General features: G+C 32.8%; 1 protein-coding gene and 1 non-coding gene across 2 annotated transcripts; one reads left to right on the top strand and one right to left on the bottom strand.

The window, feature by feature from the left end:
• Window positions 1-1,141: 1,141 nt before the first annotated feature.
• On the bottom strand, window positions 1,142-1,214 carry TRNAS-UGA (transfer RNA serine (anticodon UGA)). Its single transcript has one exon. It is a non-coding gene; the product is annotated as a tRNA-Ser (tRNA).
• Window positions 1,215-22,007: 20,793 nt separating this feature from the next.
• On the top strand, window positions 22,008-41,733 carry LOC149415261 (neprilysin-11-like). The gene is made up of 14 exons (XM_089642837.1): window positions 22,008-22,053; window positions 24,860-24,956; window positions 25,345-25,439; window positions 26,572-26,684; window positions 32,253-32,439; window positions 33,025-33,298; window positions 34,437-34,713; window positions 36,234-36,428; window positions 38,129-38,465; window positions 40,048-40,096; window positions 40,332-40,399; window positions 40,482-40,612; window positions 41,266-41,421; window positions 41,557-41,733. The coding sequence occupies exons 1-14, from the start codon at window positions 22,008-22,010 to the stop codon at window positions 41,731-41,733; spliced, it is 2,202 nt and encodes a 733-aa protein (XP_089498963.1).
• Window positions 41,734-61,848: the final 20,115 nt, after the last annotated feature.

Genomic DNA, 61,848 nt, shown 5'->3' with positions numbered 1-61,848 from the left:
TACTCCACTATGTCAAACAGAGGCAGGTAATTGGGTAACTGGTTGGGTGAGGTAATGCAGAAACATGTGTTAAAGGGAGAAGCTTATAGCTGCGTCAAGACGCTTTCAAAATCAAAGTTTTTCGTGAAATGTCGTTATATTAGTGTATATTATCCGTCTCCGTCTCGTTCCTGCAGACCATACAGATGAGATGAAGGTACAATACCCATAATCAAATAGTTAAATTGGTGTCCCAATAACTTTGTATGGAATCAAGCACATTTCTCCCGGCTCAGTGACAGATCGTACTCGGATGCTGTACGGTTAATATTGAAAGTCATTTACAAAAAGTCGAGAAATTAGCGCAAATTGAGAACTGATACTACCCGGTAATCATAGATAGTAACTTATTTAATGTTCATTAAATTGTCTCTGTTTCATTCAATTATTATTGTGTGATTACCGCAGAAGAGTCCCAACAGCTCTCAAGCGTCTGATGAATATGTCAGGGTGAAGGTATTAGAGAGGAGAATGATATGGAAAAGATGAAGATGGGAGAGTACATAGCTATTCAGATCTCGTTACTAATCACGGCTAAAGCCTTTTCAAGCCAAGGTTAAAATCCGAATGGTGGACTTTCAGAGAATATCTTTTACTCTGGAATGTGCCGCAAATACTCTGAGAACAATGAATTAACTATTGTAACCCGCGACCTCCGCATTCGTAGTCGAGAACGTTAAGACGGAGGCCGTCAAAATTATTCTATTAATTTATCAACTTTGAAGATTCCCTTGTGATATACTTTTGTGCGTGTAAAACTATGACGCTCCTGAAAAAGAAAAATAGTCGTATCATTACATCTAAATAATAGTTGAAGGTATTATTACACAAATGTTGTCGACCCCTGAAAATCCATATACAGAGCCCATAAGATACGTGTAGAGCGTAAAGTGAGCATAACCTTCATAAGTTCTATTAATTTTTTTATGTGTATTTTAAAACTCTATAGAGTTGTATAAACGGTTGAATTCCATATATTTATAACGTTTTCATTCATTTTGTTTTATGTGGTTTATATACAGGGTTAATAAATTATTATAAGCAATAATTAGTCGCCTGTAATATCAATACAAATTTAAAATATCTCCCGAGTAAAAATAAATGCCGCCGACGGGAATTGAACCCGCGCCTTCTGATGTCAGGTCAGACGCTCTAAACCACTGAGCCACGTCGGGTAATTTCCAACCCGCCAAATAATTCAATGTGTACTAGTATTTCAATCAACAATTACTGCTTATTATATTTTTTCTACCTGTAAACAACCAACTTTATATTTGTAGGAAAGGAAATGTTAGTGCTAAATTTTCTACTAGATGGCTTTGAGACATATTATATATACATTTGTTGGTGAAATATTTTGACTTGTCAAATATTATTATTTTTTTAATGATAAACTAATGTTTATAAGACATAATTATTAATAAGCAATAATTAGTACTAATAATTGCTCATAATAAATAGTACTAATTATTGCTTATAATAATTTATTATCCTTTGTATCACCTGAATATTTTCAATAATAATATCGTCTATTTTAGTCCTCTGACCCAAATGTGTCGACTGTATAATAAGATTGAGTGTGCTGAAGTAGACATTTTCGTCGATAATTTATATGGATTCTTGAATTAAAAAAGTCATTTATCTTTTTTACTTGCACTATCATGTAGAATCATCCCCCCCCCCAAGTTAGCACACTTTACCCCTGGACACCCTATATTTTTATATGTGCATACTCTTTCTTTAAATAATAGTTTATTACTAGCTGAAGTGTACCCGGCGTTGTACGGGGACTTATGAATGTTTTGTGGAAAGTTTTAAGTTTAGAGTTCTAGTGAACCTGACAACTTGTGCATTTTATTCATTTTATTAGACTCTGTATCACATTTCAGTGCAGAGATAATGCGTTAAGTCTTCATCGGGCGTCCCCGATTTTTTCTACCATTGACTACTGTATACCATACATACCAGTAACAGTTAAAAAAACTTAATTATATAGTCTTTAATTCTTCTTCATATCTCATTCTAATGCGGAGATGACGCGTTAAGTCTTCCTTGGGGGTCCCCGACTCTCTAAACCAAGGCTGCCCAACCCCTGGCCCGCGGGTTACAATGTGGCCCGCGAACGAATTATAAGTGGCCCGCGTGAACCATTTTCAAAAAACCCGCCAATCCGCCAATCCGCCAATCCGCCAATTCGAAAAAATGTCGCGGGCCCGCGGTAAAACAAACAATGCAGCTTGCGCGCGGTCACCAGTGTTGCCAACGAAGGCGATTTATCGCTATTTAGGCTACTCAGAACGAGAATCAGCGACGAAAAAATCTAACCTGTTGAACTTACTTTTTAAAAATACACCGGTTTTTGATATAATGTTTTTCAGCGAAGTTCCGTAACAACCCCCCCTCCCCATGGATTTCAAATATTTTGTGGGGAGCACTCATTTTGATTTTTTTTTGTGGGGAATTATGTTTTATAGAAATTCTCTAACAACCCCCCCCCCCCATGGAAATAGGAACCGTCAGGTATTCAGTGGCCCGCCAGTGATTCAAAATCGTCAATTTCGCCCAACTGTTAAAAAGGTTGGGCAGCCTTGCTCTAAACACTCCTGACAGTAAGAACAAACTTTACAAATTTCAGCTAGTTCGGTCCAGTAATTTTTAACAAACAAAGAAACAATAATTTTTATATAAATAGATTCAACTACTTGGGAGGTTTTCCCGGTTTAGAGCAGTCAACTATCATGTTATTAATTATCTGAGATTTGTGTGACGTACCTGTAGGTATCCCTACATGTTCTTATGTGTTACAACTCGTAATTATAACAAGTAACTATTCAAATAATGCATCACTGGTTGTTGACACAACTATTAAACTTTCTTTAACATTTTCCTTGCATTTCCCATCCTTTTTACCTACGGGTACCTATCATTATCTGACCATACCCACGTGTGTGTGTGACATTTTACAACAATTAACATGACTGTCAAACCAGTTTATCGATGGAGCCTGTTTGCTGAACATATTTTTGTTATCATTGCTGTTATCAACTCAGGGTAGAAGGCCTGTGCAGTGAACATATTCGGTTCCCTCAGTGTCTCTCGTATCCAACCTGGATGTTATGGAAGCTTGTGCGTGAAATAAATAATATCTCCTGTGAGTGAAACCAACCATCAACATCTTTGAAGAACATCAAAGGGGTAATCTCCAACCATAGTTGTGTCAACTTCCAAGTTCACAATTGAATTTTAATTTGTCCACTCTTGATTCGCCTATTGCGATCACACTGGTTTTCCTACCTAGCTAAATGACTGAAAGGATGACTTCTGTGATTTTAATTAAGATATGACCAACATACAGAATTGTTAAGTTTTTTGAAAAAAAAAAAAAAAAAACTTCGGTTTATGGGCGAAATTCCTAAAAAATAAAACTAGTTATTTTTATACTAACTTTGGGCTGGGGAATCCGAATCTGGAAGAATTAGGTTGCGGCAAGCAATATTAACTGAATTACACGACTTTAAAATTTCGACGCACAAACAATTTAACTGGCCATTTTGAACGCTTTCTGACAATAAAACTAGTTATTTTTATACATCTTTATACTAACTTTGGGCCGGGAAATCCGAATCCGAAAGAATTTGGTGGAGGTCGGTACTATTAACTGAGTTATAGGGTTTTGAAATTTCGTACGCGATACATAGAAACCATGTTTTATTTATCAACAATCAACTATGACTTAAGAAAATCAAATTAGTAACTATTTTAATTTAAGTAGTGCCAACCAAAAAAAGAAAAGTGTTGCCATATAATAATAATATTTTTTTACAAAATAGGTTAGGTTTTTAGTTTGGGTTAGAGTAGGCAGAAGAACATGGGAAAAAGGTATTAGAATTAAATCACAAACCAGTCTATGCAAACCTAGCGTAGCCCACAAACTACTTGAAAACTGGGATATAACTCTAAAGGGGACGCGAGCAGGCGTTATTAGAGGGGCAATTTTGTGTACAGGAAATAACATGGAAAAAAAGGTATTAGTATTAAATCACAAACCGTCTATACAAACCTAGCGTAGCCCACAAACTACTTGAAAACTGGGATAAAACTATAAAGGGGACGCGAGTGGGCGTTATTAAAGGGTCATTTTTTTGTTATAGAAAATCACAGTTAGGTTAGGTTATATATATATACATAAATTAAGTATTTACAAGATTTTAAATAATAAACTACCAATCTGGCAAATGATATTTAATTTTCAGAATTTTCCATGCATTGATATTATTATATGGCAACACTTTTTATTTTTTGGTTGGCACTACTGAAATTTCAAAAGTATTAAAAAGTTAATAATTTGATTTTCTTAACAGTGACAAAATATGGCGGCGGACTGTCCGAGGTCATAATATCAGATCGCGAAGTGCAATTTTATTAAACTTTGATCGGCTGTATCTCCCTCAATTTTTTTTTATTCAATTCCCAGAGTTTGGCGTAATCTGCATTCCTCCCAAGATAACTAGTTTTATTGTCAGAAAGCGTTCAAAATGGCCAGTTAAATTGTTTGTGCGTCGAAATTTTAAAGTCGTGTAATTCAGTTAATATTGCTTGCCGCAACCTAATTCTTCCAGATTCGGATTCCCCGGCCCAAAGTTAGTAAAAAAATAACTAGTTTTATTTTTTAGGAATTTCGCCCATAAACCGAATTTTTTCCAAAAAAATTGACTCGTATGTTATCCACTTGAGCATTCTGCTATATAATCAATTTCAGCCTTGAGCGCTAGGAAAGTGTGTGGTTTGGAAATATCTTGCCTTCTTTCAAAAAATTATATCTCCGAATTTTAATATGTTGACATATAAACTAAGGTTAGTAATAATGTAAATTTCAATAACAAATAGGAACTTATGGAATAATTCCAATAAATGTTTTAAAATATCTTTCAAATTACCCACATTTTGGCCAGCCTGATCTCGCGGGCGTTTGTAAATTGGCTTAAATGTGGCCAAATAAGGACAGTGGATAATTATCTACTGTGACGGTTATTTTATTATTTTTCTGTGTATTGTACTGTTCCATGTTTCTTTTAGATTTATTAATATTATCTTCTTCTTTAACGATATATTACATTGATGGGCATAACCTTCAAAATAATTTAAAAATAAAACGTTTTTCTAGACATATTAATGTTTTATTCTTGCATATTGTTGTACGCCATTCTTGAAGGGATGGTATCATTAATTATTTGTTAAATCATTGTAGTGTTTTATTTTTATCCTTCTTGTTCTGTACTTTATACATAAAAATATTCTCTTTCTTTATTTCAAACAAGAATATTGGAATTCCAATGGTCATGGGTTAGGGCCCGTTCCCACTTCCGTTTTCAAATCGGAGGCGGGTCCCGTTTTAAAAACGGATGGCCAATGACCCTGTTCACACTTCCGTTTTAAAAACGGACCATACTCTACGAAAAAAAATAATTGTCGATTCAACCAAAACATGTTATTTGCTCATTTTTCAGTAATGGTGCGCAATGGACGACGATGAAGCTCTTGTTGTCATGTGGTACTTATTAAAAAGAAGGAAAAAATTGAAAAGAAAATTTTGGGTACACCCAATCATAGCTGAATGATTTTCTGTAGGAATTTTCTAAGTGTTAATTGGTGAGTTGAGAAGTGATGAACTAAAGTTCTTTAATTATTTTAGAATAATAATGATTGGTTTATTTATATAGCGCCGTTTTCACCGTGAGAAAATCACCTCAAGTGCGCTTAATGGCTTAAGAGAATGTCTATCACTTCCTTTAACCATCTACTGGAATGAGTTTCAGAGAGCTTAACATATCAAAATCAAAAATTGAGAGAGTGCATTTGTTCTGAAGAAAGGCTATCGATATTTTAAAGTAAGAAAACAATAACAACTCAAAGTCGATGCCAGACAATTCGGGATGCCGTTCTCACACTGGCTCCGAGTGGTAAGGACTCAGGTGTGGTATTATTTTTTTTTACACAATCGTCATTTCCAGATACGGCACAACGGGCATGTCGGCAAATAGTCGTGTTAAAGACAGTGTTCGAATAAACCTACACTACTTACGTGAGAACTATTCAGTTACAAAAACTCAGTTAAGTTATAGGCAAAAATCACAGACATAGGAATTAATAGACGAGAAGATAATGGCGAGGGGTAAAATCAACTGTTGAAGAATGAAGGGAGTAAGGCTGACTGTGATTCGTCAATAAATCAATCTGACAGTAAATAGGCATCTCGCATTATAATATCACCATTTACTTCTTAAAAGTAAAATCTGCTTTAGAATAAATAGACATTTTTACATGGGAGCGCAAATTACTCGCCACGTTATGAACAAATTTGCGAAGTCCAAATTCGGCAAAAAAATTCGGTTCCCTTTTCAGAGTCGAATATTTCGTTTAAGTATTTAGTTAAGACACTTTTATAAATGTTCATAATTTACTTCCCAGCAACCAACCAGCTTTGTGTTTCGCGTCCAGACGTTTCTCGATGTGATAGTATATGTTTCTAAAACTGATCTATATTATACGATGTGAATATGCTTAAAATAAAGTAAAATAATGCTTATATATGGAATGGATCCAGATTTGCGTGTGCACTGTTACGTAGGTGACATTTAACTAAATATGATTATACTTACTATTTGTTTGACAAGGACACTTTGAAGATGCGATGTCTTAAATTTAAAACAATCTAGTTCCAAAGAGTTTCCTTCTATGATATAAATTACATGTTTGAATTCATGTTTCAATGATCCATTCCTGTGTGATTTAGTGTGGGGAATTGATATGATTTTCCGGTCTCCTTCAGGAGGCAGCATCTTCAGTTAGCTTTCCAAACTTGGCAAAGCTTGGCAAACTCAAAGAAACCTTAAGTAATTAGTTCAGGCACTAGTTAAGAGGCAAAAAAGGGTTAAAAAGGAAAATATTGCTCTACCAAGCTTTTGCGTTCAGACGATAAGAAATTACTGATACTCAATGCTTTAAGTGTAGATTCAACTAATAGTAAAACAAGTCATGTTATTGATGTGGACCAATTTTGAACCCTAGTAGGTGTAGGCACCAATTTTCAAAGGCGCAACGATGAAAACAAGTTGATGTAAAAAATATAATGCTATAAGCGTTTCATTTTATTTATTTCATAGATATAACAAAGACCACAAACACACGTAAATTATAGAACGAGACAGTGGAAAAAATTAACTCAATACATCAAAATACAAAGTTAAGAACATTTTTAATTACAAAGTTGAGAGAATGTGGCATTGTAAATATAAGAAATAATCAATAAATTAATAACTATTCGATTTGCGTATAAATTAATATGTGAAAGAGGACAACAAAACGATGTCTACAACGGTGAGTATAGTTGACAGACATAGAAATGTAGATTTAAAATTGTTAAGAGTCTTTAAAAGATAGCTCCAGATAAATATTGACCATAAGATGGAAACCAGTCTCTTTTACATCTCTATCAACTATGGCTGGTGGTCTGACAGGTTACCAGGAGTTGTGAGAGTAAGAGGGTTGGGCAGAGACCAGCTGCTTTAGGACAGGCTGTGCCACCTGGGTGTACACGGGCTGGGCGACCACCTGCTTCACGACTTGCTGGGTGTAAACGGGCTGAGCGACCACTTGCTTCACGATGGGCTGGGCGTACACGGGCTGAGCGACCACTTGCTTCACGATGGGCTGAGCGTACACTTGCTTCACAACGGGAGCAGGGTGGGTGATGTGGACCTGGATAAGTAAAGGAATGTTTAAAATCCATTCCAAAGAAATATTTAACAACTTCCCCCTTCAGCCAGAGAGGTCTTGACATACTCGATGGAACAATTGAAAGAATATCGAAGTGATCAAATAATATATAACAGCAACGCCTTTTATTTATTGTTTTTGTGTTTAGTTGGTAGAACTTCAGTTTTTTAATTAAATTAAAATCTAATTCAATAGTATAATTATTAAGTTGTAAAAGTATTTTTTGATTTTTGTTCTTTCAAGGCAATTTCCAAACGGTGGTTGTAACCACGTTTAGACGACTTATTTATATGATTCTATTTTATCTCCCAATTTAAAATGATTTATTATCGGTTAAACCGATTTACTGATAAAATAATTGTGACAATAGATTACATATTCTGTGGGGGTATTTTGAAATACGCCTTATGGTATAACGTTTTGGGTATGACCTGTGTTTTTGACGGGTGATATTAATACACCGATAGTGTCATCATAGATGGGAAACACGAAAGAAAGAAAGCTTGTGTTTCAAACCTGGGAGAAGCTAGCATAGGAACTGGCAGCAGGGGCAACAGCCTTGATGACCTGAGGAGCATGGACGTACTGGGGAGCTGCCTGAACGTACTGAGGAGCGGCATGGACGATCTGAGGCTGAACGTGCTGAACTTGCTGGACAAGTTGGGGCTGTACGTGCTGGACAAGCTGGGGCTGCACATACTGCTTGACAATCTGGGGCTGCACGTACTGCTTGACAATCTGGGGCTGTGAGACCTGGGCGTAGGCTACGGGGGCGTGAGCCACGGCCTGTGGCTGCCATCCGGAGGACAATTCGGGCTCCCAGGGCATGGCCACGGCGGCGGCCACTAAAGAGAGGAGGATCTGGAACAAAATCATAAAGATTAAAACAAGACTAAAAAACGTGTTGTATATATACGGCTTTACCTCACCAACGTTGAACGGGTGTGTAAGAATCTAATTTGTTAGACGGTAAATTTATAATATATTTTTTAAGGAACATAAACAGTCTCAATACTATATACAGAAGAGAATGAAAAATAGATAGTCATCAATGTTCACAGATTTGTAAATACAAAACAAAGACAGAAATTACCGAAATACAAAACAAAACTAAGTAACATGGATATAATTAAAATTTTACGACTATATAGTAAGTATACAACAACATATGGTCATGTCACCTGAAGAGAGTGTTAAAGAAACATTGTTGAGACGGATTAGAGGAGGTGGTTGAGAGGAAAATCGGTACCGTGCAGTCAAAAAAAACTATAGGGAGGTACCAATAACAATCTAGAATATAAAGCGATGAACACCGGTAACGACGGTTACAAGCAGTGAATGTGTCAAAAAGTAAGCAAGTACGTCTCTTTTTATTTATAAATTTATATTGATTAATTTTCATTAGAAGTAAGTTCGACAAGTCTAAAAATAGATCTGCTTTCAGAATAAATGTTGTTGAATAAATTAAAACTAAGTATGTTAGCTATTTGTTGTCATAACATATGTAAATGACTGTCTTTTAAACATTTCTAAAGAGTAGTTCCTAGAATATTTGAGAATGTGAATCCTGCACTTTTTTCCACTCATTTCGTCCAAATTATGATTCACTTCCAAAACGTTTATTTTTATTTAAAATTATTAAAGCGATACTTTACTTACGAATGCTTGCATTTTGCTTGGACTTCTGTAAGATCACTGAACTGAACTGTTCACAAACCAACTGATATCAAGTGGTGGTTGCTGTAGCCTTTTATACATCTAACATCAGATCTGGATCGAGGTAAAATTCAGAGATGACCGACCTTCCTTCTCATCGCTCATTAGATGAACGCAGTCGTGGAAAATCTTTTAAATTTGAGTAACAATAATATTTTTTATTGTAATTATGTTTTTAAACCTAAGTAGAATGTATATTGTATATCCAGTGATTTAATCAAGGGGGGTTTGGGATTGAAAATCTTTAAGACATGACTAATAATAGCCTTTTTGTCATTTAATTATCTAGTGTTTGTGTAAAATACCTGTTGAAAACTTTTCGAATTGAAGTTATTTATTTGTGGATAGAGAAACAACGAATTGTACAAATAATGCATTAGGCTAAAACCTATTTTTTATTGTTCTTTAAAGTTTTATCCCGTTAAACTACAATTAAGCAGTTGAATCAGCAATTGAAGTTAGCAGTCCACAATGGAGTGCTGGTACTTACCCTGATGTATGGAAGTGAGGCATGGAACTGGCAAAGAAAGGATGAAAGTAGATTGAATTCTGTTGAAATGAGGTCCCTGAGGCGTATGTGTGGTAAAACCATGTATGATCGTGTGAGGAATGTGGAGATCCGCAAAGAGTGCAAGGCTGATGTAAGCGTAATGAGTAAGATCAAGAAAGGGACGCTTAGATGGTTTGGGCATGTAGAGCGAATGAGCGAAGAAAGGAGTGTAAGGAGAATATACGATGCAAATGTGAATGGTAGCAGAAGTCGGGGACGCCCGAGGAAGACATGGCACGACCAAGTGAATCAGATACTTTAGTCGGGCCATGTCAAGAGTCAGAATAATAGAAGAGTATGTATGAGACGATGTATGTATGTGAATGAGGCAAGGAGTGTGTGCCAAGACCGAGTTGTTTGGCGGTCCGTCCTCTCTGCCTACCCCTGCGGGGAAACGGCGTGATGGTTAGTTAGTTAGTTAGTTAACTACAATTAAGCAGTTTGTCAACAGGATGTACATGTTCAATTAAAATTTATATATGTATACATAATATTAATACTATTAATATTATTTTTTAAATATTTATGTTGAGGGATCAGCATCCAGTTAGAAGTTCTACGGAGCCGAACCTTCTGATATGAAAATATCTGGAGTCGGTGAATTATTTTCCCATTTGATCTCTGGTGATTTGACGTGTTGTTTTTCCTGTGGGGAAGATTTAACCCGGACATAATATTGTTTGTTAATATTGTTGCTACTTATAAGATATTCAGATTATTATTATTGGCACACAGTCTAAAATAACACTAAATCTACATGCTAATAAATAACAACTATTGGTTAATAGTGATGATAACTATTTAGTATTTCTACTTATAAGCCATTTTTTCAGCATGTATCTGAATCTATTTGGGAATTTACAATTTATGATACTTGGCAACATGCTGAACATTTTGGGCACTTTTAGCTGTCCGCATTTATTGTTACCTTTTGGGACAAGCATGACTTCATTCTTTGTGAACCTAGTGTTGTGTTCATTTTCCATTTTTTTTTTATATTCAGAGTCTGATTTATGCTGAATCAATATTTTGACCCATAGTAAGGCCTGGACAGGCAAGATATTTAAGATTCGATACAACTATGATATTAATTATTATTATTTTGGTAAACTAATGTTTAAGACAAGATTTTTTATGCATAGCACAAAGGGTAACAATTATTTTACAAGCAATAATTATTAGCCTGAAACACTCATCCACATTGAAAAACCTCCTGATAAAAGATACATGACGCCAACGGGACGTGAACCCGTGTCCTTTCGATTTCCGGTCGACAGCTCTGACCACTGAGCTATGGCGGCTTATCTCTTATCCGCGAAATAATTCAATATATACTAGTGTTTCATTCAACAATTACTGCTTGTTACATTTTTTCACATGAAACAACCAACTTTATTTTATATGAGAAAGGCATTGTAAGTGCTAACTCTCTCACTAGATGGCGTCGAGATAAATTGTCTACATTTTTTGGTGAAGATACTAGAACCTGTCAAATATTAATTATTATTATTTTGGTAAACTAATGTTTAAGACAAGATTTTTAATGCATAGCACAAAGGGTAACAATTATTTTACAAGCAATAATTATTAGCCTGAAACACTCATCCACATTGAAAAATCTCCTGATAAAAGCAAATAAATTACCTATTCGAGAAAGAACTTCGAAATTTTAAAATGTTTGATCAGTATCACCAGAAGTAAGTAAATATTGAACTTATACTTTATTGCAGACACACCCACAGTTTCTGGTTCTTCCTGGTTCATCATATCAAAAAGATAAAGACGCAAACACCTCACATAATCATAGTGACCAACCAGAGCGAAGCAAATATACTTAATGTGTAATAATACTACCTTTGGAGACAGAAGCTCTGATTTTTTAGCTGTAAAATTATTAACAAACACCCACACATTTGAAACAAATTATTAGCAAACATAACCATATTACAGACATCAAATCTCGACTTAAGGAATCATTGGAAAAAGACATGACTAGTATTTTTAAAAAATCGTCATAGAGGTCTTCAAACAATCCTCATCCAAACCATGAAGTTGCACCGTAAAAGTTGCCGAAAATCCTATACCCAAAACCCCTCAGCACAGAATATTCTGGTAATGGGGGCTAAGAAAACATTCCACGTTTCTTTTATATTATTATTTCTTGTAAATCTTCTTTAATTTACAATATAGCAATCAAATTTAAATAAAAATATTATTACGGGTGACAAAGGCGTGATTAACCTATCCTTTTGAAGACGACCTGAATGCGTATATGTATTTGTTTCGTTTCTATACTGTTTGATCAACTCTACAATCTTCCTTTGGTATTTAATGTTTTCTATGGCGGAGACCCAGAAGCAGTGTTAGCAATATTTTTCAAAGAAACCGATATAATGTATCGCTGATTGCGTTTTACTAACTTATTATACTATTGCCGACACCTGCATATCCATGTATAGCCAATAAGCTGTGTAGTGTGAGTAGGTTCACCCAAAGAATTGCCATCGTCTAGTTCTTACTTATTTGGAGCAAACCTACATTAATCTAATGCGATGTTACATGAAGAAATCCTTCCATAGACCCAATGCAATAAATTAATTTCATCCATAAGTATCGCAGACCGATATCAATTTTTAATGAACGTGTTTTTCTTGATTTTTTAACGTTTCAAATTATAAAAAATTAGGTCTTGTCTATATAAATAAAAATTAACGTTTGTATGTCTGTCTGCTCTCTATTATAGAACACAGGATCCTTTGACCGACTTGTATCAGCATCAACATTGCTATCTCTGGTTACTGCTTTCCTTCGCTGTTTTTTTTGTGACTGGTACAAGTCCAGCTACGCAAATTTGTTTTAGGGCAGGGTTAAGAAAAAGACCCTGTGATACCCTTTCCAAACCACAGACAACTTATCCAGGCTATCCTACGTTTTCTTGCAGTATAAATATGTGATATTTGAGACATACGTTTTCTTTGGAGATTCAGTGCGGGGGGGGGGGTGGTATTTTTAACTAAAGGAAGGCAAGTACTTGATTGTTGATGATATCCATGTTATAAAATGGAGGAAAAACTATAAAATCTGGCAGTTATTTCATTAGTTTGAGTATAAGAGTTGGTCGAAGAACGGTTGCCATGTGGAAAAGTCAACTACGTACTGTTGAGTGTGCGTTTCTCTATATTCATAAGAGGATTTTAAAGGTATTAAAAATACAATAATGGCATGAATATGCGTTTTTTTTAGTAATCTAGTTTTTTTTGGAACTTCAGCGATCCTTTTACATAATTTATTAAAACTTCATACGAGTAGACATAATTCGAGACCCTTGCAACGCCGGGAACGCGATTGTTTTGCAAAATATATTTAATAATAATATTACATTTTTATGTTTCTAATAACACGTTACTGATATCTGAGTTCAAAAATATCGAATGATTGTCACGTTTCCTTAAGAAATAAGATTTGGTTAAAAGACAAAGGTGGAAATTTATGATCTCACTAAATACTGGGTAATTCCGGGTCCTTTTAGGCAGATGTACTGAGAAGTTTATAATGGTGTTTTCGTTCCACCTTCAAACTACCATTCATTTAAACTCCTTTAAAAAGAAGTCTATATTTTCGCTTTTTCTAATGATCTGTAAATATGTGGTGTTAAGAAACTCAGTTAGTGACTTGAATAAATTATTTATCTCAAAGAAGTGAATGATTGGGCTGGATTCACTGAACAGATAAATTTGTAGAAGTCTGATTTGGGCGTGTTCGTGTGCTAGAAGTAAAAAGAAGCTCAAATTTTCTTTACTTTTGGCAAAAATTATCAAAAATAATCCAAAGCCTTAAATTTTTTTTTTACTTGTTGGTATCTAGAAGTTTATATTAATAATGGGCGACCAGAGATGTGCTTTATTTCAAATAAATCCATTTCAAATGGAAATGCAAACTGGGTATTTTCCATTTTGCATTTTAAATGCTTTTCTACAAACCATTTTGCATTTTTTTTTTCTCAATGCATTTTCCATTTTAAATGCTTTTTTGCAACATTATTCCTACTATCTCAACTCATCTTTTTTTCATAAGCCACAAATATCAGTCGATCCTCAACCTCGCTATGAGAGATAATTTACATTTGTCAAGTTGCTCCCTGGTAGGATAGGTAGGAGCCCTGGCAATTGAGTGATACCATTATAAAAAATACTGATTCAAATACTGAACATGGGGACATGACGCTGTAGTATTAAATGTTAGATAGCAGTTTCTATGTTTTTACGTTGGCAACATTAGTCCCGCGCAAATTTTTTGTGGTTTCATAATCTGTAGTCGTGGTGTTTTTGGATTTACCATCATGTAATATGTTTGTTCTACATTGATGTCCATTATTAAATGACAAAATTGTTTAAAAATTTTATAATTATTTTAATTGTTTGACCTGAGAAACCATTTTGCATTTTCAATGCATTTTGAAAATAGGTATTTTGCATTATGCATTTGAAATTCTTTTCTAAAAACCATTTTGCATTTTGCATTTTCAAATGGAAAAGTTTTGACCCATTTCCATTTTGCATTTCAAATGGTTTTGGGTACCCATTTTGCACATCTCTGTTGGCGACACTCCAGATAACGCTTCTAGGAATTATGTGTTCAGCGCTTGTCATTTAGAAGGAAACCTTGCCAATTGCCATATCAAATGATATCCAACGCCTACGTTTGTATTTTTATATAAAAGCAGCTGACGTGTACCAGGCGTTGCACGGGGTTGTTAATGGTTTGTTTGGAATAAAGTTTAGAGGTTATGAATTCTAGTGTACCCGAAAACTGGGTCTATTTTTAAAGTGGAAATAACATTATTCTAAAGAATGGAGAAAAAATTTCTTTATTAGTTTTTGTTTCACTTGATCGTGTCACAAACGTCCACCATTTACTACGGTATACCATATTGTTACTAAAAAAAAACTACCTATATTTTATTCGACCCCGTATTTCATTCAAGAGCAGAGATAATGCGTTAAGTCTTTCTCGGTTGTCCTCGAATTTTTCTACCGTTCACTACTGTATACCACATTGACTACACAAAAAACTATATTATATACTTTTATTCGACTCCGTATCTCGTTCCAGTGCAGAAGGTGATGCGTTTTTCGAAGACTTCCCGGGCGTTCCCGATTTCGTTCACCATTCAAAATACTCGTTAATCACTCCTAACACTAAAAAGAACAATCGTTTCAATTTTCAGCAAAATCGCTTAAGTATAAATATATAATATAACATGAAACTTGTCTTGATATGGTCTGAGTAGAATTGATCGTACCTGCTGTACAAAATATATGCAGGTTGATTTTTGCCGTGTCTACGGAATGTTTGCAATACGCCGAGAATGTAAATACGAATGTAGTATATTTTCTAGAACTGTTTAAATTATTAGTTTTACTATAGGTTCAATTTTAATTACTTGATAATTATTTGAAATGAAAATATACAGACATATGTTCAAAATGGATAACATAGATTAATTGGGTAACTTAATTGAGATACATACAATTAAATCAATGGTAAGTTATTACTATAAATCTAATATTATTTTTTATTACAAAATAATATAAGATTTAAAATTATAACAGTATAAATAGAAACATAATTTTTTTTCCTAATTATTCTACTACTTCATAAGGTGAGATCGAGGAGTTCATGTTTATGGGAGGAGTAAGTATATATAAAAAGAAAATAAAACTTAAAATGTGATGTGTAAACAATCAGTTTCATTGCCGGCAACCCGGGCGTTTATTTAAGGTTGGTTCTGTACAGATGTTTTTTTTTCATTACCCCCCTCTAGATCTGTAATCTATCAAATCTGTTCTGAGGCTGGTAATTTACAATTTATATATAAACCAAATGTCTACTAAAAAATAGTAAAATAAAAATAATATGAAAAAATAGAAGTAAAAAAATGAGTAAGAATGTGTTGAAGAATTATTTATAAAAATATGAAGTGAGTGTTTCGTATTATAATTAATTGTAAAATTTTGTAATTTTGTTAGAATTTGTGTGCAGTATGGTTTGTAATACAATATTATGGTTTGTAATACAATATTCAGAGTCTTATTAAAAATCTACAAACGTAATACAACATACAAATTAACATAATTCAATCTTTAAATTGACTACAAACCTTATTCAATATACACAATTTTAGAGAATAAGTATTATAACGATAGCCAAAGTTTTTAAAATGCTAGATAGTATAGATTAAGTATACATATATTAAGAGTACAATATATCACTATCCAATTTCAAGGAGTTAATTTTTCTTTTTGAATTGTTCATATTTCAATGTTTCGTTAACCTTCATTTTGTTTTTGGACTATGATATATTGCTGAGCCGTGGTCGTTCTTAGCATTGGGATGGATATTAGGCCCTTTGTTTTGAATTCATTGCTTATGCTACCGAAGGAGTGAATTTTATTGATAAAATATTTGTTGGTGGTTAATTGGTTCCGATCCTAAAGCGACAAATCCAGAAGTCGCGGGTTCAAATCCTGGCGTGCGCAAGTAAATTTTTAAATACATCTATTGGAATTTCACTTTAGTTTTCGGTAATGAATGAATGAATTCAAATTTTGGAAGTGGAAATTAACCCACTTTCCGACATCCGATCGAGCTGAAATTCGGCAGATAGACTCGTTTGTCGATGATAATGTATTCTATTACCTTTGATGGCAATGTGTACATACATGCGAATACATTTATCTTAAATCTAGTGACTTTAAAGCAGTGATTGGACGAAATAAATATCGATCCTATCCGATCGCCATTATTTAGCGAGGTAGATAGAGTTTTCGACTCCACTTCCTGGGCAGGAAGGTTCAATCATTAGTCACACATTTTTTTAAGTTTTAAAAGACATTAAAAAAATATATATTATCGTAAAAATACTTTGTTTTTTCGGGTCTATTTACAGGTCGAAAACGTTTGTCATTCTTTATTAATTTAACCATGGGAAAAATTATTTAACATGTGAAATTTGTGGTAGTGAAGGAAATGTGAGTTTAGCTAAATAAAAACTTTACCACGTACATGTATAATATATATCAAATAATTATATTTTTTCATTATTCATCTGACTAAAAATCTGTGCGTGGGGGTCAGTTGTAACATTTCCCCCGACCTGTTCATTCGCTTATTACTTAATTTCTATAAGATTTAGAAAAATCATAGAGTAAGAATTTGGTAGTCAACTAAATTATCTGCCGTTGAGTTTGAGCATTTTTTTCATAAACATTATACCTAAGATGTAGAAAATGGTAAAAGCCAATTGGTACTATTGTCCCCGGTCTCCTCTACCACTGGTATCAGGTATGAGGTTTTGTGACCATTCGGTGCCACGGTTAGTAAAGTTGGAATTCTTTGGACAATATGAGCAAATGTTTTTATCACGTTAGCAACATACTTAAATTTTATCAAAGACATTACTTAATAAAGTCGTTAGGATTTCTGAAAAACTAATAATGTGACCTAGTTGTGTAAACTGTTAATTATAGAAGTTAACATCAAGCCGACATTCTTAGTTATGTGGAACAAGTTAAGTTCCGGTCCCTTTAGGATACACTACGTAGGTACTGATGAATTTAATGTTTCAATGACCAAATCATGTCTGATTATGTAAAAGGGATCGGAATGACAATCTAGTCTCCTTTAACGGTACCAATCTTTCCAACATGCCTTCCATTGATACGCTTGGTGTAACTATAAGTGACCAGCTCAGACTCGGAGGTTCCATCGTAGCCAAGGTATCCTCAAGGAGAAGGGTCCAGTTATCCTCTCAGAAGCTGGGCGTACTGTACAGTGTACAAGGCCTGCAGCTACTTTAATAGTACCTACACAATTGTTTACCCTGTACAAATCACAAGTGCGCCCCACTGTTGAATTTGGCAGCCACCTCTGGCCTGGATCCCCAAAACACCTAAGAAAAACCCTTGACTCTGTGTAGAAACGGGCTGTCCGTTTGATGGATTCCACTCTCTTAACAGACGGATTGCAATCATAAGAAAAGAGGCGTCAGGAAGGTATGATGTCTCTGATCTACCGGCATTACAATGGATTCTCCTAGGAACTAGCGTATTTGATCCCTTCGACACCGGTGCATAGTCGATAAACACACCAAACGCGCGCCCAACATATGTACACGGATGATATTTGTCACATGAGAACGGGTCGCTTCTACGGCTTGTTCTCGAGTTCAACAGCTCGGCAACCTACAACATGCACTGTTTCTCTTCTGGGACGAGATGGGAGAGTAAGATATATGTTTTTAACATATATCTTACTCTCGACATACACACATGTAATTTATTTTGTCTAACCTGATATATATTTGCAATGGATAACCACAGAGTTATGACTACATTCAAAATTACATTCATTTTTTATTTACCAGCCGCTACTGGTCTATGTGCATTATTAGTCGCTGCGTTTACAAATAAGATTTATAATTAATTGAAATGGTTGCATTTTTAAAAGTGATCGACTTACATATTCGAATGTTATGATCGCAATTAGTAAATACAGCCTTGCTCCAGTATACACCTGCTGAGACGTGAGACGTGATATGTGAGATGTCTGGGCTTGGTTCTGTTCAATGATGTCTTGCTATTATTCAATTCCAATTTATATCAAATGCTCTAATAAATGTCAACTCTTACTCGATGGCCATAAACCATGAATCGATTGCACATAATACATAATGAAAAAGAAGTAGCGTTCTTAATATCCGAATCCATCTATTTTTTCTGAGCCGTTTTCACGAGACAGGAACTTGGAGGTAAAGAACTCCATATAATCTGAATTGTGTTTGCAATACATCTTTTGTCATTGTACGTATAAAATTGGAATGTGACTCCACTGTAAAAGTTGGCGTTTGAAGGTGCTGGTGGGATTATTGACATAAATACAAACTGACCGATTAAAAATATAGCACGTTCCAATTTCTAGATGCAAAGCGAATAAATAAACGCATAAGAAAAGAATTGCCAATAACATCCAATAACAGCTTATAGCAAGGGACGAAACGCATTAGAAAGGGATAGCCATTCAAATAATATATGTGTGTACGGGTGAAACAGCTATATTGTTATGAAAGTCCGTCGTTTCTGCATGGGGCGGCCCACTGTCATGTGTGCAAGCATGTAGAAAAAATCCGGTTCCATAATAACTCAACACAGTGACAATTCAACACACTTTTAAAAAGTGATATAAAGTTATTAGAAACGATGATTTTTTTTTAACCTAACCTAACCTAACCTACTTAACCCAGTTAATAAAGTTTTTGTTTCATCACTTTCCATGACTTTATATAACATTTTAAAGATGTGATGAATTATCATTTTGATGAGTTATCCGGTCAACATTTTTTTTTAAATATACGCCTAGAAAAGTGTTCTTTATGCAATTCAAAACTTTGGAGCTATGTACATTGCAGAATAATTTCAAACAGGCGTCAAAAACGCCTTGAAAGTAATATCTTTAATAATCATTTAGTTTTCATTCAACTGTTCAGTTATTATTGTGCTTCCGGTATTTGTGACAATAAACGTAAATATTTAACAAAACATCTTCTCATTCTATGCCCCCAGTATTGCAGATTCATTTCAAACAGGTGTCAAAAAAAGGAATTATAAGTAAAATCTTTAATTATATTTTAGTTTTCATTCAATTCCTCAGTTATCATTGTGCTTCAGGTATTTGTGACACCAAATAAAGGTTGTGCTCCCAGTATATTTTTACTATTTTACATCCACTAGAGCAAGTCCTTCTGAGGGGTACGTGTAGTAAAAAAATCAAAAAAATACATTTACGAGTAGATACAGAAGTTTTCTAAAAACTTTTTCGTTGATGCATAAATAAATAAGTACCTATTTAAGCACGTCAGAAAGTCGATTAGTCAATGTCTGATATACAGCAGTAATTTTTCTCTATAATTACGGCAATTGTGCGTTAGAAATAAAAACAATAAAACACAGTGAATTTTTTCCACAGATAGATACAATCGGCGCGTATATTTCTAACTTCATAAAATACATCGAGTGTAGACTTTAAAAAATTCAACAAGGTTGAACAATTTTTTTTATTTATTGTTTTTGTGTTTAATTCGTAGAACTCCATTTAATTTTTATAAATTTAATTTAGATTAAATTTGATAATATTATTATTAAGTTCTGCAAGTGTTTTAGTTTTTTTATTATTGTGACAGCTGTTTCGGCTTACAAGGCCATTTTCAAACTGTGGTTAGTCCACATTGAGACGACGTATTTATACTATTTCAAATGTAAATTTTGAAGGTGCATACATTGATTTATTACTGGTTAAACCGATGACATGATCTATTGTAGGTTAAACCAATCTATGTTTTCCCCTCAGTAAATGGTAATGAGTTCTTAATTATTTACTAATGACTTTATTGCTATGAATTATTTGGGTGCATTATACTGCTTGGGTTTTGTGAAAATACTGAGAAGTGGTGAGTAAATTATTTTCCGTACTTTATTAATTAGTGTTAAATTTGGGTCATTCGTTCGTTTATTGATTTCTAATTGTTCAAGTAAATTTAATCTAATGCCCTTTTTTTCTATATGCAATGGTTTAGGACCCTTGTTGTTAAGTGGGGTATGATTATTCACCAAGAGATGTTCTGCGAATTTTGAGGATGTGTTTTTATTATTATAACATCGTATATGTTCTTTGACTCTAGTTGAGAATGCCCTCCCCGTTTGTCCGATGTAAGTGGCGTTACAATCGGCGTGGTCACATTTTAATTCATATATGCCACTGTTATTGAGTATAGGGATTTTACTTTTAGAGTTTTTAAGGCTTGTTCCTAAATTATTGTTTGTTCGAAAAGCTATATTTAAACCACATTTTTAAATTTATTTTGCAATTTTTTCAGATATTGGGCCGAGGAATTCGAGACAAAAGGTTGAACAATATAAAAACTTATTTATTTAATTTTATAATTATATAAAGCGAATAGAAAATTTTAGTGATTACAAATCAAGAACAAAATTCTGGCTAAAAGATATTAATGAAAAATAAATAAAAACGACATAGAAAACAGAAATGAATAACTTTAGTCCGTCTCAGCACAGGTCACCCTAGTGAGGAGGACTAAGAAATACAATTTACTATTCATATACTTAATATCATAATTTATATGAATAATTTTTAAATAGACGCTATAATATACACAGGTGAACTCCTAGCGTGGAGGACAATATACTATACCTTTGTAATACAAATATATTTAAGAATAAATAAAAAATTTTAAAAAATTACATTTATTTAATAATTTAAAGTATTTTTTGATCTTTAAAAACCTCATCATTAACATGTTAATGGTTTCAAAATGAATTCACAACCATTTCATATCTAACCGATCGGCTAAGTAATATTCACAGCCCTTGTCGCGGAATATTAAATAAGTCCTGGGGAGGTAAGACCACCCCTCCTGGGACATGAAATGTCACCAAAGTAGGTACAGGGTAGTCTGTTACCAACCACCAACTTGGCAAGTAGTTAAAACAAGTTTTACATTATTTTCAAATGACGGGAGCTATCGGGTTAAATTTTTTTTTAAATTTATATACAGTAACATGTAAAGTTTTTACGCACGTGAATTATTGCACAGCATGATATTTTAAAAATTAAATGTTTTAAACACTGTTTAGATTTTGGTCAAGTCGTTGAAACCAATCAATCATATAAATAATATTTATTACCTGTAATATTATATTTTATAAGTCAAAAAATATTATTTTTTATCGGTAAAAGTTTTTAAAAGTTTTAAATAGTTTGACTACTGATCAAGTAGACCAATGGTGGTACTCACTAAGTCTTGTGATTACACTAGTTGATAAAATCATGTTTTTCAATTAAATTATTGAATATGCATGCTTGGAATGATGCAGATGGCAATCCCATTGCCGTGTCTGGTAAGTCAACAACGTTTTAATTCTGTTACTAAAAACCTCAAAATCCGCGGTAAGCAATCTTAATAAATATGTATAAATGACTTTTGCTGGTTTAGATAAATACTAGATTATGATTACTCGAACATGATTTAGTAAACAATAAATATACCTTATTCAACGTGAGACATTTAGGATTTTCGTGAGTTCGTACATGGCATATTGTGACCGTATTTTGAAAATAAATGTCAAGTGGGAAATTTGAAATTGTGATTCAACCCCTCAGGCCTCTGGCATATTTTTTTAGCAGGTCAAAATATTTCCGCTTTGCAATAAAATCCAAATTAATGGAATATTTCTCAACGTATCGGAAAATTTAAAAATGTTTTTGAAAGGTGGTGAAATACACTTTCAAATTTAATTATTACAAATAATACTTTTTGAAATATTATTATCTTAATTTAGCTTTAGTTTTACAGTTTGTGTGGAATATTTAGTGGAATACAAATGTGTAGTTCATTGGAAATACTGTGAAGCAGTCAATTTGAAACACGTTCAAAAAAGTCAAGACCCTTAGAAACTTTGTGTTTTTTTTTGCCAAAGCAAAAACAACTAGCAAAATGAATTTACTAAAATGTGTAAAAAACAATTGCTTTTTTTCCCAAAATAGAAATTTTAGAGTTAACGTTTTTTGCAAGTATACACATAATATATTAGAAAGATTAAAACAAAATCTTTTAAATTAAAATTCATTTTCTTGGTAGGCAAATATTTTATATAATCAACTCACGATAGTGAATATAATGAAGTCTAATAAGAAGTATTTCTTTTCAGTATAAAACCCTTCCTCTTCTTAATTAATAAATTGAAAACTACCAACCCGCAGCTTCATTGTTTTCTTGTTAATATAGGAAACGACTAAAAATTAAACAAAAAGTGTAATACGTCAACAGCTCATCGGTTAATACTTCGGAGAATTACGGCAGTTATCGTTAAAAATATTGATAATGTCTTTGGAATTGTGATAAGACAGAAATGGAAATAAATTTATAACCTAATAAATGATAAATAGATCGTCTGTCAGTAGACCTTGTATTATTGGAGGCGAAACACTACGAAGTGTTTAAAAATCATGTATTTTTGCTTTGTAAAATTTGATCGCTTAAAAATATTTCAGATTAAATACTGCGAGTAAAACAGATCATTTTTTATAAGTCTTTAAATAAGCCCACAAAAAATAAAGTGTCAGGCCTATTAAATAAACTGTAATAAACAATTTTCAAAATCTCAAACTTACAAAACCATTTTGGTTACGTTTTTTACTGTACATTGTGGCAAATTAATTTATTTAGAAAATGATCGTAAAAGTTGTAAGTATGCCTGTAATTTGCAAAGTAAAATAAAACACACTTTTTGGCAATTTTTTTTAATTGCATTTAATCAAAACAGGTGGCTAGTGTTAAGCGGGATTTTAAACCTTGTCGCCAGATAAAGGGTGGTAAAGGACGTACTTGGCTTACTTTAACCAGTGATTCCTGACATTATGTTGAATAAAAAATTTAAACGAAATTTTGGGTTTTTCAAAAATTGTTTTTGAAAAAAAATAATTGAAAAATTAAAAAAAAAAACATCAAAAAAGTCACCGGAGACCAAAATTTCTTTTACATTTTATATATCAGGAATCACTGGTTAAAGTATGTCAAGTACGTCCCTTATAAGGCTTTTAATTGTAAGCGGCCCGATTTGAAATGTCATATGACATAGAGTATCACGTTAAAGAGATGAACAGATCACATAAAAATAATTGAAAGTTTCGTGATACAACAAAGTATTAAATACCGTACTGAGTGCTTGTGAATTAAAGAGATATTTTATTAATACATGTTTCTATTGAATACCGTAATGAGTGCTTGTGAATTAAAAATAATTATTAATAATATATCTTATTCAAATTAGTTGTTTCTATTGAAAACCGTACTGAGTGCTTGTGAATTAAAGAGATATATTAATAATATATTGTATTCGAAGTAGTTGTTTCTGTTGAATACCGTACTGAGTGCTTGTGAATTAAAGAGATATATTAATAATTTATTTTTTTCGAAAACAGTTGTTTCTATTAAATACCGTACTGAGTGCTTGTGAATAAAAGAGAGTGATTAATTATATATTTTATTCAAATTACTTGTTTTTATTGGATACCGTACTGAGTGCTTGTGAATTAAAGAGATATATTAATAATATATTTTATTCGAAATAGTTGTTTATTTTGAATTCCGTGATTACGTATAGATATAGAAATGATTAAATCGAATTGTCTTTTTATTTAAAATTATTATTAACAGAAATATTGTTATGTCCTAGAAACTAATTTCAGCATTGCGATTAAATCTATAATTCGCGGTATTCGGAAAAACTATGAAAAAATCAAGATAAAAACAATTTATTGTATGCATCTATTTTTAACATCTAAATCAATTATTCCGTATTCCTGCTGTAATGTTTCCAATCGAATTTCAGAGCAATGCGTATATGTTGACACACCAAAAATTGATAGATTGCATTGTCATCTACATCTAATCTATCTGCCGAGATTTCAGCTATGTCAGAAGTCGGGAAGTGGGTTAATTTCCACTTCCAAGATTCCGCTTCATTCATACATTAATTGAAGAAAACCAAAGTGAGATTCCCACAATAACACAGGGGCATCCCTACATCCCTCCTTTTCTACATCTCTACATCCCTAAATTCCTACATCCCCACATCCCTAGAGATGGCAGTTGAAATAAAATTAAAACATTAGAAGTGGAATATCAATGTATGATGTTTTCAGCAACCAGTGCCGTATCACCCCCAGTAGACGTTATAAGAAAAAGGCCCGAAACTGTAGCGGAAATCCATTTGGTTGCAGTTGGTTCCAGAACTGCAAGGTTTGTTCAAATACAAACAAATAATAAGCAATTAAATGTCGATGATTCGGTGATGTAACGTTTTATCATTTTGAACTTTTTTGTATTTTTTTAATTTTATTGACAAAATTTTAATATCTATTTATTAGTTTATTTACCCATAAAATTTTTCGTTAATAAGAGGCAATAAGGTTCATCATAGATAGGTGGATATAAAAATTGACATTAATCTTGAAAACTTCAAAACATGGAAAGTGACCACCCGATAAATTATTTAATATGCGTGAACGATTTAGGTATTTTGTTGTATACCTATCATGTTATCGAAGAAGCTTACCCGCTATTGAAATTAACAAATATATAAAAACAAAAAAAAAATTTCATGCCTCTAAAACTGTTTTTTTTTCAGATTCAAGAGAAAGCAGCAGGAGAAAATTATCATCGTTATCCTCTTTATCTTAATAATTATCCTATTGATAGTTCTCATTGTGATCTCTAGCTATTGTAAGTATCTATTCACGTTCGCTTGCGAACTGTGTAACTGATCTATGGAGTAAAATTTTCCCCCATTCTTTTCACCACATAAACCAAATACCCAATATTGAGAGGAAGGAGAGAAGAAGTTAAAGTTGAAGTTTGAAAGAAAAAAGTTTGAGAGATAGGTAGGAATTAGCCTTTTTTTAGGGGACCCCACCCCTTTCCCAACGGCGTTATAAGGAAACATGGTTTGCTCCTTCTCTTAAAATAAAAGAGTTATAAGAGGAAATGCAACGATTAAAAACGAGATTTGAAATCAATTATGTAAGTAAATAAGGTTATGAACTTGCGTCATCGAGCACCCAAGACAGATAAACCGCTTTCGACGGACAGTCGCAAAATGAACTCAGTCAGGCCGCAAGCGAGACCCGGTTTCTGCGCCCTTTACCCGGTTTCCCGATTGGCATTCGACGAACTGTAGTGGGAAAGAGGGGAAGATGCCCGAAGACCCTGAGGAAAGAGTGAACTTCGGGTCACCAGAGGCAGGGCGGAAAGACATCAAGTCCGCGCGGTCGTTCCTCAGGTCACTTTATGGCGATGGGGGAGGCGCATGCGGGTTGCGGAACAGCTTTTTCGGGGGATTCATCACTTGGGTTAATGCAGGGACAGGCCTATCCCACCCCCTAGATGGGGTGATGAACACTACAGAATATTTTAGAGTTCAGTTCTAGCCTAACTAAAGGGAAAAATAAAGTTAAATAATCATTGATCAATCTAAAATCGGTTGTCGTAAGCTCATGAACGAAAAATTCGAACTCGGGGGTTAGTGCATCCACTCCCAAAATCTGGCAGAAGAAGTTAAAGGGACTCCTTCTCTCGATCCTGTCCGCCATGCAGTGGTGAGAAGACCCATCCGCCACCAAGATCTAGAGCAATACCACCTCATGAACCAAGGCACCCCTGCTACGTCACCAAACGTAAAAAATCTTCTGGGGTGACCTATAGCAGATGCGTTGGTGATCTAATGAATGGTTCCAAGGGCGGCGGTACCTACACCCGCCTCCCAATTGAAAAAAATTGGAAACTCTAATCATTTGAATTATAGTGGTTATACATATACTAATATACTTAATTTAATATGACAACGTTGCCATTTCAGATGTTGCTGACCAAAAACGAAGTATTTGTCAAACAAAAGAATGCGTCCGATCCGCCTCAAATCTTATTACGTCCATGGACCAAAATATTAATCCTTGCGAAGACTTTTATCAGGTAAGTAAATACAAAACTCATGTGATTGTTTTTCAATAAATATTATGTTGTTTGAGTCATCAAGATTATTCGAAACATGGCTTTAAAAACACACGGAATCGCAACACAACCCAATGCCACAAAAGTCAATACCTATGACTAACCCTCTCCACCAACAAGTATTTAAACCTGTGTAATTTGGATGAAGCAACATCCATTACATTATTATTCGGTTTAAATAAGGTTGCTCTGACTTCTAAAATAAAATAAAATGTAGACATTCAATGCAAAAATACACAGGGTTCAGTGTCAATTTCAAAGTTATTAATTCACAAAACATGTAAAAAAAACCACTCTAAAGAGTAAATGCTTACTATAACTAATAACAACAATACTATTTGACAGTGCAAACGTCAACAATTCCTCTCCAGTCTAAATAATAAAAATAACGTTCTTACAGTAAATCTGAAAACTAAAACAACACATAATATTAATAATAAGTGCTAACTTTATTAAAATAAAGTGTTAAAACTGCAGTTTTTTTAGTGTCCCAGTGCCAAAAGTTCAAAAACGGAAATTAAATACGCCTATACTAAATACATATCACTCTACCTTGCGTCAGTGTAGTTAAACCAGTGGTCCTGAAATGGAGTTCAATTATTTATATAATAAAAAATAATAATATAAAATGGATGTCCAATCATATATCTCAAATGCAGAAAGGGCAGTCAACGCCATAAACAAAGTGCTTCTTGACCCTGGAAATAAGTTCAACAAGGACCAAATCGCTAAAATTACACCCATAGCATGCGAAATCTTAGCAGCAATTGGCAGCATGTCGGCAGCGGTAGCTGCCCAAACTGGTGCCTTGGAAGGAGAACTGCGGGCATACAAAGATATTCAAAAAATTATTCCATTTCAAAACAATATTAATATCTGTGAGGTAATCCACGAAATGAACGAAATTACGGAGAGGTCGAAAAATATAATTTTGTGCAATGTACCTGAAAGTGAAAAGGTAACAGCTACTGACAAAATCTTGGATGACCAAACTGCAGTAACGAAAATAATTTCCAATATAGATATACCTGCAAAAAATAAAATTATTAAAGTTTACCGATTTGGTAATAATAATAATAACAAGCCAAGACCAATTAAAATCCAGTTTGAAGACTCCCAGACAGCTAGAATACTACAAGGAAAAAAACATCTCTTAAAGAATAATGTACGCATTTACTCTGACTCGACCCCAGCACAGCAAAAGCACCTAATGGACTTACGGACAGAACTTGAAAAACGTAAAGCCAATGGAGAAACGGACATAACTATAAAGTATATAAATTCGTCACCTAAAATAGTCAACATCCATCCAAAAAACCGAGTATAACTAAACTGAAAATATACTACCAAAACATCCGTGGACTACGAACAAAACTAGACGATCTACACGCAGCTCTTCCGTCCCATCATCATGACGTATATGCACTTACGGAAACCTGGCTTGACTCTGCAATAAAATCATCTGAACTTGGACTTGCTAACTACAAAATTTTTCGTTGTGACAGAAATGCCAGATCAAGTTCGAAGTCAAGAGGTGGAGGTGTTTTAATAGCAATTAAACGAAAGTACTCATCTAGGAAGTTACCGACGAAAAACAACAACATTGAACATTTATTTGTGCAAATCTCTACTGGAATGGAAAAAATTATTATTGGAACCACCTACCTACCACCACTCTCCGATATTCAAACATACAGAAACCATTGTGAAGACGTTGAACATCTCCTGTCAAAATATCCAAACTCAAAACTTGTTATTCTTGGAGACTACAACCTTCCAAATCTAAAATGGGAATCCAACGACAGCGGCTACATCACAAACGAAAGCGAAAATGACCGTGCACGAGAAATCTTGGACACAGCAAATTTTTTAAACCTGTACCAGCACAATTTCATCTATAATAATAACGATCGCTTACTAGACTTGGTACTATCAAACATCCCTAAAATATCTGTAGAACTGTCTAATGATCCGCTCCTACCTGCCGACAATCACCATCCTCCCCTATACACGAAATTAAACATACCCCGTGATAACGATGCCAAACCTGAACAAAAAACTCTGAACTTTAAACGAGCAAACTTTGACTCAATTAACTGCCATCTCTCAAATATAGACTGGTCTTTTTTGTGTGATGAAAATATTGATAAATCTTTAGACACACTTTATTTTACATTTTCTAACACTATTAAATCCTATGTACCTTTTTACACGCCGAAAAAGTATACTTACCCAGTTTGGTTCTCATCGGAGCTAACTGCCTCTCTTCAGCAAAAAAAAAGACAACACAAAAAATTCAAACAAAGCAAATCCATAGCTGATTATATAAACTTTAGGGAAACTAGGAAAAAATGTAAAGATCTTTCTAAACATTGCTACAAAATGTACATAACTACCATCGAGAATAATGTTTTTAAATCCAAAAATCTCTGGAAATTTCTAAAAAAAATAAACAATGAAAACACGGATTACCCACCAATAATGCAAATGAATGGAATCAGTGCAAACAATACACAAGACATTGTAAACCTTTTTTCAGATTTCTTCAAAAACGTATACGATGACGAAACCCCCGATGATAAAATACCCGAATACAAATTTAGTAATACTACACACTTAACAAATTGCCATATCACACAAAAATCTTGCGAACAGAAATTACTTTCCTTAGACACTGAAAAATCTGCTGGCCCAGACAACATTCCACCAATATTCCTTAAAAAATGCTCCAATGCATTATCTAAACCGCTTACAGTACTATTCAACCGCCTCTTGTTCCTTGGATATTTTCCAAGCCGCTGGAAATCGAGCTTCATTACACCTATCCTCAAAAAAGGAGACGACACTGACATAACCAATTATCGCCCCATTTGTATACAGTCAGTACTTTCTAAGCTTTTTGAATCAATGGTCCTTGATGAAATCTATCCCAAATTAATAAAACTAATCGACCAAAAACAACACGGTTTTATCAAAGGTAGATCAACCGCAACTAACGTAACAATATTTCAAAACTTTATATTAGAATCTTTTGCAAAAAATAAACAAGTCGACTGCATATATACAGACTTTTCAAAAGCATTCGACAAAGTATCCCATAAACTACTAACCCGAAAACTATTTGCCCTAGGAGTAAGAGACAACATGCTAAAATGGTTTACTAGCTATTTAACTAATCGTAAACTATTTGTTAAAATAAAATCTTTGCTATCGAAAGCTTTCTGTGCGACCAGTGGCCTACCGCAAGGTAGTCACCTTGGTCCCGTTTTGTTTCTCATTTTCATTAACGATATAACAAATTGCTTCGACGATGTCGAGGTATTGCTCTTTGCTGATGACATCAAGCTATACAAAAAAATAACTGATGTAAATCATTGCCAAATACTACAATCAAATATTAATAAGTTTAAAGATTGGTGCGTACAAAATAATCTGTTTTTAAATGTAGACAAATGCAAAACCCTGACTTTCTGCAGAAATAAAAATCCTGTTTTATTTGAATATTCCATTAACAATACAGCTTTAGAAAGAGTCACGGAAATGAGAGATCTCGGAATTATTTTGGATGAAAAACTAAGTTTCGCCAATCATATCCACCAAATTGTAAACAAAGGCATGAAAACACTAGGCTTCGTATTAAGAACAACTAAAAACTTTAACTCCATACAAGCCATTAAACTGTTATACATATCTCTAGTTAGAAGCATAATTGAATATAACTCAGTAGTTTGGTCTCCCTCTTACAAAATTCACATTAATAACATTGAGCGAATACAAAAAAAATTTCTGCGTTTTATAAATTTTAAATTAAATATCCCACTAGAAGACTTACAATATCATTTCTTATTAAACACTTTAAAAATACACACATTGGAAGACAGGCGTAAAATAAACGATTTAACTTTTTTATTCAAGATTCTAAACTCTAAATTCGACTGTTGCGAACTTCTGCAACTCATAAACTTACGAATACCTACAATAACAACACGACAAAATACACTATTCCACTGCAACACACATAAGCGAAATTACATTGCGAACTCCCCAATACAACGGTTTCACACTATGGGAAACCAATACTTAGGTGATGTCGATATATTTAACATTAACTTTGCGAATTTTGTGGATTATGTAAAAGACCTATTTCAATACTATTCCTAAATGGAAGTTATATTTTTGTAAACCAGTCAAATCGCTGTATTTTTTAATTTATGTTCTTGATATTTTTAATTTTGTTTCTCGCATATACTTATGTAATTTTATTTTTATTATTTCTTTCTTTTCTTTCTTATGTTTCAAAACTGTCATTAAATTTGTACCACCCACATGTAAAAGCCCTCTGGGCGTTAAATAAATAAATAAATAAATAAATAACATATTTGCCCCATCACGAAATCAACTTAAACAATTTGCAGTATTTCAGTTGCTCTTTCCACAAAAGAAATTATGCATAATCCTTTCGAACATTAGTAATACGTAAATATTAAACACGGTTAATACCATCACTGGTGTAAATATAGCTAATATAATCAACGTCTTCTCAGATTCACGCTGCATTATTAAGAAAGTTCTTTCGATACTGCCGTTTTCTTTTGCCTTTTGATTTCGAAATTTATTTAAACTAGAGAATTTACAGAAAATTTGCCAATTATGAGGAAGATACAAATTGTGTTAGGGATCCACGTTACTGTTGGCATTGTTTATCGTTTCTGATCCATGAACAATAAAAATTGTGTCCTTTTCTTTAAAAGGTCTTTACTTTGAAGGTATGTGTACGTGCCTTGTAGGTATTTGAAATGAATGTGAATCTTGCAACCATTAAAGCACAACCTTATTTCTGATCTAATAAAAAATCTAGTATCTAACAAAAAAAATTTTTAGTGGAATTAAAAGCAAAGTTTCGTAAACGAGTTTCAACGTATACGTTTTATAGAATCTAGTTGCCTTGCACTTTGCATGTATTTATATAGTATATGTGTGCATAATAAGGCCCGGAGTAAACAAGTGATCGAATGACCATAAGTCATTTTGAGCCATCGATAATTAAGAATTTAACGGTTCATGACATTCGTAATGATTTTGATTCACTTGGCTTTTACGTCTCTATATAACGTAACTGGTAACTTGAATAATCTCTGGTATTAAATAAATGTTTTTTTTAAATATTATTGTCTGTTGGTAAAATTCATTTGAATGGACAATTGTACACTTGCCAGAAATTTAGTAACCAATTAAACAAATTTACAAAAATACATAGGAACAGAAGAGGCCATAGAATTTCTTCAAGGATAGGTTACAATTTATTTGTTTGTGCATAATACGGACAAATCAACGAACATCTAAATACTTACAGAAAATATAATCCATTTCAAAGGGAAGTTTCAATGTACAATTATTACTTTATTAAATATCTATTAAAAAAGAAACTGCAAACATTATTTTGTGTTTTATACTACAGGCTTTTAAGGCTATATTCAAGTGTTTCAGTCAAAATATTTACTGAAATTACTTCAATCATTTTATTCTCAGTATGCATGTGGAAACTGGGCCCAGGACCACCCGAGGCCAGATTTCCTGTCCTATTTCAACTGGTTCACGGACAAAAGGAGGAAAGTGGAGAGGATGGTCCGAGATATTCTGTCTACTAACACGTCCAGTAAGGATCCCCTTCCCTTGAACCAGGCCAAGGAGATGTTTGCAGCTTGCGTTGATACAAGTGAGTGTGATATTACAATCTGGTACAAATTTAAAGAGTTACCATTTCATTTGGCGCTAAGCAGCCTTCATCATCTGTTTACTTCGTTAACCTTCATTTTTTTTCTTTCTTCCCTTCATCCTCACCCTACTTCCTTAGTCTTCTTTTCCTTTCTTCTTTCTTTCATCTGGCGTTTGGCGTCTAGTATTGTAAATTCCTGGCGGCTCTCACCCACCTAAAGCCGGTAGTTCTTGTAAGATCGTCAGCCCACCTCAAAGGCGGCTGACATCTATTTCATTTCCTCAACCAGTTAGAATTCCAGAAAAGCCTTTGATATTTTGAAAGTATGCATGGAATTATTTGGACACTATTAATAAGCGATTAAGTCCAGAGAGACCTCGTACTTACGTCATAGACGATGGTTATAAAAACGAAAGAGTCGAAAAGAAGATGGAAGACGTGTGAGAAGGAAGCAAGCATTTTAGAATGATCATCGATGATACCGGGACTACTATACGCCAATTACCTAGTCTATGTAATATTATCTCTTTTCTTCGAACCGTAATGCGTCACTTTGCTGATTCCCAAATTTGTTTTCGTCAACAGAAACTTTAGACAGTCTTGGAGTGCAACCATTGATTGATTTCTTGGCCAGTGTTGGTCTGCCAGCTTTGCCTTCATTTCTCAATATCTCCAAGCAATCGAACACAACCACTGCTACTGTCTCATACACATTTGACTGGTTGAAATCAATTATAAAAGTGAAAAAGCAGATGGGAATGGACGTTTTCATTGGTTTCGATGTATTTCCCGACTCGAAGAATGACTCACGCAAAAGACTTGCTTTGGGAGAACCATCTGATGCTGAAACTATTCCAAGGTAACTATTTATTAAATAAGATTATAACTCTTGAGAGTTTATAATCGTACGATGGCTGAAAAAACTTTCCGAGGAATCTAAAAGGTTTTGATTAATTCGTAATACTTTTTGAAGAACTCTTGTCAAAACATATACATTTTAAGTAACGGAGTTGTTCTTAATGTCTAATCTAACCTTTAAAGATTTTCTCATCCATCTCTTTAAATATTTTGTGGTTATACTTCTTGCAGATATGTCTACGAAATAAAATTGCTCATTATATTTTATCAAACTTGCAATTAAAGCCACATAAATTATTTTAAAAACTTCTCAAAAAGTCAATTAACATTTTATCAAATTAGTATTCGTTTTAAATATCTAAATAAAGTAGGTGGCTTTGGTAAAAATAATGCTGTTCATACGCCACGGATTCATTTATGGTAAACATGTGTTGTGCAAAGCGCTTTGTCTCTCCTCTCCTCTGCCTGACATCGTAATTCGACATTACATTTGAACGAAATAAAAATGTCATGACGATGACAGGAATTGTTCTTTTTTATTCTATATAATATTATAATGTATTTGTTTTTATTTGTAATTTGTGTGCATTCTTACGGTAGTTATTTAGTGAAAGATAATTTTTCACGGTCAATTAACTCAAATTTGCGACGAATTTAAGTGCTGTGTTAAAATTGATTTTTCTGACAAGCAATAAAGTAGGCACCTGTAGAGAAAAGCTATTACAATAATACGAGTCATTCGCAAGACAATCTAGAACATTCGACTCGAAATTTTGGAACTCACGATGAAAGCATGTCGATCTACCTGCAAGTTCTATAATTCTCTGGGTGGCTTAAATACAGAAAATTTATTTTATTTATTCTGTATTAGAAATATGTTTTTCTCACGTTTAAAATTTTTACAATTTTCATGATTTCAAAGTTTTTAATGAATTCGAAAGGTAAATTTCTGATAAAGCAAAAAATATTTATGTTATAAATAAAATCGAAATTTGTTTTTGATGACAATGATTCTGATTCACAAATGCTATCTGTTTCACAAATCTTACAATAATTGTAATATCCCATGATTTTTCATGGATCTGAGCTGGTAATTCATAAAATTAATCAATTAACAAATTGTGTATTTTTACTTTTAGCTACACAGAGTTAGATAAAATGTTACCAACAATAAAGAAAAAAATCCTCTTCCCAGAGAGATCTTCAGAAGCTCTCAAGGATGATGAAATCCAAGACGAAGAAGAGAAAGAAACGGTTTACAGGAAGCAATACATTATCATGTATAGAGGAGTTATAAAAGAGTTCATCAAAGTCATGGATCCCAATAAACTAATCGAAATGACTGCCGAGGAAATGGACAATAATGTGGATGCTACTTTACAAGAGCATATAAGATTGTCGAAGTTATTAAATGCGGTAAGATGATCGTTTTGTACAATGTATCTAAATATACATAGTACAATTACCAACCATTGTGCCGTTCTTCGGCCGTTTTGTAAGAACAGAACGACTCGAAACTCATCATGGCTGCACGACTCACGAGTTCCGTCCATATTCTACCCAACCAACCATCCAAAGTAGGTGTGTACTATTTACATTATATTGTAATACTATTTACAAAAATTGACTAGGGTTTTACTGTTGCTTTCACTGTTTCTTTTCAATGTGTACATGTTTAAATTCTGACTTTTGGGAGAAATCAGGCATAACCGTTCATGATAATGTTGTAGATCTGATGTAGCCATATCTATCTCATGGCCACATACTTTTATTGAGTCCTCGGTAACAAGTTAATACATATAAATAACCCCTACTTGGGATGGTTGGTTGGGCAGGGTGTCACAGGGTGGAACTCGTGTGTTGTGCAGCCACCGTCTCGTGGTTCGAGTTCTGGGTCATTTTATTCTGACCAAACGGGTGAACACACGCAGAATGAAACTTGTATAAAACGTATGAATTACTGTTTTACGAACACATTGCGCGACCCGAAAAAATGAAATATTAATAATGTTGTAATTTAGTTCACTTTATTGAACCATAACACAAGCATAACAAACTATTAATATTTAAAATACATACGAAAAATATTCAATTTCAATAAATATTTGAGTACGATGCGTGACCGGAAGGTGTGATGTATTTATTTTATATAATTTTTGAAACATATTTACTTATATTAAAACCTTTACTATTTCGACCAACTCTAATAACCATTCGGTTATCCCAAATTACATAATGATTTTGATTACATTTACAATTTCGTTTAATAACGTACCAAATTTAAGAAAAGATTTTCTTTAAAACCTGTGTATTCTTTTTCAAGTTCGGCGTGGAATTCAAAAACGCTACAATGAATAATACTTCAGATGACAAAAGTTCGTCGAGCGAATTATTCGACGTTTCAGTGGAAACCCTTCAGAATGAAACAAACATTCGCTTGAAAATTGCCAATTTTTCATCTCTTGAAATATGGGCACCGTATTTGCTTGGATTATTCAATAAGACCAATATTACGTTGAATTTTAAAAATGACACAATAATGTTCAGTAAATATGATTTCAATTATTTAATGGCCCTGGTTGTGATTATACAAGGAACAGATCCTTTGGTATTAGAGCTGTATACATGGTTCCAGGTTAGTTCAATTTGGTATAATTCGTGGTAAGAAATATTTTATAGATAAGTGAATTCGAGGAACCTCATAAAACTGGTACATATTTACGTAAGACTGGCGGTATTCTGAAAACTTCAGCTGTTGGCAGGGCGGGACCATTAACCTTACTGTCTCTCAACAATTTATTCGTTCGATAGAACAAAATTTAATTTCTCACAATTAATTTTAAACCTAGTTTAAAGTTGAACGCAATAAATATTAGGAGAGTACCAAACCCATTTTTGAAAACTAAAATCCTGATAAGTAAGATTGTTTCTTCCAGGTTGTTGATATATTCATTCCTCATACCACCACAGCGATAAGGGATATTTACGAGAAGTACATGAAGGTTGTAACTGGATCTGAGGGGATCATTCCAAGGTCCATTCGGTGCGCCAGTAGTGTGAGCGTGACGATGGGAATGGCCGTTGGATATGCAGTTGCTGATGAAAACTTCCTGAATATGACGCTTCCTAAGGTTTGCTTTCAGCTTAGATCTTCCAAGATTTTGGTAGCTACTACAAAAAAAACGTTAAAATTTTGAACAGTGGTCCTTCACTAGGACGATACTACGGCCGTTGTTCCCAATCCTACTGATCAACTGTTGAACCGAAATTTTGGCTAAACATTCCTCAAATGCCCAATTACGCTCTTCCCAATACAACTCTCCTATCAAGCTAGAATAACCAAACTGCTGGATTAACCTCTGGCTCAATAAAAGGATTTGTTATAAAAAGTGTCAACAGAGTGAAAAATGACAGCCAAATTTCGAAGGTCTTTTGGTTCATGTATTCATTTTCGTATTGCGTATTGCCAATTTTATTGTTATTTTTAGTATCATATGAAGATAAAGATTTTAATGATAATATTTATAATAGATATTGCGAAATGGACGAACGTAATGCACGATAATATCTAGTTACACAGGCGGCGACAGCCAAAAATTGAATGTCAACGATATCTATAAACGTTTTCGATTGTTAAAAATGCCGTTTCGAATGCCGGATGATGTCTCCATAATATTAATTTTCCCATTTTGCATGAAGTTCTTGCTACTTTTTGGTTTTTATTTTGTCCAAGTTGTTTAGTTTCATGTTAACATACGGATTAGAAACATCAATCGTCAAATTTAAATATATTTTCACGCTTCCGCAGCATTAGTAAAAGTCAAGCTAATGCTTTATTTTTTGTTTATTTATTCATTTATTTATAAGAACATGTTACATGATTAATACATTTATTTAGAGAAGATACATTAGAGGATCATACTAGGCAGCTGCTTGTTTCATGGTTCCCAATGGAAGAATGGTTAGTTTGAATTTAAGTCTAGTGTAAACATATTTTAATAGAATTGAAAAAAAAAAATGGAAATTGGTAAAAAAATGTTTTCAATAACTCACAAAGTTTTCTATAAAATAAACACAAATATATAAAGTAGTACACATATGTACATACATACATACAGATGCACACGCAAGTATATATACATACATATATGTATATTTATGTATTACGGTTCTTAAAACAAATAATTTGTATTAATAATAAGTAAAATAATAACTCATCGATGTTAATTTAACATTGAAAGTTTTTACTTTGATGTCATTTTACTGTCTATGAAAGTGGGCGGAGCCACTTAAGATTACCAACGATAGGGATGTTTGGAAACAGGCGAATCAAACGTTTTTTTAATAAAGGGCTTGGCTGATTGGAGCTTCAGATTGATCGATCTAAAAGTTGGGAAAAACTGCCGTTATAGATCTAACGATCTGCAAACATCTTTTAAACGTGTTGTTTATCTCTTGTCTGGCCAGCGGCTGAGTTGGAAAACGCGAAAAAGCTGGCTAAGTCCTCAATCATTGCACAAGAAATACATTCCGCCTATATTGGTGGCAGAAGGGGAATTTAAAAAAATGGTTATTTGTGACCCGGGAATACTTAAAAAATATTAAAAAAACAATTTTCTTTAAAATACAAAGAAACCCTTTCGTTTCTGTACACTCGGTTAGTATGTCTTATCTTTTTATACTACAGTTTTATAAATGGACCTCTTTACGAGCGTTCACTAAATTTAAAGATTTGTAAATTAGTAAAAGTCTATTTTTAAAAGCTATAGTACAAAATCTTTTTAAACTGAAGCGGGCTGTATTCTTAAAAATCACAATTTTCCACTTACAGGTTCTAAACATGTTGCACAACATCAAAATGGCTTTCGAAGACCTCATTATGTCCATTAGCTGGATGGACATACCAACAAAATCAGCTTCAATCGAGAAGGTCAGGTACATGAAGAGCCTGATAGGGTTCCCCAATTGGCTTCGGGTACCAGGAAGTCTAGAGGCATATTACTTTGGGGTGGAGACAGACCCCACCAAGCACATTCAGAACCAACTTTCGTTGATTTCGGTGGGTTTCAGCAACAAGCTGAAGTATTTCAGGAGTCCCTATGTCTTCAACCTGAATATAAAGCCGACTGAAGTGAATGCGTATCATACTTTCCAAGCTAATGCCATAAGTGAGTTGAGTTTTTTCAAAGTCCATTTGAAAGAAAATGCTGTATTTACGTAGGCAATGGCTATTTGTGATTTAATTCGTCAGAAAAGTAGTCGTAAAGTAGTTAGACATCGTTAATAAACTTTTCAATTCAATTCAATTTTGTTTATTCATTTAAAAAACATTACAAAATTGTTAATTTCAATGCGTTTTTAAAATAATTTTTGTAATAAGAATTCTTAGATTAATATTAACAGTGTGTATATCAACTATACCAGTAATAATAGAGCTTGCCTTTTAAAGGAAGCTTCATTGATGCTAAAAATGTCGATATCCGAATTGATTCTGTTCAACAGCAAGATTGCTCTGCCCACAGGCATGACCATTGGCAAGTTAGTTCTGCAGGTCGGGAGATAAAATGGTCTATGTTGTCGGTGACGTAGATAACCATCGGGAACATAGAAATGAATGCTTTCCATGATGACCGAGTTTTCAAACCATCCACGAATCAGTCTAAAGAAATGTGTAGCAATGCGCACATCCCTCCTGACCCGTAGATAGTGCATTCCGAACATACCCAAAAGAAAGTCAATGGGATAGAGCCACGGGTAGTAGCCATACTCCCTCATGTAGAGAAATCTTAAGAATTTCTTCTGAACTCTCTCCAACATGAGAGAATACTTTACCTGGTGAGGACTCCAAATCACCGACCCACTTTCAAGTCTACTCCTTACTAAGAAATACATAATATGTCAATAATATAATATTCTTTGGATAATATGATCTAATATTAAACCGAGTTCTTAGCAGCATATTATAACTGAAAGTGTGTGTCCAAATAAATCATACTAGTGGATTCCATTGTTCGCTAATGCTTCGCTATTGCAAATGTTTTTCTCGCTGTCTCCGACTTTTTCCACCATTTATTACAGTATAATAAACGTTGAAATTTTCAGCGTTATCGGTACACTACTTTTTTATATTAAGATGGAATGGTATCAATCCAGTAGATTTGAGTTACACATTAGTTGGAGGAATGTAATTTATTATTAGCTTTTTGAATTGTAAAACTGAACAACGAAAAAATCCTTTCATTATAGTGATTAGTTTTTGAGTAATTATGCCCCGACAAAAACTTGGCTATCTTTGGCTATGAAAAACTCAAATAAAATAATTTCTTGTATATTTAGAATTATGAACTTTTGAATCTTTGGTAGAAAATATCATTAGGAAGAATATTGGACATTCGAATATAGCCAACGTAACTAACTATCACACCGTTTCCCCGAAGGGGTAGGCCGAGAGGTCGAACCGCTAAACAACTCGGTCTTGGCACACACTCCTTCCATTCACATTCATACATACTGTTCTCTCTTGACATGGCCCGACTCAAGAATCTGATTCACTTGGTCGTGCCATGTCTTACTAGGGCGTCGCCGACCTCTGCTACTATTTACATTTGCATCGTATATTCTCCTTAAACTCCTTTCTTTGCTCATTTGCTCTACATGCCCAAACCAATCTATAGCTCCCTATAGCTAACGTAATATTATATTATCTTGTTACGATGGTATGTTCACATTTGTATTTTTCAACGGACGCAGCTGTACCACTGGTTATGTTGCAGTACCCGTTTTATGACTTGGGATTGGAGTGAGTTTACTTTAAAATTATAACTTATTACAATTTTCTAAAATTTGAAACGTTTTCATTTCGACTGCTCACCATTAAACCTATTTTGTTTCATTAATTTTAACAATGAAATCGTTGCTTTGTGATGGTATAGACGTGTAAATGAAGAAGTTTGAGAATTAAAAAATGAAAAAATTGGCTTTTCTGAATATTTGGCAAAGTGTGTATAATAAACATATTTGTTTAAATCCTTGAGGGCACTGAATTATGGAACAATCGGAGCCATACTGGGACATGAACTGACTCACGGATTCGATAACCTCGGTACGTTGAAATCCTTTGTGCAAAAATAAATTTAAAAAAATAAAATCGTTGTATCCAACACTAATTTATTTTTTACTTCCAGGACGCAAGTTCGACAAACACGGAACCTACGTCCAGTGGTGGACTAATGCAACAATTGATGACTTCGTCAATAAGACCAAGTGCTTCGTCAAACAATATTCAGATTTTTACTTGCCTGAAATTGATCAATACGTAAGACGATCTTTGAATAGTTATTACGATTCAGAACTTCAATATTTTAAGAATTTTTTAAAATTATTTCAATACTGGAACATGTTCTTGGTTATTTCTCAAATCAGTCAGAGTGACTTACATACTTTTTCAATAACATGTGTGCAATGTTTTCATGAGTATTATTATGTTCAAGTGTATTATTTATCAGATAAGCACGATTGTCTTTTGGGCCTGTGTCATGTTCAAGTGTATTATTTATCAGATAAGCAGGTGTGTCTTTTGAACCTGTGTCATGTTCAAGTGTATTATTTATCAGATAAGCACGTGTGTCTTTTGAGCCCATATTAAGTTCAAGTTTATTAATTGTGAGAAAGGCACTTGTGTTTTATGTCTTATATGGGTACTTAAACATAATGTCACGTCTTTTGTAAAGAGTACTTAAGGATATTGGAGATAAAACGTTTAAAATTCGTAGTAGTTCTTTAACGTAAGTTAAAAATTCTCAAAAAAATCACCGTAGAAATTCTGGAGAACGGTGATAAAAGCATCAGAAAAAGATGATTACTTTACTATTATAGTTACCACTGAACCGGTGGAATATATCGTCATATCGGACGAAGTGTGAATTACTTATTTTCATTTTTTAATTACTGTCTTGTAACTATATTTAGGTGAATGGAAACCTGACCCTCGGAGAGAACATAGCTGACCACGGTGGGATTAGATCAGCCTTGAAGGGATATTGGAAAGCATCTTCAGAGGATAAAGTCCTTCCAGGGCTCGAATCTCTCAGCAGTGATCAATTGTTTTTCTTGGCTTATGGAAATGTAAGATATTATATGGAGATATGAAGCATCCAAAAACATATCCTACAGCACAAAGCTTACATATAAAAACATACCCTTTATATCATCATGACAAACAATTCGGTATTTCTATAACGAAACAATTTTGAATTTCAGCTTTGGTGTGGTATTCGAACGCCTAAGTCCTTGTCCTACGATGTTAAGGATGAACACTCTCCAGGTCACCTCAGGTTGAAGGGAGTCCTCCAGAATGTCCCAGAATTCGCAAAAGCCTGGAAATGTCCCATCAACACAACTATGAACCCAGCAAGGCCGAAATGCATCATCTTTTGAAATGCTTTGCAAAGTAACATCCGTTATTGAATTTTAAATTTGTTAGCATTAGTTTTTTATTCAGGAATGAAATCAAACGCTCTAAAGTTTTAATTTAGGGACGGAATTGAAATGCGAAAATTTAAATGAAATAAATGAATCAAGGTAAACTGGCACTCTTTTTAGTCTTAAACAATACGAGATATTCGGTAAATAACTGTATTTACGGTTTGGGAGGTTCTTGTACAGGTTTTACCTTATTATGGTTGCAATTACATTTTATAGGGCATTCAAAATAATACAAGTACATCTAAATATCTTAAGGTATATCAAATATGAGTTTTTTTTAAATAATAAATTTATTTTATTTTTATTATTATAATTTATATTATTTTTTTAAATAATTTAATAAATAAATAAATCCTCTATTAAAATCAGCTATTGCTGCCATCTATAGATGTAAGTCTTAAGCTTTTAAGGTTTTGAACTTCACTAAATCAGGAGCATTTTTTATTAAGGTTAAACGCAACGCTCGTTGTATTCTACGTGTTCACAGATGGCGTTAATTAATTTATTTTGTTTAAATACACTTTTGCAAGGTATTGCTTTACAGTATTAAGACAAATTATTTGTTTGCGCCCTCATATACGCAATATGAATATGAATAAATAGTTTTGTCCATATAAAAACTCAATTCTATCGAGAAAGGCATACAAATACAATATTGGTTTGAATCATCGGTAAAATATTGTATTTGTGTGCCTTTCTCGAAAGAATTAAGTCTTTAAACGAACAAAACTATTGATTCATATTCATATTGCGTATATACGGGCGCAAACAAGTGATTTGTCGTAATATTGTAAAGCAATACCTTGCAAAAGCGTATTTAAACAAAATTAATTAATTAACGCCATCTGTGAACACGTAGAATACAACGAGCGTTGCGTTTAACCGTAAGAATGGAAATAATTATCGGCTGGCTAAGTCCACCATCATGCCACAAGCAACATTTTCCATGGTGGTTGAAGGAATTTGAATATATATCTCATATTTTATGAAAAATATTATACGTAACAGAATATGCAAAAAAAACAAAAGTGATTAATTAATTATTTTTTAATGATAAACTAATGTTAAGCTCTGTACTGTTGTAGCTCAGTGGTCCAGAGCACCTGGCCGGACATCAGAAAGTGCGGGTGTAATTCCCATCGGCGGCATTTATTTTGTATATATATATATCTATGATTTATGTATCCTTTACAATTCCAATTTTTGAAAACTTGGCTTTCATCTTAGAGTGATTAGAGTGCATTTAATAGCAGTTCGACTGTAGCCTTGTACACAATATTAACCTAGAGAAGTTTAAGAAAAAGACACATTAGGAAAAAGCACGTTATATAATCATTTTTAACAATTTAATGAAATTAGTTGGAGTTTTCGGTATAATTTATTTTTTTATTAAAATGATATAATTACACATCTTACACATTCCTAATACTACATAAATATTATTGAGCTTTAAAGCATTTAAAAAAAATTGTAATGATGTTTTGCACATTTTAATAGAGTGATTGCGTGCTTATGTATAAGGGACCAAATTTTGTACCTTAATTTAACATTTTTTTTTAATTATTCATTAAAATTATAAGTTTTCAAAAAAAATCCAAGAAATAAAGTTTTTTTATAAAGAAATAAAGGCTTTGCTTGAAATGGCTTTCGCCGTGTTTGGTGACCAGTTCTGAATAGATAGATACATCCTTTTCGTCTTCCTTCCCCATTTCTTTCAGCTTAACAACATTCCCCACTTGGGGAAGCCATAGTCTGACTGGATCCAGATGGTTGAAAGCGATGAGGACTCATATGCGGTGTTCACATAAAATTTTGGTTTATTTATTATTAAACCAAGTAGATAATATAATAGCAAATTACATAATGCGAAGTACCTACATAATATTGCATAATAATCAAAAACAATTTAGAATTTTTAAACGAATTAAAAATGAAATACAAGTTCTATTATGTAATATCAAGTTTGAAATATGTTCTTTTTTCTAGCTAGACAGATTGCCTGTTCTGAGTAACCAAATATAGACATATTCATGGCTTTGTTAGATAATTGATGTAATAACAAACACGTTGAACAAAAAATTAATATGGGTTCATTATTCCTACTCAATTCGGTTCAGTCAAATTTTGATGGTGAAAGTTCAATAATGGACAAAAGGGTGATTTTATACCAAATTTAAATTTTCACTCATTTAATAACCGTAATTTTTTGTATATTTTTTATTAATCAACGTATCACTTACTTTTGACAACATTACTTCTACAGTGAGTAACATTAGTTTGAAGAAAAGTGATTCTTATATCCACAAATCTATTGAAATAAATTAAACCATCGTTACTTTCAATGGAATGACAACGTGGAAATTCAGATGAAAAGACACCTAAAATCATGATCACCCAGAGGAAAACTGATGGAGAGGTGGAAGAAAATTGAAGCAGGTAGAATAATGGGAGTGTTATGGATAAAAAAATATTGGTATAAAATGGGTAAAAAAGAGGAAGATAATATTTTTCCTATCTCTGGATATAATAGATAATTTTTCGGAAACAAGCTGTTTTTCAATAAAAATAATCAATAGTATGAAACTCCAAAAAAGTTGACAGTGTGAAAATAAAGTCTGGTGTTTGACCTCATTAGTGTACAGTGAGACAGATATATTATAGTAGTATAAAAGCCCACGTATTAGCTTCAACTCCATATCCACAATCTCTGTACTCGGTTAAAAAATAATAACTTATTCTAAACTCAGAGTATCATCATCATCAATATAACATTGTAACATTGGCGAAATGTTTAAATTGGTTGAGTGAGCTAGTATTCCTTCTACATACTCATTAATTAACCTAACCTAACCTAACCTAACCTAACCAAAAATAATTTGTTATTTCTTGAAGGGAGATTTACAACGTTGAGACTTTACTAAAACTCGATTATCTCCGTAATCTGAAAATGTTAATCAATTAGTTTTACCTCTATAGTGGCGATTTATAGTGAAACTTAATTGAAAGGATTTTTTTAGTGATACAGTAGAAGGTACGGCTTATTTGCAGGTTCTTGTGTTATCGTCCTCAATCAAAGGATTGACGAAAAAGTCAAGGAACTTACCGCACTGCCAGTCACAGTCTTTATGGTAGGTTTAGCTTTATAATATTTGTGTAATTGTAGGAACAGGAGATTTTAGGAATGATTTAATGTAAACTGTGAAGCTGTGTTAACTTCAAATGTTTATGTATTTCTAATACAGAAATATTGTAAATAATATTTGCTTAATGATTTAATTTAAAAATGTTAATATACAGTTTATCATTAATTCACAACAGTTCGAAAATAACACGCCTTACCGTTTAACTCTTCACGTTTTTAAATATTATTGCCAACAAGTCCCACCGACATGGTGAATTTTCTTGGAATTCCAGAATGCTCTCGAGGTATCTAAAATGTGCTACATATTACTTATTTTTGAAGTTGTCGATAAAAGAAATAGTACTTTAGAATCTAGATAAAAGTTTCTTTGAAATATTTGCATTTAAAAAAAACAGTGATCTTTCTAAAAAATTTGTTTTTTATCAAACACGAAAATGTTCACAAAATAACTTACCAGGACATTTTATCATATAAAACATATTCATTTTGTGTAGGTAATAAGTAATAAAAATCTCAATTCACTTTCTATACCGTTTATACAATAAAAAAATATTTTTTAACTTTCAACTGTCGATGAAAAAATGCCGAAATTAGTAATCATGCACTTTGACAATTTTTAAAAATTTTATCCATGTAATAATGTACAAATATTTGATACAAACTGTGAAGAATAATTATTTATCTTTTCAATGACGAACATATCACATATCTACGCAACACAGAAAAAAAAACTTTTATAATGTATTGACGCCCGGTCAGATCTGTCTTCAAAGGCTATAATGGAATATGATGTTTGTGGCTAGTAATGTCCTTCCGAGGCCTGAAGGGTTAAAAGTTAAATAAGCCAAAATCATCAACAAAAAATCGATAAGTACAAAAAAGTTACGTAAGTAGTGAAAAAGAATGCGAAATTACTTTTTTTATTTTTTTTATAGCGAATACCTCACAAGAGTCCCAACTGCTCCCGTCTGGAGCCAGTGAGACTATGGCATCCCCAATTGGGGGATGTTGTGAGGCTGAAGGTAAGTGGGGAAGGGAAAGAGGAAGGTGGGGAAGTACCTGGCTATTCAGATCTAGTCACTAAACACGGCTAAAGCCATTTGGAGCAACGTTTCAATTCTGAATGGTGGTCTTACACCAGGGCGATACTGGTAGTATCTTCCACTCTGGAAGATACTACCAGTATCCACTTTTCATTTGTTTTGAAGGATAAAAAAATAAACTACTAGTTATGAAAAAAAACACAGGTGAAGCAAGAAAGACATGGCTGAGGAATCTTGAAGTCACGGGTGCTTACTCCATTTCGAAAATCTTTGATTATTTACCACCAACCACGGGTTGTAACATTTTTGAGAAAGTGTCCACATCATGTCACGAGTATTTTTTCTCCGATATTCGAAAAATTACGGAATATTACTTTTGTAGGTTTTATGAAACTGAAAGTATTAAGGCGAAGCACTACGAAGTAATGCAAAGTAGTTTGTTTTTGGTTAGAAAATTTGATAATTTAGATATATTTTATAGAATTTAATTAAATAGTACGAGTAGAACAATCTGACAAGCTTTTGAAATAATCGAGATGTTTTAAGTCTTCTTATAAGTCCCGAAAAAATGAACAATCAGGCCTATAAAAACTAATTCAAAGTTTGAAATCTTCTACTTACGAACACATATTTGACTATTTTTTTTATTGTTTAATGTGGTAAGATAAGTTATTTAGAAAACGATTGTAAAATGAACTTAAAATGACCTGAACTTCGCAAAATATCTTCGTTTTTCTAGCTTAAGGTTAAACGCAGGGCACGTTATAATCTACGCGTTCGTAGATGGCGTTAATTTAAGTATTTTATTAAAATACACGTTTTGAAAGTCATGTTTTAACATATTAATACGAATTATTTGTTGGCATATATTTGTACATACATATTTGTACATACAAATTATGAATATGAATTAATAAATTTGTCGTTATAAAAACTCAATTCTTTCAAGAAAGGCACTCAAGTACTGTATTAAATTGAATCATCGATACAATAATATATTTGTATGCCTTTCTGAAAATAATCCAGTTTTTACATGGACAAAACTATTTATTAATATTCATAATTTGTATGACCGGCGCAAACATATGATTCGTCTTAATATTTTTAAGCAAAACTTGCAAAAAGCGTATTTTGAAAAAAAAATAGTTGAATTAACGCCATCTACGAAATAGTACATTATGAATTCTTTCAAGCTTATCCTTAAGTCGAACATGCGGCTGGTATTAAGCGATGATTTAAACCATTCCGCCGTCTTTATAAATGTAAGTAAGCGGCCCTAACAATAAAACTCCTTACATAATTATTATACAATAACACTCAAATTTTACACGACGTGGTATTGCTTTAAGCATTATTTAAAAAAATATATATGCCTCAGTCATAAATTTAAACGAAAGAAATACACATTTCAAATATGAAAATTTTAATTATTTAATTAAAAAAATATTTAATTTAATAATTAACTACCTAATTTAACGCTTGTATGAATTGTTCCCAAAGTCAGTTCCAATTTGCAAATCCATTGTATGGAGTTAATTGAACCGGAGTTTTACGTTAAAATGACTGCCGAATTAGTATTTTTAATTATGACTTGCATTTAATTTTCAATTTTTAAAAATTATCCATAAAATGTATCTCTATTCTGTCGATACATTAAAGTACTTTATAATTTGAAAGCAAGAACAATATTATCAATGGAAGAGAAGCTAGACACTTGACTGAAAAATCAGACGTAAAATCAATATATTGTACAGAACAAATCAAGTCTTTAAAATTTTCCCCATGAAAACTAAGAGTACATTATCAAACAGATTTTAAATACCATCCGGTGAAGAAAAAATTGACGTAAGTAAACCAACATGTCAAAGACAAAGAATTTCAGTCTCTCATCATTCAGCTGTAATTTACGAAACGCAATAATCTGCTATTTTCACGCTTTATATGCATGTTTTAAGTGCCAGCTGTTGACTCGTTACACATAATTTTTAATGACTACCTCGCTTAGTTATTGTATCCCCAAACGTAGCGTTTACGATAAAACCAGATAATATTGACTTGATTGGTACGATTCATACAACGCCTACATTTAACCAATAAGGGTCGTTGAAATGAACAGCCTAAATTTGGTGTCCTGAAGGAGTCTGGAGGTCCCTTTTGTCTCGCCTCAGGAACTGGAATATACGCCTAAAGCCACTGGGTCGATATTCAGCGTCCGATCTGGAAAATTACAAAGTGATTGATTTTATAAATCTTTGGGAAATCAACGGTTGAATTTCTTAATTTTTTATACTTTTATTTTATGTATAAATTCTAGTTTAGCTTTTTGTATATTCAAGTATACAAATTTATTATAAATTAAATAAAAAAATATTACATTTTATTATTTATTAAATTCTCTTATAATTAACATGGCCCCTAAAATAAAGCTGGATCTATCAATTAGTTTTGACTTTATGAGTTTGTTAATTTAATTAATGTTTTCTTAAATTACAACATATATATAACCAATTACCAATTGTGATAAATTAACAGAATTAAGATAACACATTTACATAGTTTATATTACTATAGTAATATAAACTATGTAAATGTGTAATAGTAAACATAGTAGGACTGCTAACTTCGCTTCTTTGACCACAATGGAGTGCTGGTACCTACCCTGATGTATGGAAGTGAGGCATGGAACTGGCAAAGAAAGGATGAAAGTAGATTGAATGCTGTTGAAATGAGATCCCTGAGGCGTATGTGTGGTAAAACCATGTATGATCGTGTGAGAAAGAGTGCAAGGCTGATGTAAGCGTAATGAGTAAGACCAAGAAAGGGACGCTTAGATGGTTTGGGCATGTAGAGCGAATGAGCGAAGAAAGGAGTGTAAGGAGTGTAATATACGATGCAAATGTGAATGGTAGCAGAAGTCGGGGACGACCGAGGAAGACATGGCACGACCAAGTGAATCAGATACTTGAGTCGGGCCATGTCAAGAGTCAGAACAATAGAAGAGTATGAATGAGACGATGTATGAATGTGAATGAGGCAAGGAGTGTGTGCCAAGACCGAGTTGTTTGGCGGTCCGTCCTCTCTGCCTACCCCTGCCGGGAAACGGCGTGATGGTTAGTTAGTTAAACATAGTAATTTATATATTTAAAAATAAATAAATAAATAACTCTATTTTTTTTCATACAGTGTAAGAGAACAGAATGTAAAATATATTAAATTCATAACAGAATTATATAAACAAACAGAAGTGTTATTCGTGACATGACAGTAAATCACTTTTTAGAGACTATTCATTTTAACCAGCTCGCAATTGAAGAAGTCCACTTTTGATTTAATGTCACTTATTTTTGATTAATTTTGAAAGTAGAAATTTTTTGATCAAGTTGGCAAGTAAGTTTTATTATTTTAATGTTGTACATTTTCTTCAAGTTTTGACCAATCGACTTTCTAAATTAGTTGGCCTAGTTTTTAGGATGGGCTTTATTCACGTGTAAAAAACTTGTGTATTTTTTTTCAAGAAGGGCATTAGTTAGCTTAAAAAAGAACAATAAAGCACACTAAAGAAAGGATCGCAAAATGTCTTTATTTAATAGTTGAACCTTAGCCGAAAAGGGCTCAAAGCCACCCTAAAATCAGAGATAAAAACTGGATAAATTAGATAGTTGGTACAAACCGTGGATAAGAGAAGAAAATATGCTACCTGGGAAGAACTTTGTCTAAGCAGTGGATAAACTATAACTGGTAAAAATAAATATGATTACGAGAAGATCACACCCGAAATCAGAAATCAATTTGAATTCACCACTAACTAAAGTAAGATATTTTATAAATCTAATAGGTAAGAGCGAATTTTTTAAATATATTTTGAATTTGCTAAATTATTGTGCCTGAATTCTTCGCAAGATACCCACATTATTGCACCTGCATAGAAGTTTTCTTATATACTAGACCTAGTAAACGATGTGGACATCGATGTTGCGCATACGAGAAGTAACATACGGGTTTTATAACACACCATACATAACACATTATATGGGGAGAGCAGTAACCAGTATCACTGCTAAACATTTGCACTTAAACTGCATTGCAACTACTAGTTTAACCAGCTTTTCTGTTCTGTAATTCTATTAAGTAATAACATATTACATACTGTGATTTTACGTACGTGTTATATTTAAGATTTCTTCCGTAAACTTTTCAAGTGAACAGCCGTAGGCCATAGGATACATACATGGACCACGAGTGACTAAATTATCTTCTGATATTGATTAAGAACCGTTTGAAAAAGAAGTTTGGTTACTTTTTGGTCAGCTGGTAAAAACTTGAATAAAGGAAAAGCTCTTGCAAAAATAAGCTTCTATATTTGAAACTGGAATTAGAATTTAAAAAAACTATAACTTTTTTCACATTTATTTTGAGTCGGAACTTTTCTTATCTGCTACGGGCATCCTTAAACTGGCATATTTAAGCTAATGATTGATTTGCACGTATAAGGGTGAAACCGGTCTGGAAAATAGTGAACTAAAGTATGTATTTGTATGGTAATATTAAAAATTCGACTAATACCAGGTTTTTTTTTTCATTTTTAATTCCGGATCCTCTGAAAATATATCCAATTCTTTGTATAGCGTTTGTTATTCAAAGTTAATATGAATACGTCTTTCGAAGTTTACCACTCATTTTCAATAGAAAACAGGTTTTCCAGGATGAAAATCCAGATAGTTATAGTATAAGTTCTAAAAACTACTTAAGGAAAATAATTAACATTTCGATCGACTCACCTCCCGAATTTTTTGCAAATCCAGGCACTACACCACCGCGAAGGGTCAACCCACCGCAGCAGTGAGGGAGTGATCCATCTTCCCGAGGAACTTTTCTGGTATAAGAAGGGCGAACTATTCGTCTACTGGACCAGCACAGCCACCTGCGGGCAGCTGGCAATAGTGTTCAGGGAGTAAGGACATTAAACTTATAACTACAGATTAATTAAGTACACTGAATAAAGAGTTAATAAGTACACCATACAAAGATAAAATAGTACAATAAAACGATTCATTCATTAGTTGGTACATAAAATAAAGATCAAAAGGAAGACGCCATGACCATCAAGGATGAAAAAGGGATAAAAGAAAAGGCTCGAATGTTAGAATCTGTAATGGCAAAGAATAATGGAAGTTTAGAAAAGAGGTATGCTTATAGAAATGGGCAGTACTCAATGGAATAAAAACCTAAATAATGAATAAATATACTTAAAAATGGCTAACTAGAAGACATCTCAAGGAATATCTAATAGAGTCGAAAGAATAAGAATAAAATGTGATGATACGGAGAGCATTCAAATTTAGGACAGAGGACTTGATAAAACATTGCGCAGCTTGCAGTAAGAATTTAAACGCATTAGACTTCTATAAAAGTTCGAATTGGTGTACTAAATAATGACAATACGGAAAACAGCAAGGTTGAACAAATGGATATGGGGAGTTTTGGATGAGAGAACCAGGAGTAACAAAGAATTTGAAAGGATCAGAAAATATGCTGCGGGAGGTCGCGGTAATGGGTTAATAAAATAAAGAAGGAAAGGAGTTCATTACAAAAACTTATCGTGACCTAAAAACTGTCATATCTCCAATCTTTTTCCGATTATTTGTACTATCAGTAATTAATGTAATATAAATCATATAATGATCTTCCGTTCAGATAGGCGTTTCCCGGCCGATTGCCGATCAAGTCCTATCTTCTGGAGTGAGAGTTAAGCGGAGGATCCTCTCTCCTTCAAAAGGATTTTCGGGACTTCATTGGATTTGCGGCATGCAAGGTGAAAGACGATATCATTGTGCTAAGATTTTGCTCTAGTTTACAGCGCATTTTATATTTCCCCAGTATTATAATCTCTCCTGATATTTTGTATGGTCATGAGCCAATGGAGAGGAGTAGTTTTCAAGATCCCTCTAATCATCCGCATTGTGTGCATAAAAGTATGGGCGCTTCTAGCCCACACTGAAACTCAGTATTCAGCTCTTGAGAAAACCAGGACAGTGGATGCCGTCTGAGCGTGCTGGTGTCGCACACCCAGCTAGCTTATTGACTAAGTTGAGCCTTCTCCAGATAAAAGTATAGTTAAACCAATGAACCAAAAGTCCAAAAAAGTTTTAGGTATAGAGTCAAAGAAAGAGGTGACATTTAATACACCCATTGCAAAAGGGGATTTTCTGGACAAATTAAAAATCAAAATTGACAAAAGGGAAGGGTACAAATCTTAGCAAAAAGCAGAGCACGTACAACTAAAATATTGGTTGATATTTGGATGTTTATTTGGACATTGATGGTTTGATTGGTTACTATCTTAAGATCTGTCCATTAAAAAAAATCATACGAAATTAACTATTAACCTTAAACAGATATTTATTTTCTACAGGTACTCCTAAATGTGTGGAGGGTATTCCTAGATGCCTTGTAAAAGTGGCCTGAATCTCATGGCCCAGGACATTGACTGGTCCAGATCCGGCAATGCTCGCGATGGCTGACTGCACCAGGCCAGAAGGGGCACCTTGGTAGGAGGACTGACCCAGCACTGAATTCTCCAGGGTATTGATGCCAAATTTGTTCAACAGCGCGTTCCTTTTAATGAAGTGCTTCTCCACGACATCTGCAGTTGAGGTTGAGATTACCAACATAACGACGAATATCTGAAAAGTTAACATAAAAAATAAATGTAAATACTTAGCATGATTGTTAAGAGTCATTTTATTTAAATTTTTGTGGGTTGTGGGTAAAATTTTAAAGATCTACTGAATTTCGCAATAAAAAAATTATATTTTATTGATAGGTGTTAATTAATATTGTAAGGAGGTTGTCAAATTTTATCTTCAATAAAAATACTGACATTGACTTCACTAAGTTTTATTTTACAATGCAATTAACATGATGATTTAAATATCTACACCAAAAAAACCCGATGCCTGTTGCTTTATCAGAAGGATCATGTTTGCTCTGCGGTTAAAATGGAAAAGAAAGATCCTAGGAAGCACGTAGTATTTATTTTAAAAAAACTACTTGAAATTTTCAAATAATATCAGAAAATGATTTTCACGGCCAAAAGTTTTATAATGATTTGTTTTTGGGGTATTATGCCGTGTTGCGCTACCCCCTTCATTAGTCCACGTTTCGCATAGCATGATGGACACTGCAATGCTGTCCGAAACGTTGGCTAAAGAAGGAGGTAGCCCAACATGGCGTAATACCCCAAAAAACAATTCACTATAATATCAGAAAATGATTTTACTCTGTGATCTAAAGCAGAACTCAACCTTACCATTAATGCTCCTGATTTAATGAAGATCAAAACCTTAAAAGCTTAAGACTTACATCTATAGATGGCATAGCTAAATTTAATAGAAGATTTATTTATCTATTGATAAAAATCTCATATTTAACGTACCTAAATTATCGAAGATAATAATTTCGATTGTCTGTGATGTTGTGCCTGATGTGAAATGAAGATGAGTGATGTGAAATCAACCCAAATTTTCTTTGAATTCAGTGATCATTTTCACAATTGGAACTGATTGTTTTGACACGCGGTAAAGTAGGTACCTAAATACAATTACAATTAAATTTTTATTATTATAAAAACAATAATTCAATACTGAAAATGTGTGTTTGTTTTGTTTAAATTTTTAAAATTTTTACTTTGCAGGTCAATTCAGATGAGCACATTTTTTAAATAAGTTTGGATTGGAGAAGATACTTTGCACGCAGAGGACACTGTATTAAAATCACTTAGGGTTGCTTCTTTATCCTTCAATACTATTGATATTTTTGCATTATTTATTAGATCTCTCTAATTTGTAAAACAAAAAAAAATCATTAGGTTCTCAAATGCTACAATTATAATATCCCGTGATTTTTCACGGGTCTGCGCTTGTATAATATTTATAAAATACGCCAATTATAAATTTTACATTGTTGATATTAAATTCTAGTAATTCTAGTAAAGTGTAATAATAAAAGTGAATTTTTGAGGGGAATATAGGAATAGAATAAAGGAAAGAAGATCGGGAATACATTGGAAGGTAGATTGAGTGATCTAGTTTGAATACGATTGCTTAATAGATTTTTGTGTGAGTTCCCATCGCGTTAAATATTGTGTTAATTAGGTACCTACCTAATATTTGACTTTAAGTGAATTTGTGAATCTGTAGACAAATGAGTTCTATTTATAGTTGGTCTTGCAAAGAGGGAGATGAAAAGTAAATGACCGTGCTGCCGCGATTTTGAATATGGAATGATAGGCGTTTAAGAGGATCATGCTTTTGTTTCTTAAGGGTGCGTATAAACAGGAGAAAATGAAAGCCACGACTCACGGAAAAGGAACAAAGAAACCTCAAGCGATTTTCTCCTGTTTATACGTACATAGCATAACGCTCCCGATGAAAAAGTTAAGAACTACGATAGTATTTGTACAGTGTGTAGGCAAGTACCTATGTAAAAGTTTTCAGACACGAACTGTAGATGTCATTTTATATCAATTAAAATATAATTAAAACGTGCGTTGTTTACGAATGTAAGCACAGTTTTTAATTTTACCGTAAATCTCATTGGTTACATTAAAAAAATTACACAACAAGTAATTTAAATATGCATAGGTATCTACTCGTAATTTATAAAGTTTATCGTTTCAAAATATTTTCAATAGAAGATTCTAGACTGCAAACAGGTTGATCCCAAGATAGAATAATGAAACGTAGAAAATTATTTTTATCCAAATATATAATTTTTACTTACAATTATTATCGGTTTCATGTTCTTAATATTTCAGGTATAACTTATTTATAAAAGGGCACACATGCACTTCACCTTACGATGGTATTCGATGCACGACACAGAGTGACTCGGAAAGCACAGTGACAAGTAAAAACTTCCGCGTGCCAACTATATATAGGGGAATTGAAAATAATACTTGTTGAGTTACTTCTGATCCCTCCTTTACATTAGTTCTGAAAGTTTAGTAGGGTGAACATCATTTTATTGAAATAATGGCAATGAAAAGTTTTAATTAAATGTCATCATAAAATTTTATGTTCCTTCAGCTTTATCGTTCTCCCTGGACCAGCGGTAAATTTTAAATAACAAATTAAAATACAATAAATTTATCTTCATTCAAAATTTTAAATAAAAATGGCACTTTTCGGATTTTGAACATTACGAGAAATTTAATGAAATAGTGATTTCAATCTGCACTGGAAATATTATTTATTTAAAGTTAACGGCACAGGTACCATTTATATACATGATAGTTATTGAAAGTTATAGTACAATATAGAAAGAAGAAAGTAAAGAAAAATTAAAAATTAATAAAATACTTCGTTTTAACCACTTTTATTGTTTATTACCAACATGTTTCATGAGCAACGCTCACTTCTTCAGACCTGAAGAAGTGAGCGTTGCTCATGAAACATGTTGGTAATAAACAATAAAAGTGGTTAAAACGAAGTATTTTATTAATTTTTAATTAAAATGGTGCCACAAAATAAGTTTGCTGAGTTAGAAGAAGTAAAGAAAAATTATTAAAAAAAAGTATATACGTTAGTACAAAGTTAATAAAAGAATGAAATTTAAACAAAGACTTTTATGCAGTGAACTCGTTAAAATATGCACTGCTGACATGTTTAATTAGGTCAGCTTTATATTTCAATAGAGGCATATTAAAAACTTCAGCTAACGTAGCATAAGAGTTACCAATCGGGTGTATCTATTTTTAACAGAATTTTAGCCTGAAACTTTAGTATAATTTTCACAAAAATACATAATAGGGAACCTTGATCTAATGGTAGGAACATGAAAGTGAATCAACAATACATCGGGGCTATCCAACAACAATATATATCTTTTAACAATCGTTGGAAAAAACACGACTTTTAACTATTTATTAAAATAGAATAGAGGTTTTGGAATAGTGGCAGAAAAAAAAGTACTTTTAGTTGTGGCGTTTATAATTGTTGGAATAATATTGCCGTAGTCAAGCCTCGCTTTAAATTTGTTTTAAAATTTATTTATTAAATTATTAAGAATCTCTTCAATTTAAAGGTTTTTTAAGGTTAAAAAGAGGTTGAAGGCCATTCCCTGATAAGCTTTCAGTCGATATAAAAAACGCGTTCATGCACCTGCATTTGGGTTGATAATACCTATATAAGTCACTTATATGTATAGAGGTACATGAGGTAATGCACAATTATAAGTCGAAATATGAATTATAATTAGCAAATCATTAAATAAAAAAAATAAAAAAAATAAAATACAAGGGCTTCGGCAAATCAGTACGTCATCAATAAAAATCATCTGTTTCTCATGGCCATTTTCTTAGATTATGTTTGATTTTATCAGTACAAATGCTATTATTTTCAGTTGTTAATGTAGTTCATTAAATATTTGGATACAATATTGTGTAGGGTTCTTTCACCATATTTATTGGTTCTATTCAGAACCAAAATTCATTTTGAGTGAATTTTATTTTATGTTTATGACGAACATTTCCCCCCATACAAGAAATCAGACAATAATATTCTTTAACAGGTTTAACATTCAAAGATTTGTGTAATAATTAAATTTACCTCTGTGTATTTGTATATTTATGGACTAACAATTTTGTAATGGAGTTTGTTAATTTTTCGATGTAATTTTATTAGTTTTACAAAAATTTCCCCAATACGTAATTGCATATCGGATAGTAGATCAGCCAGAGATTAGTAGATTAATTTTTAATGTTCATATCTCATTTCATGTGTCAGTCAAAGTTACACCCAGATACACATATTTTTATTTATTGCGAGTGAGATTCGTTGAGTTGTTGAAGAATTATGTATAAAGTATTTTACTGAGAAGAAGACTGTTTTTAACCAGAATTTTCAAAATAGAGTCAATTCATGTTATTACTATTAGTTGCCACTTCTGACTTGCGGTCACCCTACTACAATAATTACAAACTTGTTAAATCACTTGTGAAATAATTTAACTTTTGTATGCTCACTGTGCGACTTTGCTCTATAATTTGTTTTAATAAACTCAGTTTTTACCCAACCTATTTACTTAGTAGGTAGGTACCTACGGTAGGTGGTGGACGAAAAATGTTCTTTACACAGAAACTCTGTGTAATAAATTTAATCATTATTTTAGTTGGAATTTTATACTATTATTAAAGATTTACTAACGTTTTGTTGATTGGGTATGTCCCTAGGGTAATTTGAAATATTCAAAGTATTTTTTGAATGAGTTACAAGTTACAAGCGTGATTTGAATCATTTACGAATACATAAAGTAATAATATATGATATTCTCTTCTAAAAAATATACTTTCTATATATCTGTATATCTTTCATACTTTTCATGTACAACTATTATCGCTGTATTAATTTAGCTATGTTCTATAAAACACAAAATCTGGCGTTTGGTTAAGTTTTGCTAAATTCAAACATGCTTTACAACAAACTTTTCACGTTTGTTTTTATTAATATCAACAAAGTTACTACATTTGTTTATTTAAAAAACAGTTTTTAACACAAATACATACTCTGCACATCTCACTAGGGCATTTCTGTATCAAGATGTGCAGCTTTACAATTACATCATTTTAAAAAATACATATATTTAAACTTAATATAATAATAACATTAAATTTAAACCCAAAAAAGAAAAGTTAATGGCACGGTTGTTTCGAGACCGGTAGACAAAAATAAACAAAATTTTAGGAACAAATGTACGAAAAATAAAACAAAAATGTCAACAAAAGAAGCATTGGGCATAATATTCTTCTGCTAAAGTACAAGGTACCTGTGCTGGCTTATCAGACACAATCAAAGGGTAACCGTACTAACAATTACAACGTGGATAGTATGAATAATAAATTATAAGAAAAAATAAAATAACTTAATAAAAATAGGTAAATAATAACATTGCTCAGTAACTACTTTCGTAGTACCTACCTGAAGTACTTATTTTGTACTACTGTTATTAAATACAATAATAACTCCAAAAAGGCTACACAGAAGATTTTATGATGCTTAATTTTAAATTCATTGTATATTGCGGTGATTTTTATTGATATCCAGACCAACATTGATAACGTAAATCAACATACGTGAGCAACACTGGCACGTTAAAAAATTTACATTATTTTCAAATTTACAATTTTAAAATACATACTTTTTTTAACTAAAAAGGAAGTTTATTATTTCACAGTCATCACCAACTGTTTTTTTTTCTCGATAGAACGGAATCAATCGATCGCCTCTATGATGAATTAATGAAGTCTATAGATCATGTATACGATTTCATTCATTTCTAAGAGTTTAGTTAGTTCACACAAAATCTGCTAGATCACAAGGCCGGGACACTCATTCAAAGCAGCCTCCTAAATTGAATGGGATTTTACAAAACATTTCGTTTTAATTTTTTTTCGATTTATTCTTGTTTATTAAAATATCTTAAAATGTTTTATTTATTATTTTTTTGGTAAACTAATGTTTTAAGACAAGATTTTTTATGCATAGCACAAAGGGTAACAATTATTTTATAAGCAATAATTATTAACCTGAAACACTCATCCACATTGAAAAATCTCCTGATAAAAGATACATCCCGTTGATGTCCCGTTGGCGTCATGTATCTTTTATCAGGAGATTTTTCAATGTGGATGAGTGTTTCAGGTTAATAATTATTGCTTATAAAATTATGTTTTAGTTAATTTAAAAAACAAATTTTTTGGAGGTTCCAATAAAAGTTAGGAGGCTGATTTGATTCAGTGCCCTGTGATCTAGGAGGCTTTGGTTCACCCCCACTCAATAATATGAAAGTTATTTTGCAAAACGAACGACATTATCCAAAAAAATTGTCCATATTGACAGCTTATCCGATACCTTGGAGTCGGCGCTAAAAGTAGTGGCTTTTGTCTACCGTATCTGAACCTGTCGGAATCATATTCTGACCGTGCACGCAAATATTGCTACATGACCATAGATTACGGATTTCGTTAATATCGTTTTGACATAGAGGCTTATCGATCGTCCGTGCTAGACCTTCTGATAATCCAAGTAGGATATCTACAATAACTTACATCTTTATCTAATAGTGTCACTATTATTGCAAAACAGTGGTTTGACTTCGCCCACTCGATAGAAGAGATGATGTTATTGCGTATGAATCGTGCGAACTTACGTCTGTCTCATACACTATTTACAATTTATTCAAGTTGTTCGAGTTTGTAAGAAACTGGTAATCGAAAGGTCGCACTCAAATTGATTCGCTGATTTCATCGATAGATATGAAGTAATCCACAATAGAAGACGTTCAGAACGTGTGAGAAGAGCATCCTTTTTTTTTGCATACAGTTTTTTCATGGCCTAATTTTGTTTCTCTCTTCATTATACTCTTCATTATACTCGTTTCTTAGATATTTTCTTTGTCCACGGTTTTGGATATCACTAAACAGCGACCTCTCTTTTTGTGGTCATTTGTCAGAAAGATGGCGAGATTACTTACTAATTGTACATCTATAGACATAATGCAGAATGTACACGGTGACCAGAAACTCGTAGTGCAACCGGGAAATTGGTGGAATCCACATCACATGAAAAAATGAAAAAATATACGAAGAAGAATAAATTCAACAGAGTAATTAACAACTATGCAGGGCGTGGTCTTGAGTGGGTTTGGGCCCAGCGCTCACTCAGGAGTGGCGTTTGGTATTGGTAGGCTAAAACAGGCCTATAACGAATGAACTGAAAGAGTTCCTAAGAAAGTATCAGTCAAAAGTAAATTTTTTGTGAAGACAGTGGAACACGTGTTCATAAAAATACTAATTTTGATACTGACTTACGTATATTGTAGCATTCCGTCATGATATCTATTAGGAAAAGAACATGTGTTCTCGATATTTTCTGAATGACTAATATTTTATCAGGATGTTTGCATGCTGTCATTTTTTTTAACAGGATCGTTTCTCCATGTACAGAACCCAAAACAACAATCTTTTTTCCATTTTATAAAAGTTTTTGCCATATGCATAAATGCAATAATTACCTATTTTATCATAATTTATTTTATGTAATTTTTTTTAATAATAACTAATTAATCACCGCTCATCATGATATTTTGTCTGCAGGTATTTATTCTCTAAATATGTTCATAATATCGAAGAGATTGTTAATAAATTAAATATAATAATTTTTCTCCGTGTATGCGCGTTGAACAGTATATATCAGTGAATTAAATTACATGATTTTAAATATGTCGATGTTCGAGTTTAGACTAAGAAGTTATGAATAACACGTTAATTGACTGCATTTTTTTAAAGATTAAACATTCGTATAAAGACGTTAAATCTTGTTCGACCCGAAAAACGCATTTCGTTGGCACGCATTAGCCTACATTGGTCACATAATATGTAACTGCTAATTAATAAATTAAATAAAAATAAAATAAATTCTCGTCTAATTCTTTAATTTCGTCAGAAACATGGGTTGGGTTTTTATCTACAAGAATTGAAATTACTCAGATGTGCAATTAAATTATTTGCAACGTTAACAGATCAACTGTCGTTAACAAGCACTCGTAAAAACGAGTTGAGCAATATTTTATTAGCAAGTGGTTATTTATCGTAAAACATCATAGTAAACTATTAGATCAGTGGCTGAGTTGGCATCGCGTCTAGTTCCCAGCCAGGCGTCGCGTCGTGAGTTCAGTTCCTCGACTGACTTTGTCCTCAATCACAACACAACCAATAGTTTTCGCTTACTCTTGTGGTAGTAGGAGGTTTTCAAAAAGAAATCAATCACTGCTCAATTGTAATCAATATTTAATTTTTTACTTTAGTACATACTTGCTCCTGATGAGGTGAACTTTGTTCATGAAACATGTAGATGTTATATATATTAAAGTGATGTAAACAAAGTTATTTTTGTATTATTCTAATAAAAAAAACCTTTATTTATGAAATTATTCTAAATATTAATGTATTATTATTTAATGATAAACTAATGTTTATAAGACAAGGTTTTTATGCATATCGCAAAGGATAATAAATGATTATAAGCAATAATATCTGACCGGGCATAAAAAGGTACGGGTTCAATTCCCGTCGGCGGCATTTATTGTTACTCGGGAGATATTTTCAATTTGTATTGATATTGCAGTCGACTAATTATTACTTTTAATAAATTATTATACTAAATATGATACCTACTTCTTTTAATATCCTGTGAAAAATCATAGGAGATTATAATTCCAATTTTAAAAGACAATTGAAATAATTTTCTGTTAAAATATTATATTATAGATAGGTACTTCATTTGTCATCTTAATTTGTTCAAACAACCAGTTGTAGATTTTAAAATGACACTAAAATTCAAAGCTAGAGTTAAATGAACCGGGTTACAGACGGACAACAGAAATTAACATTTTTTTTAAAATTGTTCATAGTAGTGTAGACAATTGAAAAACCTGCTGATAATATTATTATGGTTGGTCAATAACAATACATATAAAGTTCACTCTAACAATAAAGAACGAGTTCAGCACAAATTTTAAGCTCAAAATACATTAAATTGAATACATTAAATATGTCAGGAGTATTTTATTCTATTTTATTTTATTTTTATTATTATTAATGGCTTTATTGTGTCACACCTGGTTGTATTAAACAATTAAATAATTTATTAATAACTTAATTGACAGCCCTGCCATCATGGCCACTACAAAATTCCACGTACCGACTACGAAACATTCCTCTGTAATACATACACAACCAACTATCAGACACACTCACTAACCAATAGGATGCACGATCTAAGCAACAAATTTGGGGGTACTATTGATATAGGGTTTTCCAATAAG

The sequence above is a fragment of the Hesperophylax consimilis genome, chromosome 18 (genome assembly GCF_061612785.1).
Source record: "Hesperophylax consimilis isolate HC1 chromosome 18, BYU_Hcon_1.0, whole genome shotgun sequence".
Classification (NCBI taxonomy): domain Eukaryota; kingdom Metazoa; phylum Arthropoda; class Insecta; order Trichoptera; family Limnephilidae; genus Hesperophylax; species Hesperophylax consimilis.
The sequence above is the reverse complement of the archived record's forward strand: the minus strand, read 5'-3'. Positions and strand labels throughout refer to the sequence as shown.

Bases quoted from the DNA above. Each gene is read 5' to 3' on its own strand.
- LOC149415261 (XM_089642837.1), top strand. From the start codon at position 22,008: ATGCATGCTTGGAATGATGCAGATGGCAATCCCATTGCCGTGTCTG. The intron at 32,440-33,024 runs GTGAGTGTGATA...TTTCGTCAACAG, and splicing joins TGCAGCTTGCGTTGATACAA to AAACTTTAGACAGTCTTGGA. The intron at 41,422-41,556 runs GTAAGATATTAT...TTTGAATTTCAG, and splicing joins TTTTCTTGGCTTATGGAAAT to CTTTGGTGTGGTATTCGAAC.